Here is a 70,055-nt window from a genome sequence, read left to right as displayed (position 1 = left end):
GTCTCTTGTAGCCTAGGCTGACTTTGAACTTGGTATTGTAGCCAAGAATGCCCTTGGACTTCTCATCCTCCTGTTTCTGCCTCTTAAGGGCTGGGATTATGGGCAACTATTGCTATGAACCCAAGGTTTTATGTGTGCTGAGAAGTACCCCACCAACTGAGCTACCCCAGTCCTGATGATGTTCGTATTTACATGGGTCATGTCCGCAGCCTTCACTTCCTGCTGTTTGAGGAGAGGCGGAGAATGGCAGGAAAGGCCTCCCAGGGCTGGGAGCACAGGCCTTCCTGTTGATTGACAACAGTCCTTCCTGCTGTCCCATGGGAGCTCCATTTCCTCCAGGACCTCATGGCATGTTACGTAGGACTCGTCAGCCACTCACAGTCAGAGAGGACGTGAGATATATACATGAGATGTACGTGTGAAATACGTGGAAGGATGCAGAAAGATGGAGCATTTAAGTGTAAACTGTGGGGGCAGGACGGTTTGGATCTAAAATATCTCCCTCGTGTTCTGCACACTTGTTCTCCTGCTATCATGAGATTTAGGGAAGGCTGTGGCACCTTCAAGAGGTGAGATCTAGCTGCCAGAAATCAAGCACCTGGGACCACTGCCATAAAATTTTTCATTATGTATACAGTGTTTTATTATATATACAGTATTCTATCCGCAGTGCATGCCTGCACACCAGAAAAAGGCATCTGATCTCATTACAGAGGTTGTGAGCCACCATGTGGTTGCTGGGAATTGAACTCAGGACCTCTGGAAGAACAGGCAGTGTCTTAACCTCTGAGCCATGTCTACAGCCCGCCATAAACTTTTTTATGCCTTCCCTGCCATGGTGGACTAAAACCCTTTCAAACCATAAGCCAGGGCCAGTGAGACGGCTCAGTAGGTAAAGGCACTGATAGCCTAACTTGATGACTTAGTTCTATCCCTGGGACACACATAGTGGAAGGAGAAGTTCACCTTACAAGAGCTGTCCTCAGACCTGAGGCATGTATGTTCTCCACATCTAAAATAAATGAATAATTGAGTAAATAAATGAATGTCTAAAGCTATAAGCCCTATAACTCTTTCGGAGTGTGTGTCAGGCGATTTGGTTGTTGCACTAGGATGTAACCCCCTTACTGCAGCGGTGAAGAGTGGGATGAGAATAGAGGCCTGTGGAGGGGACCAGGCCCGGGGGAGCTGGGCCTCTGGAGTAGAGGCTGGTCAGACCTTTGCAGAGGGTCGAGACAGCAGGACTGACCTATACGCTCCCTGTCCCCTGCCTACTCAAGACCTCACAACACAGCTGCGGGGCCTGGAGATCCTGTAAGAAGGTGACATGAGAAAAAGCCTTCCTCTGAGACTGTCAGTGCCTCTGAGTGGCCCGAGAAGATACGGGCCAGAGCATGGTGTAAGGAATTGGAAGTTCAGGTTCCCGGTGACTTCTCTTGAAAGACCCCATTGAAAACCGGCAAAGGACAAGAGTTGCAGTTGATGGGGTTGGATTTGTGTGACTCTTGGCCTGACCTTTTCCAAGTCTTCTATAAATCAGATCCATATTCAGTTACCTTTGGATCAGCAGCCCCTGCCTGGCTACCGAGATAGGCACAGCTCGTAAGCTGTCTGGATTACACTAGCCCGTCTTCTGGAGTCTTCCAGGTCATCCCCTGAAGAAAACTGAGAGCAGGGAGATTCTTTGGCAGTACTTTTGGGAGGATTATTTTGGGTGAGAGACTTTTGAGGTCTTTCCAGACACCCCAAATGAATCCTCTGAAACCAGTCATGTAGACCCAAGCGTGCCAATGGGATCCAAGGGACACAGCTTGCCTGTAAGGCAGCCCCTGGCCAACTTGATGCCGACTGTATAGAGACGGGGGCATAGCAGAGGGATTGTGAGGTTAGAGTCTTTATCTCCTGTCACTGAGGGTGAGTGAGCGAAGCTTGTGCGGGTCACAGCATAGGTGACACTGTCTGCATTTGTGTATGACATACACTTGACTGCCACTGATGCTGGGCATGGGAGGCCAGCAGCTGGCTTTGAGAGCCTTTTACTGTCCCCATCTCTCTAGGCCCCAGGTGTCCGTCTTCTCCCCACTGTGTAATCCCAGAGGCCCAACTCACTCTAGGTCTGTGGTGTTGGCTGATAAACAAGGACTCTCAGGGCCAACGAGGGGCTGGGAGAGTCAATAGGCTGAGGTTGGGATCTGTTGGGGTGTGGCCTTGGAGACCCGCTGGTCTGTGAAAAAAGATCACCCCCAGTTTCAGCACTCTTCTTCATGGGGGCCATGGGGGAACACAAATGGATGCCATGCAATTCGCAGAACCTTCTGCACACACTTGTCTTTGTATAGCCATGTGTGCTGCACAAAAGTACATAGCTTCCTTAGATCCTCAAAAGGCTGAATACCAGCAGCATGTATAAGCATGTGTTGTAGATGAAGAACATTCTTTTTTTTCCTGTACAGGGTCTCTGTGTATCTTTGGAATCTGTCCTGGAACTTGCTCTGTAGATCAGGCTGGCTTCAAACTCAAAGATCTGCCTCCTGAATACTGGGATTAAAGGCATGCGCCATCACTGCCCGGCTGATGAGGAACTTTCTTGCTCGTGTGTGTAGTACATGTGTGTATGGGTTGTATATGTATATGTAGAGGCCAGGGGTCAACCTCCTTTGTCATTCTTCATGCGTGGGCCACATTTTTAAAACAACAACAACAACAAAGCATGGTTTCTCATTTGGCCCTAAAGGTGGGCTTCCTGGCCAGCAAGCACCAGTGACCCTGTCTCTGACCCCAGCACTGGGATTTCAAGCGTGTGCCACCACACCCAGCTACCTTACATGAGTTTGAGGCACAAACTGAGCTCCTCATGGCTGCATGGCACCAAATTCCTGACAGACGAAGCCATCTCTCTAGCCCAAGGAAGAAGTGAGTGGATAAAAGGATCTGCTCCAAGCCCTACAACCTGAGTTCAATCCCTGGGACCCACGTGGAGCTCCGGCTGGAAGAAGAAAAGGCTGAAGCTCTGGGACCATCCATAGAAAGCACTTGTCTCCTGGAGAAAGATTGTTTTCTCATGAGATGACCTTGCAGGACAGACTTAGAGCTGAGACAAGACAATGGAGAGCAGGGGACCACACCATGCCTAAGCAGATATATCAATGTGTAGGTGTGTGTACGTGTGTGTGCGCGTGTGTGTGTGTGCGCGCACACACACGTACTCATGTGTGTATGTATGCCTTTCTATATATCCTCATGTTAGGACCCCCAGGAGACATACTTGGGACAGTCCCTAGATTTTTTTACTCCTTCCTAATGTGGCCACATTAAACAAATCTCCCCTTTCTGCTTTTTCCTATTAACATGGCTCCTTTACACCAGGCAGTGGTGGCACACGCCTTTAATCTCAGCATTCAGGAGGCAGAGGCAGGCAGATCTCTGAGTTCGAGGCCAGCCTGGTCTACAAGAGCTAGTTCCAGGACAGGCTCCAAAACTACAGAGAAACCCTGTCTCAAAAAACCAAAACCAAACCAAACCAACCAACCAAACAAACAAACATGGTTCCTTTAATTGCATTATTGAATACAGGTGACCAAACCTAGCTTACTGAGGCACAGGCTGTGACTTCTAAGTCCAATAACATGTTGTCAGAGGGAAGCTATAAAGAGAAGGTCAACTGTAAGGGATAGGTCAACAGAAGAGAACTTTTGGTGTAAGGAACAACGGTTTGGGGGTTGAGAAAGGCCTAGAGAGAGCACGAATTTGATTGTTGTAAGGACATGGCTGAGTGTCAAAAGAATCAGGCAGTGGCCATTACTGTGGTCCAGGGAAGAAGGTCCCAGCTGATGGGTCCTAGATCAAGGACAGTGAGGCTCCGATTGTCCTTCTGGGAGATGGAGTTTGGATCAGAGTCCTTACATACCACGGGAGTTGCGGTGTTCGGAAACCCTGACTAGGTGTGGCAAGGGAATGAAGGAATGGCAGCCGTACAGATACATATCCAGAAAAGCTGGGGACAGGTGTGTGGGGGTCCATGCTCCGATGAAGCCAAACCTACCTGTGTTCAACCTGCGACCTCAGTGTGTTTCTTATACTCAGCACAGTAGGAGGGGGCAGCTAGCCTGGGTAGGAGGAGCTCTGGTGGTAACCTGTAAACACCCAGGAGGAAGCCGCAGTTGCTAGTCTTTGCACACACTAGACACTAACTCACACTCAGACTCCTGATGAAGGCTTTGCACTACCATGGGGCTGAAACATGGCGGTGCTCAAGCCAATAGTACATTCATTCGGACCTCACTCACTCATGCCTTCCTCCCATCTCCACATGAGTGGCAGCTCTTCTGCTTGGGGCCTTTAAAGGGCCTTTTTCGCTCTAGTCGGGATCATCAGAGGCTCTCAGGCTTAGCTAAGCTCAACCTTGTGGGATGAAGAAGATGTCCGGAAATCACAGAGGCTGCTAGATTCCCCTGTATGGACTGCTGGGACAGGGTTCAGGTCAATCTCCAGGTGGCGCCAGAGAGTGACCTTCGCTAGAAGTACCAGTAGCTTCCCGACTCTCACCGGACTTCAGTCTGTGAAAGGAAAGGGAACCGTGCAGAATTGACATTCTCAGGGGCAGAGAAAGGGCACTAAATTCTGCCTTCCCAGTAATCCTGGCTTGTGTTTGGGGTCAACTTCCCTCCTGCTGACTTTAAACTGGCTGTCAGTCTTGCTGTTATGATAGAATAGCAGGCCTTAAAAAACTATGCAGGGTTAGAGACACCGAAGAAAAGCATTTCTTTTAATATTTACTTATTTTCATTTTATGTATATTGGTGTTTTGCTTGCATGTATGTATGTAAGTCAGTGCCCACAGAAGCCAGATATCATCAAGATTCCCTGGAACTGGAGTTACAGATGGTTGTAAGTCTTCCTGTAGGTGCTGGGAATCGAACCCTGGTCCTTGGGAAGAGCAGCATGTGCTCGTAACCCCTGAGTCATCTCTCCAGTCCTAAGACTGCAAAGCTTAGGAAGCAAGTTCATTTGCCCTTCTTCAGGAGCTCCCTCTACAGGGCATCAAAGCGTTGCAGGGCTCCCTGAGTGTGGCAGAATCTATTTATCAGCTCAGATGGGCTTGGGTCAGAGAATTGAGGCCATGGAAACTCTGCGGCCATTCAAGTCGTTCTGTGCCAGTGGCTCCCAGGTTTGTTGTCTTGTGGCCTTGAAGAATGACATCAGAGGACAGTAGAAGAGCAGTCACAACTCTTCTGCAGTGGAGAAGCAGCTTCTGGAACTAGGAAGGGGATTTAAAAAGGTGTTGCAAGCCTGACCTAGCTGGGTCCTTTTTAAACCTGCACTTAAGCCTGATGCTTGAGCTTGTAAAACTAAATTAATTGGGATGGACATTCCCCCTTCCTTCACACCCCCACCCCCAGAGACAGTGTTTCTCTGTGTGCAGCTCTGGCTGTCCTGGCACTCACTCTATAGACCAGGCTGGCCTCGAACTCACAGAGCTCCACCTGCCTGTGCCTCCCTGGTGCAAGGATTAAAGGTGTGGACATTCTTAAACAAAAGCTATGCCCTCAAAGCCCGTCCAATTCTCACAAGTAGGGCTCCTGTAACCTTACAGCTTTTGAGTTAAACTCAGCTTTTTCTATAATTTTCAGGCCCAGTCTGTGTTCACTGTCTATACAGAGTTCCTAGGGCCCTCTGCTAGTTCTCAGATGTGTCCTTCTAAGGTGGGCTTGTGACTGTATTGAACACCGAGAAGCCGGCTCTGCTTGCAGCCTCATTCTCCCACCTGGCTGCCTAAAAAAAGGAGACTGCAGGGCCTGCAGAGCCGGCTCAGCTGTCAAGAGCTTTTACTGCTCTCCCAGAGGTCCAGAGTGGTCCCCAGTGCTCCTGCCGCATGGTTCATAACTGCCTGTGATTCCAGACCAGTGAATCTGATGCCTTCTTCTGAACCCCAGGGGCTCCTGCCACATGGTTCATAACTGCCTGTGATTCCAGACCTGTGAACCTGATGCCTTCTTCTGAACCCCAGGGGCTCCTGCACTCACACGTGCAGACCCTCCCCATACACAAATAGTTATAAGTAAAATAAATCTTGAGGCAGGAGAGATGGTACAGGTGTTAGGAGGAGCTGCTGCTTTTGCACAGGACATGGGTTCAGTTCCCAGCACCCTCCAGATAGCCCATAAACATTTGTAACTCCAGTTCCAGATGTTGCCTTCTTCTGGCCTCCTTGGGCATTGCTCACATTATATACACACACATACACAATAAAGTTAAAAAAATCTTTAGGGCTGGAGAGATGGCTCAGTGGTTAAGAGCACTGGCTGCTCTTCCAGAGGTCCTGAGTTCAATTCCCAGCAACCACGTGGTGGCTCACAACCATCTGTAATGTGATCTGGTGCCCTCTTCTGGCGTGTGGGCATACATGGAGGCAGAATGTTGTATACATAATAAGTAAATTTTTTTTTTTAAAAAAAGAAATCTTTAAGAAAATTATCCAGCTGGTGGTAATGCACACCTTTAATCCCAGCACTCGGGAGGGAGAGGCAGGTGACTGTAAATTCGAGGTCAGCCTGGTCTACAAGAGCTAGTTCCAGGACAGGCTCCAAAACAAAGCTATAGAGAAACCCTGTCTTGAAAAAACAAACCAATAAACAAAATCCCATCATTTCCCAGCTCTGCTTTAGGTCTCTCGCTGGCTAAGTTAAGAATTTCAACACAGCTGATCAAACTGTTTACAAAGGACTCTCACAGGCAAGATTACAAACCAAGTTTCTAGTGCTGGGATTAAAGGTGTGTGCCACAACCACCATAAAGGTTTGGTTTTTTGTTTTAGTTGTTTCATTTAAAACATTTTTTTTTCATTGTACATATCAATCCCAGTACCTCCTCCCTTCCCTTCTCTCCCCTCCCCCACTTCACCCCATCTCACCCTCCACCCACTCCTTAGAGGGGATAAGGTCGCCCTTGAGGAGTCAACGAAGTCTGGCATACCAAATTGGGGTAGGGACCTTCCCTACCCCCGTATCAAGGCTGAGCAAGGTATTCCACCACAGGGAATGGGCTCCAAAAATCCAGTTCACGCACCAGGGAGAAGACCTGGTCCCATTAAGTTTGGTTTTTTATTTGTCTATTTTGTACGTGTGTGTGCATATGTGAATGTGGATGCCAGAGGTCAATGTCAAGTGTCTTTCTTAATTGCTCTGTACATTTTTAAAATTTATTTTGTGATTATGTGTTTGTCTGTATGCCATGTGTGCATTGCATATGCTCCAACATGATCAGAGTTTACTGACGTGCTAAATTAACTAAACAGACAAACCGGGCATGACTCCGCCTCTTCGTGGATCCGGGGTCAAACTCGGACAGTTAAGGTTATCAGAGGCTGAGGGAAGTGAGGGTGAAGGGGAATAGTGTTTAATGGGAGCAGGTTGTTTTCAATGCAGATAAAATTTCAGCACAGATGGGCTGGGGCAATGAGTATAAACCGATGTAAAAGTACTTAATGATGTTGGAAATTGAGAAGCTGAGGCAGGAGGATTCCAAGTTGCAGATCAACCTCTCCCTCCCCCAAAAGCAAAACTGACATGAGAAACCAAATAAACACAAATGATGTGGCAGAAGACAAGGCGATGTACAGGGGCACCTCACTGCCACATGGCTGTGGATTACTCCCATGCAAATGAGAGATTAAAAAAAAATCTATTTACCTTTACGTGTACATGTGTTTTTGCCTACACATAAGTATACTGTGTGCGTGCGTGGTGCCCGTGGAGGGCAGAAGAGGGAACCTGGTCCCCCGGAGTGGGAGTTAGGGAAGTCTGTAATCTGTCATGTTCTGGGACCTGAAACCTAGGTTCTCTGCAAGAGCAGCAAGTAATCTTAATTTCTGGGCCATCTCTCCAGCCCCAGCACTTATACATTTTATGTACATGTGTGCCTGGCTGCATGAGACCACAGAGGTCAGAAGAGGACTTTGAATCCCTTGGGACTGGAGTTATAGGTGGTTATGAGGTGCCACGTGGGTGTACTGGAAGCCAAATCTGAGTCCTCTGTGAACACAGTAAAACTTAGCCACTGAGGCATCTTCCCAGCCAGCATCCTCATCTTTTTTTTCCCTTTACGACACAACCTCTCTGTATCCCAGGCTAGCTCTTGTCTCAGCATCCTTAGTGCTGAGATTACAAACTTGTGCTATAATATCTGGCTTTTGATACTTGAGGGGAGGGGGCAGTGCTCTGGGGCCAGGGCTCAGTTGGCAGAACGCTTGCATAGAACATTGAAGCCCTACGTCTGATCTTCAGCATTATAAAACTGGGACTGATGGAACATGCCTATAATCCCTCCGGTTCAGGAAGAAGATCCGAAATTCAAGGTCATTCTTGGCTATTTCATGAGTTTGAGATTCAGAAACTAAGAAAACGCAAAAAGAAAAACCAAACAACACCCCACCCCCACCCCCCCGGGAATCTGAGCATCAACCAGATGTTTGGTGCTCATCTGGCCTGTGTCATACCTTGTCATACTAAACATGTTCTCATCATGGAGAATTTGAAAACTTTGAAGTACAGAGAGGAAAGAAAGCAAGCTACCACCACAAAGTGTTGCTCCACCTTGCCACCTAGAAATAACCACTCCTTACATTTTGATCCAGAGTTCCCATTTTTACTGTGTGCATTCTTAAGCAATATCATAAAAACAGACTTTACAATAAGTAGTTTTATAATTTGGCTAATTATATTAGCCAAAATAACAGTATCAACATTTCCTTCCCTCTGCCACAGTGGACACAACTGTGTAACTTGGAGGAAGCCTTCAGAAATTAGTGTTTGCTGACCTGGTACTCACTGCATAGCCCAGGCTGGCCATGAACTCTTGGGAGTCCTCCTGCCTCTGCCTCCTGAGTGTGCACCATGCTTGACTGAATGATTTAACTTTTTAAGTCGCATCTCTGTATCCACCTAAGCATCAAAATGATTGCCCCCAACCTGTCTGTCTTAGTTGCTTCCTTACCTCGTTGGTCCCTCTGCAGGGGCTAGTTACCTCTACAATTTCCCTTTAAGATTTTTCATATTCAAGTACTTCTGAGTGCTGAGATTAAAGCCGTGTGCCACAATTCCCGGCCCATTACTTTTCTTTTGTGATTTTTCAACATAGGGTTTCTCTGCATACTCCTAGCTATCCTGAAACTCTGTAGACCAGGCTGGCCTTGCACTTGGAGATTGCCTGCCTTTGCCTCCCGAGTGCGGGATCTAAAGACGTATGCCACCACACTTACTTATATCTTAAAACACAGTTTCCAATTTCTTAACCAATTTTTTACCGACTGTGAATTCACTCTTAGTTGCACATCAGGATTTACTAATCTTTTGTTATGTTTTCCTTGTCTTTTGAGACAGGGTTTCTCTGTGTAGCTTTGGAGCCTATCCTGGCACTAGCTCTGTAGACCAGGCTGGCCTCAAACTCAAGAGATCCACCTACCTCTGTCTCCAGAGTGCTGGGATGAAAGGCATGCGCCACCACCGCCTGGCAGCATTTAATAATCTTAAGAATTGCTTAAAAGTATTAACAAGAAAATTAAGAGTTACTTTTATTAAGAAACACAAGATATGGGGGCTGGAGAGATGGCTTAGCAGTTAAGAGCACTGACTGCTCTTCCAGAAGACCCAGGTTCAAGTCCCAACACTCATATGGCAGCTCACAGCTGTCTGTAACTCCAGTTTCAGGGGACCCAACACCCTCATCCAGATATACATGCAGGCAAAACACCAATCCACATAAAATAAAAAAATACATGTTTTTTTTTCTTTTTTTTTTTTTGATTTTTGAGACAGGGTTTCTCCGTAGCTTTTGGTTCCTGTCCTGGAACTAGCTCTTGTAGACCAGGCTGGCCTCGAACTCACAGAGATCCACCTGCCTCTGCCTCCCGAGTGCTGGGATTAAAGGCGTGCGCCACCAACGCCTGGCAAAAATACATATGTTTAAAAAAAGGAGGATGTAGTCATGTGGTACACAGAGTTTTTAAGTAGATAGCTTTTAGGGTGGGGATGAAGCTCAGTGTTAGAGTGCTGTGCTTGGCCCCACAGGCTATGACTCTGACCACCAGTTCAGCCAGAAAGAGGTGAAGCTGTGCCAAGGTAAGGCCCAGATAGTGCTTAGCAGGGAGTGTCAGGGATGAGCATTATTTTCCAACGAATGACAAATGATCGTCTTTGTTAGGACACTGGCGTTGAAGGCATAGGACATCTACACTTTTTTTTTTTTAAGATTTATTTATTTATGCAGTATCCTGCCTGTAGGCCAGAAGAGGGCACCAGATCTCATTATAGGTGGTTGTGAGCCACCACATGGCTGCTGGGAATTGAACTCAGGACCTCTGGAAGAACAGTCAGTGCTCTTAACCGCTGAGCCATCTCTCCAGCCCGACACCTACACTTTCATTTCCCGAAGAAGACAAATGCCAGCTAGCATGAAAGTGGTTGGCACAGAGGGTGCTCGTCCTGGAGTCCTGGATGCTGGGGGATCCTGGTCCATCACATGACCATCTGAAAGGTAGAAATACTAGGTCATTAAAGGAAATCCCTCCAGCTTCCCTGCTGCCTCCACTGACTGAAGACAGGTCTGCCTACAAGACCCAGAACTCCGCTGGGGCCTAACTGGACGAGGACAGAGTGCCCACCGGATAAGCAGTACTAACTATATGACTCTCTGACTCCCCCAAGAGCAAAACTCTCCACAAACCCACTGTTAGCTTTTTATAGGCCGAAACCAAAAATCAAAACAAAACAAAACAACAATAACAATAAAACTCTAAACAACAAAGCCAAACCCAGCAGTGTACAGGAAGGATTCGTTGTTAAGGTGGGTTCTCACTGAATGACCGCCCTGGAGTCTCTTAGGTTCTTCTGCACAAAGGCAGACACCAGCAGGCACTGCTTCATGTTTAAGAGGCAAGTTTTTTTTCTCTTCACTGTGTCTAGCAGAAGCCTGCTGGATATGGGTGTCCAGTAGACTCGAAGGAACCCCACAGGTAGTGTGACACCATGGGTTGAGGGAGTATCCCGCACCAAGGACCCTACACCTAAGAGCTCTCCTAAAGATCCACCGTATCAGGGACAGCACACCCACAGCTCTGTAACTGAGGGAGCACTCCCCCTCAACGCATCTGAGGGAATGCCCAACAACACCCGGATGACCCGTGCCTGAGGGAGCACTCTCAAGGATCCCACATCGAAGAGAACACTGCCTGAGGACCTCATATGCCTAAGGTAGCATCCACCAATGACCCTGTGTCAGTCACTACGACACCACGTCTAAAGAAACATTTCCCAGGGACACCACACCTAAGGGAGCACTCCCTAAGGACCTAGTGTTCAAGGGGCACCCAGCAAGGATTCCCAGGCTCTATGCCCCCTGGAATCCTTATGCTATTTATAAACAGAAGCCTTGCTGGCAGGTCCTGTTAGACCAGGAGGCAGAAAGGGAGTCCCTTGGGCATCTACAGGACTGGACAGGACTAGAGAGTTGCTTACCACAGCCAGGTAAAAAGGTCTGAGGAAAACAGTGGAGCTGGCCGAGCCAGCACCTGCACAGGGAGCACTTCCTGGGCAGCCAGGTGCCATGGAGGACAGACCCACAGTGCCTGATAAAGAAGAGACAACACTGTCGGTAAATTCCTCTCGCCCCCTTCCCCCCCACCGCTCAGCCCTGCCCACCAGCAGCTTACTCTTTTCGTACGTCACGCTCACAGTTGCGTCCATAGAAGAAAGGTGGGCAGGCGCAGAAGGACCCCAGGATGCAGGTCCCTCCATTCAGGCAGCAGGTTTTATTAAGCAACTTAGCTGAAAGGTGGAAGAAGTCATGGGCAGGTGGAGGACTGATGAACCGTAAGCAAGGTTCATCACTGGCCTTCATCTCCCCAGAGTATTCTGAAGAGCCCATAGCCTAAGACTCCATCTTTTAGGGGAATCATTTTCATGTTCAGACCAGTCAGGAGAAAACTGCACTTCAGGGATGTGACCCAGCACCCTGTCTCACTTCCCTCTATGCCCCATGCTGGTACAATACACCCAGTCGCTAACTCACACACCCGCTCTCTCAGGGTAAGTGTGAAAACATTACTGCAGAGATGTGTCAAGGGCAGGAAAGAGACGAATCAAGGCAAGCAAGTCTTACTGCTCTGTATCCCCACGGAAGGCACCATCTGCAAAGAACGAGCACGGACTGCAGGTCCTTCCTGGCTGCGAAGGCTGTCATCTCTGATGGCCACCTCTCTCGGAGACAGAACAGCCAGCTCACGGTGGCCCAAGCCTGTATTATGCATTTCAGGCCACACAAAATGTTGTTGGTGTTCATAAGAGGCACCCCCATCAAAAGGTATGGCGGCACATGCCTCTGAGCTCAGCCCTCAGGAGGTAGAGGAAGGATCCCGGGTTAGAGGTCAGCCTGAGGCCCTGTCCCAAACACTAAAGACTGAGGTTGTAGCTCAGTGGCTGTGTACTTAGCCTACAGAAGGCTTAGATGTCAGCACAGGGGAGGGGATGGAGTGGAGGGTGATCTGGGAGCATATTCAGTAGGTGCAAAGCCCAGGGCTCTATCCCAGCACCATGTGAGCAACAACAAAAAAGTTGGGGTTCAAAAGGGAAAAGTAATTCAGCCAGATTCAGTAATGAACTTGGGAGGTAGAGGTAGGAGAATGAGGAGTTCAAGGTCAGCCTTGGCTGTATTGTGAGTTCCTAGGCAACCTGGGCTGCGGTGCTTTTACCCAAAAGCAAAACACAAAAACAAATGTGGGTAAAAACTCACTGGGTGTGGTGGTAGCACTGACATTGATGGAGGCAGAAGCAGGAATCCCAGGACACAGTGACACCCATAACCTGAACCCCAGCTGTGCAGTGGTGGGAGGCGGAGGCAGGTGGATCTCTCTCCGTTCAAAGTCCGTCTGGTCTATAGAGCCAAGTTCCAGGACAGCCAGGGCAACACAGAACACCTGTCTTGAAGCTCCCCAACCCCCATAAAACCCCTGAACCCTAAACCAAAGGAGAAAACTCTCACCAGCAACGTGTCCAAATTCAAATGCATTGGAAATGGCCACAAGTAAAACCAGACTAGGAAAAGGAAATTGGACATCAGTTAGCAAAAAGCATGTAAAATTGGAGTCTTCTCGGCAGAAGACCACGGGTTTCTAAGGAGACCCAAGAGCGCCCCCTTTCTCCGTCCAGTGGTTCCTACAGTAAGGAACTATTCTGCATAAGTTGCATGGTTTTCCACGGTACAGTTTACATATGTGAATTTTAAAATGGCTGTACAGGTTGTGACTGGGGTAGAGAACTTGCCTAGCCGTTCAGATCCTGGTTCGATTCCCAGCATCACTGGGAAAACAAAACAAAAAAAACCTGTCCTGTCATTTAAAATGTTTCCAAGTTTGTTTGTTGCTCTTGATAGCTTTTTAAAGAACCGAATTTGTCTATACCATTAACTTTTAGAAGCAATCTTAATTTGGCTGCAGTGCTAATATTGTTTATGCAAGAGGAGGGATGCATTACTTCCCTGGCAGCGTCACAACATGATTGTCATGAGGAGGAAGCTGAGAAAGGTAGTTGCCACGAAACTTCACAACCTGAGCTGGATGCCCGGGACCCACACAAGGAACTGACCCCAGCAAGTCATCCTCTCACCTCCACTCACACGGGCACACGTGCACACCGGCACACGCGCGTGCACACACACAGATAATGAATATTTAAAAAGTCAACAGCAAAGTAGTATGCAACTAAGTACAAAGTTCCAGGATCTTCAGGAAAAGCACCAATGCTTCTAGCAGTATTTTAAGGTTTACGTTGGATAAAAATCAGAGAAGGGTAGAACATGATTTTCTGAAGTTGCAGTCTCCAGCCATCAAAAATTCAAAGTTAGTTCATACCTGGACGAGAAGTGCGCCATCTTCCGCGGCTCGTGAAAACGTTGGAGAAAAACACTCGGAAAACAGGATTAGCAAATGGCTTTAAATCATAAAACCATTCCCCAAACACACAAAGGTTAAGTTCTCAAAGTGAAAAATAGTAAATTAAATAGAAAGATATTCCAGATGAGAACCGCACCTGGCCCGGAGGGTCTTGGGGCAGAGGCGGCCAAGGTCTCCAAGCAGACTGGGGGCGGGGGTGGGGAGGGGTGGGGGGTGCGGCTCTCCCTCCAATAGAACCGTTTTGACCTTGAGAAAGGACTTCCAGGGACCTTTCTTCCTCCACTAGAAACCCAAGGGGTGGCGGGGAGGACCCTCAGGTGGGCGGAGAGCCGGAAGCCCCACGCCCATTGCTAGGCCCTGGCTTTGCAAGGCCGGGCGGTGAACTTGACTAGCTAACTAGCAGTGTCTGGTTAGGTGCAGGTTTCTTTTTTCTCTCTCTCCTTTTCAAAAAGACTTATTTATTATATATACCATGTCCTGCCTGCATGCATCCCTTCAGGCCAGAAGTTGGCACCAGATCTTATTACAGGTGGTTGTGAAGCACCGTGTGGTTGCTGGGAATTGAACTCAGGACCTCTTAACCGCTGAGCCATCTCTCCGCTCCCAGGTTACTTTTCTCTTGGAAAAGGGGTCAAAGAGAGAGTCAAGTTATTCTACCAAGGCTATTCAAACACGAAAGTCATTAACTAGGAACGTCTAAATAACATGTGTACATATGCAGTCATTTGATACTTCGTTATCAAATTTTAACTCTGAATTTGCTTTCATCTTTTTGCTAAAAAAAAAAAACGTGGAGGTGGGTGCCGGTTGCTGGGGAAGCTAGGGTGGCTAGGGGAGATGCGCTGCCCACCTGGGAGGACTGGTTTGGGTGTGGAGCAGGTCAAGGTCCGGAAGGATTTGAGTTTGGGAGTGAGCTAGAGTCTTTGCCAGCAGCGCCTGAATTGGCAAGCGCTTCCCGGGAGTTCGGGGGTTAGCGCGAGGTTCAACAGGGACCAGCGGGGACCTAAAGCTTTACAGCCGGGCCTTCACAAGCTGTTTTGTGGGTCGCTTGGTTCTTCCGTGTCCATACACGCCCAACACGCTAAGTGGATGAGTTTCTCTCTCTCTCTCTCTCTCTCTCTCTCTCTCTCTCTCTCTCTCTCTCTCTCTCTCTCTCTCTCTCTGGGGATGGATGGGGAGGGCCTCGATTCGTATCTGGGGCTGTGTCTCTATTGCTAGAAGCTGGTCAGATCTGGCAGAGAAACGTACAACCCCGCCCGATACTTCCTTCGCTGAAGCGGCTGCAGCGGAGCTTAGACGATGGTGGGCACCCCTCTACCTCCCTGTTTCAGAGAAAGGGAACTGAGGCTGCTATTCTGTTGAGATGTTTCAGAGCCCAGGGAGGCCAGTCAGCCTTCCTGCCTCTTATCCATCCAGTGGACACCTGGGGCAGAGGAGGCACGCGTGTGCGCCCAGGGTGGATTGCCACAAGGAAAGGGCTTCAAGGACCTCAAGTCAGACGCTTATTGTTAGTCTTGGGATTACAAGGTCCACCATTCTATCTTAATATTTTAGATTTATTTTCATACTCGACATGAGCAGTCTGGTATCAGAAACTGGGACAAGCAGACTATCATCCATCCATCTCTATGGCTGTCTGTCTGTCTGTCTTTCTGTCTTGTCTATCACAAAAGCAGGACTTGATGCCTGTTTCTGCTTTCGGAGTGCTGGAGTGCCGCCACCACCACAGCCCGGCATAAAAATAAATCTTAAAAAAAAGAAAAGAAAAACGGAATACAAAGGCAACAGCTCTCTTCTACTTTTGCCAGGGACTCCACGGTGATTTATTTCCCTGCCCTCCATACATTCACACCCGCCAGACGGCCACGACAGTGGGCGGGCCTGAGGATTCGGCCAGCGCCTAGTCTCTCTATTTCCCCACCTCCACCCCCAGCCACACTTAACCTCAGTTCCTGAAACACGGTCGGCGGGATCTGTTATTGCCCTGCAGGCTCCGGCTCCTTCATTAACAAGCTAATGGCTGTTTTCACTGAGAACTTGACAGAGATTCCTGCATACAGACTGGAAGAGTAAAAGTGTGAAGCCGAATGGCCAACGGATTAGGAAGGGGACGCCATTTGTTTCTGTGTGGTTTAGGTTTCGTTTCTACCTGTGTAGACATACCAGGAATTATTTTATTACCGATCCCGGCAGCACATGCTTCTCTAGTGTCTTCCCTTGCAACATACAACTTGGAGACACTTGAAGGTGTATTCTGGTAAATACTGAGCCCTGAAATTGTTTGCTTAATTCATGCATGCTTCCAAAATGTTTTCCCAGAATCCCACCCCTGACGCTCTTACCGTAAAACTATGTAAGGAGCTCCTCCCCCAGGACTTGTGCCAGCTGCGTTAACACCTGAAGATTTTGCTTATTCCTGATATGAAAAGCAGTATTTTGTTGTTTGGATTTGTATATTCCACTGTGTTACTGGGTGTTTGTATTTTCTTTTCTATGGCCTGGCTGATGGTTCTTACAATACCCTTGAACTAGCTTCTTTGGGCTCGGCGGGAAAGTCGTTTGCTCTGGGAAGGGCCTCCTGGCATCTTTTCTCTCTATCCTGACTTCCCACTGGGGCCCTGAGCTGAATGGCGGGAGTGTGGTAGCCATTGCCCCTCCCCAGAGTTTATTTGCTAACCCTCGATTGTAAACTGCTTGTTTTTTCTCGTCTTTCACCTTGTTTCCCTCTGGCTCCCACCTAGGAGGTCTTACTGCCCAGTCTTCAGAACTCCCAGCTTCTCCAACCCTGAGAGCAGTGTCTCCCTGAGCCAATTAGGAAATCTTCATCCATGGGCCACCCTGCGGCCTACAGAAGTATTAAGTCTCGACCCTATTTTCTAAAATAGGAGTTAGAGCAAGACTTTTAAAAAGCAAGCCAAGAAGACAATATTTTCCCCCAAGCCCGGGCCTGGAAAACCGACAAAGAACATTACTTACAGTCATTACTGATATGCTGGGTGCCTTATTCTAAAATGTTTGCCATGCATAAGACGATTTGGTGCAGTTCCTAAGAGCTGTGTCAGAGGAGGGGTAGTTTGATTTACACTTTAGGTGTGTGTGGGGGGGCACTGTGATTTTTATAATTCTATTTATCTGTTTAGTTGTCTATTCACTCTATGTGCATCTCTGTATGTATGCACATGCCTGGCAAGTGTGTGGACGTCAGAGGACACCTTGCAGGACTTGGTTCTCTCCTTTTAAAATGTAGGCCCCCCAGATAGAACTCAGGTCCACAGGCTTGTTACCTTAGCAAGCTCCTTGGCCCACTGAATCACCTGACTTGCTCCAACGTTCTCCAACTCTTTTGCACAAATCCTTCTTCCGCCAATCAAATCGATTAGCTATTTACTAAGCAGCCATTCTGGGCTGTGCATTGCCCAGTGGGGCAGGCTATGGCTTCCTTTCCCCATTCGAGATAAAACAAGCCATTTTAGCTGCATTCCCAGACTCCTGGGGGAGGGAAAAGGCGGTTCTAACTTGACTGTTCCCAGACATTGTCAAGCTAATCGGCCTCAGCAGACGAGTGGGCAGATGGGCCCCTAGGAGACAACCGGGAAGGCAAGCTGGGCTGCAATTGATTTTCACAAGATCTAGAGGACGACAGCAATTAACAGTGGGTCTAAAGTGGATTTGTGTGTGGCTGCTTCCAGGTATACTTCCTAGCTCTCAGGGATTTTGAAATGCATGAAATGCCAACGAAAGGCAGGAAGCTGGGTACGGATCCACTCTGACATCAGAAACAGACCGAAAAGTCTGTCCTGAGCACTGAGCAACGTTTTCTGTGCAAATGACCCAGACACACTGACACGTCTTCTCCTGCTAAAAGTCAGTTGAGCCAAACTTCTGATTTATAAAAATGAAGTGAGGATTGTTTTAAGTCATTGAGTTTGTAAGAGTTTATTACTTAGCAATATAGAACTAATATAACACCATCATTTTTAAAAAATATTATTATTGCAGTACTGGGGATTGAACCCAGGACCTTTCACATGCTAGGTAAGGCTTCTGTCACTGAGGTATACTTCTAGCCTTTGCTAACATTTTAGATTACATTTTTTTAGTTAACATATTTTTATTTTATGCATATGGGTGTTGTGCCTGTATATCTGCACCATACGCATGCATGGTACCCAAGGAGGCCAGAAGAAGGCACTGGGTCCCCTGAAACTGGAGTTACAGATGGTTGTGAGCTACCAGGTAGGTGCTGGGAATAGAACCCAAGTCCTCTGCAAATGCAACAAGTGCTCCTAACTGTTGAGCCAACTCTCCAGCCTTTCACCTTGTTTTTTGATATGGGCCCTCCCACCGAACCTGGAGCACACAGATTTGCCTAGACTAGAGGACCAAAAAGCTTCAGGGATCTCTGCCGCCCCTCCTTCCGCCCTGGAACTGAGTGTCCAGAAGCTCTGCCACTCCTGACTTTTATGTCATTTTATGTCATAGGATCAAACTCAAATCTTCCCGCTTTCACGGCAGCCCTTTACTCTGAGCCTCTTTATTGCCCCCTAAACTTTAAGAAAAAATAAAAATACTTGAAATACATATTCTATTCATTTACGAATAGGGTGGGTTTAGTGGTGCACGTCTGTGTGCCTGTGAACCCAGCTGGGGCTGGCTTACTAAATGCAGTGGTTCTCAACTATTTTAACACCATGACCCTTTAAAACAGTTCCTCATGTTCTGATGACCCCCCCCCCCCATAAAATTAATTCGTTGCCACTTCGTAGTTGTAATTTTGCTACTGTTATGAATTGTGGTGTAAATATCTGTGTTTTCTAATGTTTCAGGTAACCCTCTGAAAGGGTCGTCTGACACACAGGTTGAGAACCACTGCCTTAAAAGGTGCTGTTCTCCTGGATTCCAGCTAGGGCTGTTCATGAGGAAGCTGTGTATCAGTATATATGCTGGACTGTTTGTGGTCTCCAGAGCATTTGGGAAATGAGTATTATTACAAGGAACTCTGGGAGTTCTGAAGCTGCAAGGTGTGTGACAGGGTCTTATAAAGCCCAGGCTGGGCTCAAACTTCCAAAATAGCTAGGAGGACGCTGAACCTCTGACTCTTTCACCCCTACCTCCTGAGAGGAGGGATTTCAGGTGTGCACTGCCACACTCAACTTGGAAGGTCTTTTTGGGTGTGCCCAGCCCAGAGACGCAGCCTGTACACCTTGTACATTGAGTTTAGTGCATCACCAATTCCTTACTCAAGTGTAGCTACATTTTGGGTTTTTGATTTGTTTGTTTTGGTTTTTCAAGACAGAGTTTCTCAGTATAGCCTTGGCTGTCCTGGAACTCACTCTATAGACCGGGCTGGCCTTGAACTCACAGCGGGACTTCTGCCTCTGCCTCTGAGTGCTGGGATTAAAGGTGAGCACCACCGTCGTGGGCCACGTTCTGTGTTTTCAAGTACCTCCTGGTAACCTCAAGTCAGGTGAAAACAGGGATCCTAGGACCCCACCCAGGAGTTAAGACCTCCTGGGGCAGGGGTGTGGTCAGTTGTAGCTGTGAGGAGTTGTCCTGCCTTTCAGTGCACCAGACTGTGCTAATTCCTGCTTCTCACCATGTGGTCTCTGGCCAGCGCTGTTGGCATCAGGTAGAGCTTATTAAAGATATGGCTCCCTGGCTCTGTAGCCGAGCAAGATGCTGGCAGTTCAGGTGTAAAGGTTGGCAGATAAAACAGGACACTCAGACGTAAATTTCAGATCAATGACAAATAATTATTTTTAGTATAAGTGTATTCTCAAAATAGCATTATTATTGTAATGTCAGGGCTTGAATCCAGGGCCTCATGCATGCCAGGCAAGAACTGAGATTAAAGGGCATGAGGCTCCACCCTCAGTTGTAGGGTTTTTTGAATTTTGAGACTGTATCTCAAGTAGACCAGGTTGGCCTTGAACTCCATCTGTAGTGGAGGATGACCCTAAACTTCTGATCTTCTGCACTCACCTCCAGAAAGCTGGGATTTCCTGTGTTCATCACCTTGCCTATTATCTGAGGGGTGTTAGTTGGACTGGGTTGACCTTGAACCAAGTGTAGACGAGGGCAACCTTGACCTCCTGACTCTCTGCTTCCCCAATGCAGGGTTGTGGGGTCTGCTCCAGGACTCCAGATTCAAACCAAGGTGTGTGAGTAGTTATTATGGTTTGGATTCCTGGGAGAACACTAGAGTTCCTTTACTTATTGTGTGTCATTCCGGGGTCTGCCATCAGTAATAGTATTTTCTCAGTAGCAAATGTTTAAGCATACAATGAACAAGCAAGCAAACAGACAAAACAAACAAATAAAAAAACCCAACAAAACCCAAAAACAAACAACAACAAAAACAAACAAAGAAAACCACACGCACACAACAAACAAACATGAAGACTTTCAGAGTATTGTTTCAAACATTGCAAAAAACGTTTACATAACCCTGATTCCTTCCTATGGGCTTTCTAATCACGTCTCTTGTGTGGCTCGTAGTATATAGAGTACTGAGACCACAGAATGCTTTCCCCTCGGCCCTGTTTAATTGTGTTCACCCAAGGTTTTCCTAGTTGGAAAGTGCCGGCCCTCTGTGGAGGCGTCTGGGCTCATTCAGTAAGCCTGCTCTGCCCGGGTGCCAAGCCCTCCCCGACCAGATCTGTTTTGTCTCTTGCTAGGCTGAGTCACATAGAATAGATAGATAGTTTATCAGCACATGTCCTCCAGATCATATTATCCGCTTACAAATATAGCCTGTTAGCGCACAGGCACGGCAGTCCTTCCGCTGGGGGAGTTGCTCTGTCGGTGTAAACAGCATCGAAAGCGGATTACAGCGTGGTAGCCGTGGTCGGGGACTGTCAGCACCCACCCACCCACCCACCCACAGGAAAGGTGAGTGGAGGTGGTCTCGGTCCCAGAGACAGAGGGATGCGAGCTAGCAAGTGTGAGCGCCTGTCCTGCGACTGCGCAGAAGCCGAATGGGGCGTCACGGCTGCTTGCGAGGGGGACCCGCCAGCACGCCTGCGTTGTGGCTTTGGCTGTTTATGGCTTCACCTGGTGCCGGAGAGCTCTAGCCAGTCACCATCCAAGCACACAGAGAGGACCAGGCTTTGACCAGTGCTCAGTTCAAGAACCACAATTGAGCCGGGGCGGCAGAAAGCACGTGGGGTGCACGGGTGCCCTCAGGTGGGTGGCTGTCTGGACAAGGTCCTCAGGAATCCTGGTACTTTCGAGAGGACCATGCAGGTGCCCAACATTGAGTGATAAATCATCTTTGTTTGTGCCCTCTTCTGGTCCTCGGAAAATAAGCATCTAAAAAGGAGGGCGGGTTGGGGGAGTGGTCTTTCCTTTCACAAAGCTTCGCGCGCCCCCTGGCGTGGGTGGGGCAGGGGTTGGGGCAAGAGCGGCCTAGAGATTGGAGACTTAAAAGAGAATTGCCCAGCTCTGTAAATAGCCCTAGTGTGGCGGCTTCTTGGCTTCTTCACCAGGGCCTAGGGCGTTCTCCAGTCACCGGTCCCATAGAACCGGCTAACCCAGTGGGGAAAAGCCTCTTAATGCCCACGGACCTCTCTTGTGTCAGTGTGGATGCTGTTTTCAAACAGGGTCTCATGCAGCCCAGGGTTCCCTGCATGGCAAGTTAGAGCCGTACCTCTTGTTTACATCTTACACTTAATTGATGACCAATGATCTGTCCCAATTTCTTTTCTTTAGTTAATTGGCATCCCCTCTCAACGCCTTACTGGGTGACAGGTCCCATCCTAAGCTGCCCTTGATCCAAGGATCACCGAGTGCTCTCTCACCAAGCCTGGGAGCTGAGAGCTGCGGTTGTATTTTATCCACATGAAAACCCAGCAGCTCTGTCCTCAGGGCTATGTGGCCAGCAAGCCAGGAGGCAGGGTTCCAGCCTGGGCCGTCTGACTCAGCCCCTGTCCTCTTAATCCTTCCTGTGCCCTCTGTCTCCCCTGACTTGATCTTCCAGTTTAACAAATTACCCTAACAATCATCAACTGTCCCAAGGGAAACTGACCGGGCAGCACAAACTGTAATTCAGTTTAGAATTCCACTGAGAAGCAGTGGTGGCTGTTCTGACCTTACTTTAATTTTAACCTCCCACTCCCAAACAAACACTGTTCTAGAAAACCCACTCTGCCTTCCAGCTATGGAGTATAGCCCCACCCCCGCACCTTGGGGTCCTGAGCAGTTCCTATTGGCTGCAGCCATTCTCTTGGAGTGAGCTGGGCTGATGACAGAGCATCTTCCCGTACAGCAGCCGCCTAGAAGGAGCCTGTGGAAGGCTGGGAGCTTGGCTCCTCAGGTGTAAGGGCAGGAAGAGCAGGAAAAAGCCAGGGTCAGCTGCTGTCCTTGATGGGCTGGTTAGACAGCAGTTCAGAGCAGAAAATGGAATGTATTCAGTGTGGCCATATTGGAAACCAGAAAGAGGCTCCGAGGGACTCCCCTCCCAGCTGCATCTTCACAGTCCTGGCATGAGGTTGGCGTACGCAGACGGTAAGAGGTGCTGCACAGCTAAGCCGTCCTGCGCATGTGATCCTGCCCGTCATCTAGGCTCTCATCTCTGCTGCAATGTGATCTGACCAGATGTCAGAACCGTGTGAAATTTTCTGAGATACAAGTTCCTCCTCTTCGAGATACAAAAGAAGGATGGACCAGATTTCAGCCTTTTCTTTCTCTCAGCACGAGATTATTGGAGGAAGTTCCAGTTGTAGGGAGAGCGTCAACTGTCTCAGGGGTATGGCAGTCAAAGGGAAGAGCCCCAGTATCTCTTTAGCATATCTTCATTCAGCCAGAGGGTCACCGGGAACCAGGTCCATCTCTCCGTAGCATTCACGTGTTCCATGGCCCCTGCTTTCCCTCTCCCGCTTCGCCCTTGCCTCTCTCTCTCTACCCACAAAGGGGGTATCAAGTTATGTGTCCTCAGAGGGAGCCTGTGTTGGGTCTCCTCCAAGCTCCCTCCAGATATTTCGCATGATGCTCTGAGCTGTTAACTTGGTACCCACTCCACACCTCCAGCCCCCTAAACTCTAGACAGCCCAGTTCATCAGTTGACAAGGAAGAGGCTAGATGACCTGAATGTTCCCCTCCTCTCCCCTGGCGTGTGACTGCTGAGTGGCGACTAGAACTCTGGTGCCAGGGGACACATTTTTCCAGTCATGCCCTCTGGCTCCTGGGAGCTAGTGCTTTTGTCAAGAGATTCTGACATAACTGGGGGGGGGAGGGCATGGAAAGTTTGTCAACTAAATCTGCATTGATGGTTGTGTCCCCTGTCACTTCCAACACCGCTCTCACCCCAGCTTGACAGTTCGCCTCTCTCTCTGGGGGGCTTCCCTCTTCTCGTGGCTCCATGGCAGTTGGTTCAGCCCCACACATCTGATTCTCTGACTCAAATGCTGAGCCAAAATATATCCCAGCTTGCAGATGTTTTGATATTCTCCCTGATAGGCTTGGGACAGATGTGGGATGTGTAGAAGGTGTTTTCTGGCTTCCGTGGGCACTACAGGCACATGATGCATAGATGTAGATACAGGCAAAAGACTCATACACATAAGAATAATAAAGTTTAAAAATCTGGCCTGCTGGTATAGCCCTGCGTCATTCCTCACCCATCCTGCATCTCCACCCTGGTAAGCTCCTCCCAGCTTCTCACTCTGTAGATGCAATCAGCTTTACTTGGGCATTTTGGTTGACTTTAAAAGAGTTTTTATTTTAATTTAAGATGTTGTTTATTATTATTTTTGTTGTTGTTCTCTCTCTCTCTCTCTCTCTCTCTCTCTCTCTCTCTCTCTGTGTGTGTGTGTGTGTGTGTGTGTGTGTGTGTGTGTGTGTGTACAGGTTACGCTTGTGCCATGCCATGAGTTTGAAGTCAGAGGACAAGTTTTGGGGAGTTGCTGTTGAATCATGGACCCGAACATAATAAGGGTTTTATGTTGATCTTGTTTTTAATGGTTTTTTTTTGCCCCCAGAAGTAAGTTTCTGTTTCTTGAAATGTAGATCCTTCCTCCTTTGTCTTTGTAACATCTCCCTGCACCTGTCACACAATAAAAAGCAGAGGTGACTAAGGTGCCCAGTCTTACCACAGCCAATCAATAATTCAATTATTTCTATAGAGGAATTGTATTTCTATAGAGGATCTGAGTTTGGTTTTCAGTGCCCATATCAGGTGACTCACAACCAGCTGTAACTTTGGCTCCAGGGCAATCCAAAGCCTCCTTGAGTACCTGCACATACCCACGCCCCCCCCCCCACTTTTTTTTGTTTGTTTGAGACAGGGTTACTCTTGTGTAGCCCTGGCTGTCCTGGAATTCACCCTGTAGACCAGGCTGGCCTCGAACACAGAGAGCCTTCTGCCTCTGCCTCCCAAGTGCTGGGATTAAAGGTGTGTGCCACCAGGCCTGGCTTGTGTGCCTGTGTTCCACAAACCCGGTCTATGTGCATATGAAACTGACATATGTATTTTTTTATAGGTAACTTTATGCTGCTCCCCAAATGGGACACAAAGTGGTCGTGTTTGACATTTCTGTCATCAGATCCTTGTGGGAAACTCGTGTCAAGAAACACAAAGCATGGCAGAAGAAGGAAGCCGAAAGGCTGGAGAAGAGCGCCCTGGAGAAGTACATTTTGGTGCCTGTTATTCCAGCTGGGTGGGAGTGGGGATTCATGCAGGCTGCTGGCTGGGGGGAGGGGAGCTCTTCATGGGACTTCTCACTGTCATGGCCACCTTCCTCCATAGACTCCATAGCCAGGTGCTGCTGCGTTCACTCCTTTAACAGTGACACGCGAAGTCATGAGGAATTACGTAATGTCCAGACACTATACTAGACACAAAAACCCTTGTGTGCTCACCGTGTGAAGGCCGCTTGCTGCCCTTCACTGAACTCACTAGACCACCCCACGCTCCCACTAGGCTACTTTCTTCATGCGGTTCAGCTTTCACCTTCTGAGCTAAATTCTAGGTGAGATCCATTTTTTCATCTACTTGAGCTGAAATGATGCCGTCCGCCTCCCAGAAACTTATGAAATGTGAGTTAAAGAGTTCTGGACAGAAAACCAAGTTGAGGGTCTGGAGAGATGGCTCCGCAGTTAACAACACTTGCTGCTCTTGCAGAGAACCAGGGTTCGACTCACAACTACCTATAGTTCCAGCTCGAGGGTATGTAATGATGCCCTGAGGCTCCTGCAAGCACTGCATACACCTGATGCACACACACACATACACACACACACACACACACACACCACTAAGTTGCAAAGCTGGAGAGATGACTCAGCAATTAGAAGTGCTTGCTATTCTCCTAGAGGATCCAAGTTCAGATCCCAGCACCCAAGTGGGCTTCCTCATAACCTTCTGTAACCTAGCTATAGGGAATCCAAAGCCTTCATCCCTGGATATTCATTTATGGACATGGCATACATACACACAAATAAATAAATGCTAACACACACACAAAGCCACAAAACATACTAAGTTGAGGTAGTGCTTCAAAAAACCCTTGATGGTAAATGCGAGCATGCAATCATATCAACACTGTCCAGCGTAACAGAAGGAGGATAAACTCACACACATCTGTAATTTTATTCTCTGTGAAGAAACTTAAGCTAGAATTCTTGAGTGATACATTGCGGTTAAAGGAAACGGGGTTCTGACTGGCTAACTCAACCCTACATCCAACCAGCAAATGATGAAGCATTTGTATTGGCTTTGTTTGTTTTGTTTTTGTTCTTCAAGACAGGGTTTCTCTGTATAGCCTTGGATGTCCTGAACTCATAGACCAGGCTGGCCTTGAACTCATAGAAGGCCAACTGCTTCTGCCTCTTGAGTGCTGGGGATTAAAGGCTTTGGCCACCACTGCCTTGCTATTTGTGAAATTTAAGTTAGCAACCAAAGGTGTAAAGTGTGAATCATTCAATCAATTTATCTGTAATCTATTTTTTAAAAATGATTTATTATTTTATTTTGGTTTTTTGAGACAGGGTTTCTCTATGTAGCTTTGGAGCCTGTCCTGGAACTAGCTCTGTAGACCAGGCTGGCCTCAAACTCACAGAGATCCACCTGTCTCTGCCTCCCTGGTGCTGAGATTAAAAGCATGTGCCACTACGGCCCGGCTTATTTTTGTATATTATGTACATTGTATTTTGCATTCATGTGTATCTGTGTGAGGGGGTCAGATCTTGGAGTTACAGAGAAGTGTGAGCTGCCATCCAGGTGCTGGGAATTGAACCCAGGTCCTCTGGAAGAGCAGGCAGTACTGCTGAGCCATCTCTCCAGCACCCTACAATCTATTTTCTTAAAAAGCTATTTAGTGCATGCGTTCCTGTGCAGTCTTGCCACTGCTCACGCGTGGAGGTCAGAAGACGAATCACAAGAGTCAATTGTCTCGCACACGTGGGTTCCGGAGGGTCAGACTCCTGCCGTTAGCCTTGGCAGCGAGTGTCTTCACTGCTGAGCCGTCTTTTCAGTTCCGCTTGTTTTCAAATCAAAACAGGGTCTGAATAACCCAGGGTGCAACAAGAATGAGCTTGAATTTCTCTTTTTATTTTATTTTGTTTTCCTTTCTAGGCAGGATTTCTCTGTGTAACAGCTCTGGCTGTCCTGAAACTTGCTCTGTAGCCCAGGTTGGCCTCGAACTCACAGAGATCTGTCTGCCTCTGCCTCCTGAGTGTTGGGATTAAAGGCGTGTGCCACCACTGCCTGCATGAGCTGGAACTTCTAATTGTCCTACCGACACCTCCCCTTGCTAGTATTATGTGCTGTATTTGTATCAGTTTGTAAATTGTGATATAGGAAAGATACAGGTCTTAAGTGCTGTCTTCGCACTATGTTGTCTGGATCTGCCTTCTGATTTGATTTCAGAAGCAAGAAAAGCTGAGGCAGGGGGATGTCTCAGTGGATCTGAGTTTGATCCCTGGGACCTGCATGATGGAGGAGAGAAATGATGTCCTCTGGTCCTCTGTGTTTCAGAGGCTGGCCTTGAACCCTGGTCCTGCTTCCACCTCTCAAGGGCTGGAACTATTGGCCTGTGCCAGCACATGGAGCCTTTCTGGGTGCCTTTCCCCAGAACACTTCTTCCTGTGACTGAAACCTTTGTTTCAGCTGTGTTAATTATTTAAAGTGTTCCTGATCCCTCAGTTTAATGCCATGCGCAAACACAATATCTAATGTGGCTTCTTGCCAGCAGAAAGTTGTACCGGAAGGCGATGTTTACAGAGCCTGGCAGCACAGCAAAGGTGTCTGAGTTCAAGGCCAGGCAGGGCTACAGGAGACTCTGCCTTAACAAACAAGGAGAAGACACTTGCAGATAGACCTGGGGAGCCAGTTACAGAAATGTGGGGGTGCAGAGTCAAAAGCTGACATGATAGCGTAATATAATCTTAAACCGAATGTTTAGGTAATTTTGGTAGGAGGTTTAGCCAAGGATTCCATCTAACTCGGCTCATCTTTTTAGTTGTGGTCATTAGTGATTCACTGAAGGGTCTCAGTTTTCCCAGCATCCCTGGTGGCAGGAAAGAAAGGTCAGGATAGGCCCTAGGTAGCCAAGAAACCAGGTTCCAGGGAAGTGGAGGAGCGAACCTGGTTATTTACCCTAGGAAATAACTGGTCTTCTGCTCCCATCTTAGGATAAAGGAGGAATGGAACTTCGTGGCCGAGTGCAGAAGGAAGGGCGTGCCCCAGGCCCAGTACTGCAAGAATGGCTTCATAGACACCAACACAAGGCTCCTGGAAAAGATAGAGAGGAACTCAGTTGCTAGGCAGAGTACGTGGGTCAAGGACAGAGACAAACGGAGCGATCCGTTTGTGTTTGAGCTTTCAGGGACACAGTGGACGGTGAGTCAAGTGTCTGTCTGTCTGTCTATAGAAAGCGGACACTCAGGGTTGTTTTATGGCTAAGGTTGAGCCTTAGCTTTGGCCAGATGACTGCCCTGCTCTGTAGAGGGATTTCCGGTGGGCATGAAGGAACTCTGCCTCTACTCTGAGCCGGGTCCTCCTGTCCTTTTGTTGTTGTTTGAGACGGGGTCCAACACAGCCCGCCCAGACTGACCTTGAACTATTACTGAGGTTGGCTTCAGTCTGACCTTCTGGATCTGCCTGGTCTCCCGAGTGCAGGGATTTCAGGGTGCCCTGCACATCCAGTCTCAGAGGTCAGCTTTTAGAAAGCCATTTGACCCGAAGCATTATTATCTTATTTTGTTTGTATGTATTTAAAAAATGTACTTTTTTTTTTAAGTGCTGGGGATTGAGTTCTTGGCTTCATGTGTTAGGGTCTGAGAAAAGCCCCCCAAAAGACCAATGACAACATGTATGCAATAAGAAGAGAGCTTTACTGATTCCAACATTAGGGTGGCAAAAGGGGGACCCCTAAAGAAGCTTACAAGCCCCTTTTAAGTGGAGTTAGGGGAATTCCACAGAGAAGGGATTAATCTGGGCTTGATTGGTGGATGAAAGATTAGTCTGGGAGCTGATTGGTGAGAGCTGACTGGTGGGAGGTCTTAGTGGCTAGGTACTTTCTGGTAGCAGGGTAGGGGAAGCTATCTTTAGCTTGCAGAAGTCTTGGGGGTGTCTGCTGAGCTAGCAGAGGGGCTTTGGGGACCTGCTGAGCCAGCAGAAGGACCTGTGGTGGGGTTTGCTGGTGGTCATCCGTAAGTTGTGGTTTTCCTGAGACCAGCTTACTCACTCAGCTCAGCCCCGGTCTGGTGAACTGAAACTGAGGTCTCTGTCAGGGCTCTGGTTTGCTGCCCCCTACTCCACCCTTTTCACATGAGTATGAAGAGAGCCCTGGGCTGTGCGGATTTAGCTAAGTGAATATTCTGTGGGCTACAGTTTTCTCAGAATGAGAAGATTCCACGCAGCCTCCTAGCTAGTTTTCTTTTGCATTTACGTCATTGATTCGATTGGTAGGTGCAGAGATGGTGCCTGCTTACGGAACTCAGGCCAGCAGGCTTGATTGCAAGCACTTGTACCCAGTGAGCCATCTTGCTGGATCAGAATTTGTGTATGAGTGTGTGTGTGTGTGTGTGTGTGTGTGTGTGTGTGTGTGTGTGTAGGTCAGAGGACGACTTTGGGGAGTTCTCTCTTCCCCCAGGGCTCTAGGGATTGGACTCTAGTTGTCAGGCTTGGTGGCAAGTACCTTTCCTTGGTAAGCCATTCTACTGGCCTTCTACATTGTTGTTGTTGTTATTATTGTTTTGTTTTATTTTGAGACAGGGTCTCACTATGTAACCTTGTCCAGCCTGGAACTTGTTATGTAGGCCAGGCTGGCCTCACACTCAGAGATCTGCCCCCTGAGTGCTGGGATTAAAGATGTCACCTCCACTCCCAGTGCACTTTAATTTTTGAGACATAGTTTCTTACTGAATTAGAAAGTCACCTCTTAAACAAAACAAACCTATTTTGAAAATTTACTTTTTATTTTATGTGTATGAGTGTTCTGCTTGCATGTATGTCTATGTACCATATGTGTGTCTACTGTCCATAGAGACCAGAAAAAGATGTCAGATCCTCTGGAACGAGACCCACTGTGTGGGTGCTAGGAACTGAACCTAGGTCTTCTGTGAAGGCAGTTAGTGCTTATTATAATAGCCAAACCGTCTGCCCATCTCTACAAAGTCATCTTTTACTGCAGTGGCAGCCAAGCAAGCCTGCAGGAACTGCCTGATCCCACTGGAATTACAGGCATGTGTGGGGATTTGAACTCACTCTTACTTTCAGATCAAGTGCTATTGCCCACTGAGACATCACCCTGACCCTTAGCTAGTCTTCTGGTGAAAGCATTGGTATATCATTCTCATGTGCTGTCAACACGGTCCTGGCCACATATCTACATCATGCGGTCTCTGGAATGTGTGTGTGGGTACAGTGTGTGTATGTGGGTACAGTGTGTGTGTGTGCGCGCACGCGTGTGACAAAGGTCAACCTTGGGTGTCTTCCTCAGTTGCTCTCTGCTTTGTTTTTTAATCGCATTTCTCACTTTTATTTAGAACTTGTCCTGGGCCAGGTTGGCAAAGCAGCGAGGCCCCCGGGATCCACCACCATCATCTCTAGATTTCCAAGACAGGGATTGAAGATGTGAGCCACCGCTCCTGACGTTAGAGGGTTCTGGGGAGCAAACTCAGGTCCCCAAGCTTGTGAGGCAAGCCTTTTCCCAACAGAGCCATCTTCCCAGCCTCTGGCTTTCTTTCAAACAGACCTTGGTGATAATGCCCACTCTACCCATCTTACGGTCTCTTATGAAGAATACCTGAGTGCAGGGCGTTCTTGGGTTGGAAGCTTGTCCACACACAGCAGCAGTGGCCATGAGGCCAGTTACAAGCATAGAGTGACTGTTATGCCCCGACCCACGAAGTCCCCCAAAAGCCAACAAGGAGACCAAGTCCCGTATGTAAAAGCAAAGAGCCTTTATTTTATGCAAGTTTGCAAACTTGGTCTTTCCTTATGTCCAATGTATTCGAATAAATGGAGAGTCCCGAGCTCAGTTACAGTTGGGCTTTTATAGTAGTAAAGGAGGGAGTGAGGGGTTTCTGAGGTTCAAGACCCCTGATTGTCTGACATTTGTCTAGGGGTGTCCTGGTGAGTGTGTGCTGGCAGATGATCCTATCTACAAGGGTTGGAACATTAGGCATTTCCTTTGGATGGTCTGTTCTTGGGTGGTACTTGGGTAATCTCAGTTTGTGGTTCTTCCTGCAATCAGGTATTGCAGGGTAAACTACTTCAGGGTAAACTTCAGGGTAAACTACTGAGACTCAAGCCTCTATTAAACTTATGGATGGCTGAGTCCTACTCCGGCAGGTGATAATGGTTGGAAGTAAAGAACTTCCTTTGGGTGGTCTATTTCTATTTAGCTTATCGTGGCTGGCTCCTACAGCGGCCACTCTTCCTACAGCGCGGCACCACACATTGCGGATGGGAACATTATCTTCACCTTCATGGTGTCAGGGACCCTTGTCTCTCCCTTTAGTGCCAGGTACCTCCGGTATAGCACGGGCGTGGTGGTTTGGATTTCTGCAGTGGGACAAATTGTTGCTCAGAAGTCCTAAGCATCTTTCCACACCATCAGTTCTTATCCCAGCGCCGCTGAACTAGGGAGGCTGTGGTTGTCATTGTCATTATTCCTGCAGAAGCCTAAGCTAGGGAGACAGCACAGCTGAAAGAAGGGGGAGGCTGGGTTGGGATGGGCTCACTGCACACAGCTTGTCCCTGAGGCTCCTCCCTCTGCTATAGACTCATAATCATAAAAACACTGGATGGTTTGCTATGGAAAACACTAGTTATTTATCAAATATTTCTAAAAGCAACTACAGAGTAAGAGAAATAGAACATAAATGTCTAAAACAATCAGGTGTGCCCAGCTTGCACCCCGCAGGCCAAATGCACCCCGGGATAGCTATAAATGCAGACCAACAATACATAATCATGAGCTTATTTAAGATATGGGAAATTGTTTTCAGGTTTTTAAACTCCATCTATGCAGTTCTCAAGCATGAACTTTGTAGATGTCAACATCTGTCATGATGTCAATGAATGGAATATATAGGGCAGATCTTATGTTAGAAGATGCGTGCTGTTGATAAGTATTCTGAAACTGGTCATCTGTGTTCACTAGGATTTACATATATATAAACGTATATATATGTTAACTGTACATATTATATATGAGATGTGTGTGTGTGCACCTGTGCTTGTATGAGCTCAGAGGCCAGAGAGTATGTTGTGTGTTCTGCTCAATCATTCTTCCCCTTATTCTGATAACCATATACATTACATAGCTAGTTTACTTAGTTATATTTGGAGACAGGCTTTCAATAAGTTGTTCAGGCTGACCTTGAACTTGTGGTACTTCTGCCTCACCCTCCCAAACAGTTGGACTTCCAGCAGGCCTGCTCCACTAGGCCTGGCTAGAATTTGGTTTTATTATCTACCCCCACACACATCTCTTTTTTTTTTTTTTTTAATTTTGAGACAGGGTTTCTCTGTAGCTTTGGAGCCTGTGCCTCCTAAGTGCTGGGATTAAAGGTGTGTGCCACCACCGCCCTTGATTTTATTATCACAAATCGGAAATGAGGTTGATCAACTACTGTGAGTCACCACTGGCTTCTGCAGAAATGGCACCAATGTCTCACATGTCTTTTCTGCTTTGGCTAAATCCTTGGTCTGGTGAGGCTTTGTGAACACGAGGAACTGAGACTGCTGACCAACACCGTTCCTTCTGTTTCAGGAGCTCCCGGATTCGCTGAAGGAGCAGACGCACCTCAAAGAATGGTATATCCACAGCACCCTGATTCAGATCATTCCCACATACATCGAGCTGTTTCAAGCCATGAGAATTCTGGACTTGCCAAAAAACCAAATCACGTGTCTTCCAGCTGAAATTGGTAGGTTACTCGGCAGAAATTTCTGGTCCTTGTCGGTGGTGAGCAGCCGGCTGTAGGGCAGGTGGCGCAGTACCAACACCCCATTTCTTCCTCCTGCTCTCCTGGATGTCCCTCAGCTGTTTCCCTGTTCCCAGAGACACTGGCTCAGTATCCCCTTTGGGACATGGAATACCGTGATCTGCCTGCCTGACTTGGCATTGATAGAAATTTCACAGTTGCTTAGAAACCTGAAGTCATGGGAATGGGCAACACTGTAAGAATTTTCTGAGCCAGGCAGTGGTGGCGTACAGCTTTAATGCCAGCACTTGGGAGGCAGAGGCAGGCAGATCTCTGCTAGTTTGAGGCTAGCCTGGTCTACAAAGCAGGTTCTAGGACCACCAGGACTACACAGAGAAACTCTGTCTCAGAAAACCAAAAAACAAAACCAAAAACAAGCAGAACAAACAAACAATTCCCTATGAGATTCCCATGTACAGCCAGCATTGATGGGCTCCGACCAAGGGATGAAGGGAAGAGAGCAGCAATCTTGGGAGGCCACTGTGTGAGCTGGGGCAATCACTCAGACAACCCGCCTTCCTATTTCCCTATCTGTAGCACGGCGATCATCGTGCGCTCGATTCACGTGGTTGTTGTGAGGCTGGTAGCATTATTTACTGTCTCATTCACGAAGTGGCAGGAGGGGTGAAGGTTGAGCAACTATCCTGCAAAAGCAAACCGTCATTTTTGGTTTATTAATTTAAATTATGATAAAGTATTCGGTTTCTTAGGATGCCTGTGATGTGATTTTTTTGAGTATTATTATATATTTGTTATTGTACTAGTTTTTAGTTTGGAGCTGGTTGAATCAGAACTAAGGGACTGGAGAGATGACTCAGCAGCTAAGGGTGCTTACTGCTCTAGTAGGGGACTCAGATTTGATTCTCAGCACCCACAAGGCAGTTCACAACTGCCTGCCACTCCAGTACCAGGGAGGATCTGATGTCTTCTGACCACAGAGGTCTCCTGCACACGTGTGGTAAATATACATACACATCAGAACTAAAATACAGTATTTTCAATCATTTTGATAATTCCTGTTCCTCTGGATGTGTTCCCATCCCACTGGAGAAAGTTGCTTATAACTATCTGTTGGGCAGCATGACATGGAGTTGAAAGAATGCAGATATAAGAGAGGATGGTGTCCGAGATGCAATCTGCAAGCAGCCGTCCCCTTTAGTCATTGACCATGCCTCTAGAACTCTGTGCATATGTCTGTATCTAGCTCATGCCCTGTGAAGCCCACCAGCAAGCAGTGGCAGTTTCTGCTCTCCTAGGAGCTGCTCTGATCTTCACAGTCAGGGCCAGTGAGTCAACTCATCATGGGGTTTGCACACTGGATATCTATGTTGTTGTTTCTTTTCACTCTTTGGGGGGCCCGCCTCCCAGCTCCCAAATAAACACACACAGACTTGATATTACTTATAAATGTCCGACCTTAGCTTGGCTTGTTTCTAGTCGGCTTTTCTTAACTTAAATTATCCCATCTACCTTATGTCTCTGAGGGTTTTTTTTCTTTTTCTATGTTTCTTTCTTTTTTTAAAGATTTATTTATTTTTAAATATTTACTTATTTATTGTGTATACAATGTTCTGTCTGTGTGTATGCCTGCAGGCCAGAAGAGGGCACCAGACCCCATTACAGATGGTTGTGAGCCACCATGTGGTTGATGGGAATTGAACTCAAGACCTTTGAAAGAGCAGGCAATGCTCTTAACCGCTGAGCCATCTCTCCAGCCCTTTTTCTGTGTTTCTTTTTTATTTCTTACACCGTGGCTGGCTGTGTAGCTGGGAGGCTTCCCCTGATGTCCTCTTCTTCTCTTGTTCTTCCTTGATATTTTTCTCTTTCTATTTATTCTCTGCTTCCCAGCCCTACCTATCCTTTCTCCTACCTTGCTGTTCAGCTCTTTGTTAGACCGGTCAGGTGTTTAGACAGGCCAAGTAACACAGCTTCACGGAGTGAAGCAGCATAGAAGAGTGTAACACATCTTTGCATCATTAAACAAGTGTTCCACAGCATAAACAAATGTAACACATCTTACAATAATATTCCAGAGCATGCCTGGATACAGAGGACAGATCCCCTGCACAGTCAGGAATGTTCCCACAGCCTCTTGTATGTGAACACTTGGCCTCCCGTTGGTGGCACTATTTGGGAGCTGTGGAACATTTAGGAGGTGGAGCCTGGCTGGGGGAAGTGTTTCAGTGGGAATGGGCTTTGAGGGTTTTACAGCCTTGTTCTACTTTCTCTGCCTCCTGCAGTGGACGGATGTGCAGTCAGTCAGCTTCCTGCTTCTGCTTCCGTGTCATGCCTTTTATGCCATTGTGGATGCTCTCTTTGGAACCATAAACCAAGATCATTTTTTTCTCTTTCAATTTTTAAACATTCTATTTATGTATATTGGTGTTTTGCCTGTGTGTGTAACTATGCACCATGCGCATGCAGTGCCCAAAGAAGTCCAAAGAGGGTGTCAGAGCCCACAGTTTGTGATTAGCTGTCCTGTGCATGCTGGGAGTTGAATCTGGGTCCTCTGGAAGAGCTCTTAATCACTGAGTAGTCTCTGCAGCCCCAAACTATCTTCTTTAAACTGTTTCTGGTCATGATATTTTATTGAAGCAACAGAAAAGGAACTAATGGCGGGTTAACTGCAGTGTCACAGAGATTAAACAGAGAAGCTGAACCAACCAACAAAACCCACAAACAGCCGCAGCGCCAACAGCGAGATGCTCTGATGGAAGAATTTAACAGAGAATGCTCCATGGGCAAACACGAAGTTAGATCTTATGTCTGCATATCCTTTTTTCCTTTTCCTTTTCTCCCTTTGAATTGCTTTTTGAGACAGTGCACCTTGTGTAGAACTGTGTGAACTTTACGCTTCTGTGTTTCAAGTGCTGGATTGCGGACACTCCATGCCATCTCTGGGGTCCTTGTCATTAGGGGAAAGTTTAACCCCCGAAATCTGTTTCTGTTCTGCTTGTATGTTTGTTTTTGAGAAAGAGTCTCACTGTGTAGCCCTGGCTGGCCTGGAACTCACAGAAATCCGCCTTCTGAGCACTGAGATTAAAGGCCTGTGCGCCTGACCAGCCTGTTTCTGTACTTAAAAGGCTCTGAAGGACCTGCTCCATGGAGGTTAACTTTTTGTGTTGCTAGGTTGCTTGAAGAACCTGAGAGAACTCAATGTGAGTTTCAATCACCTGAAGAACGTTCCCCCGGAGCTGGGAGACTGTGAGAATCTAGAGAGATTGGACTGCTCTGGGAATCTGGACCTGGAAGAGCTCCCCTTTGAAGTGAGACGCAAACACCTGTGCCCTATGACTCCCTGTCGTTTAACTTATTACATGGCATGTTCTATACTGTGAGGAACCTTTACTAACACCTCTAGTCTGCTTTTTCTTTCTTTCTTTTTTTTTTAATTACTAGATTGTTCTCAGGCTTTATCTGAAAATATAAGAGTTGCCAAAGAACTTTGAAATAGGACAAAACTAGAGAACTTACATTATGCAATTTCAAAGCTTACTATAATGTCACAGCATTAAGTTAACATAAAGACAGAAATTTGGGACAGAATTAAGATTTCAGAGAGAAATCTCTATAATATGTGCATATATTTAAATATATATGATTTTATTTTGAGATAAATTTGTAGTCTTGACTGACCTGAAATTTGCTCTGTATACTGGGTTGGCCCTGAACTCACAAAGATCTGCCAGTCTCTGCCTCCTGAGTGCTGGGGTTAAAAGTGTGAAACATGATGCCCTATAACTATATTATATTTACAATCAATTGATTTTTGAACAGAATCACCAAGAAAATTCAATGGAAAAAAGACAATCAATTTAATAGGTTTTGGGGAAATTAAAATCCTTACCTAACTCCATACATATTATGACATAAATGAAGAACTTGAAAAACACCCTAGATGAAGGAAAGCAGATTTAAAAAAATGTTACATGAAATTTCCAGGAAGAAAAATGTGTAGAGAAGGAAAGTAGATCCATGATTTTCTAGTGAAAAGATTGAGGGCACAGAATGACAGCCAGTAGGAAGAAGAAAACCTGAGCAGAGGTGATAGAAATACCCTGCAATTGCGTTATGGTACATTGTATATCCATGATGGGTATGGTTTGTGACATGCAAACTCTACTTCATTGGAGTCTGGGGAATTACAGAAAGGAGCACGTCTGGTTTCTTCATTGTCATCCCGTGTGCCCTCTGTTTGTCATGAACCCCCTGGTGTAGAGGGCCCAGCCAGGGACTACCTCTCCAACATGCCTGCTCTGTCATGTGTCTCTTCATTTGTTCTCTTACAAAGCCAAGTGATACGACCCTGCTGTAGACTTCCGAGAGAGCAGACGTAAAGGGGTAAGCCCGAGAATAAACAGGACTTCTGAGACAAAGGGGAAGATACTGAAATCCCCTGGCGCACAGCTGTCCCTCTTCAGATACGTGCTCTGCCTATGTTCACTGTGGGTCAGATTTTGAGCAATATGACCGTCTCAGTCAGGGTTCCTACTGCTGTGGTAAACACCATGGCTACAGCAACTCGAGGAGGAAAGGGTTGATTCACCTCACACTTCCACATCCCATTCATCATCAATGGAAGCCAGGATAGGAACTAAAGCAAGGCAGGAACCTTGAGACAGGAGCTGATGCAGTACCGTGGAGGGGTGCTGCTTACTGACTTGCTCCCCATGGCTTGCACTATCTGCTCTCTTATAGAACCCTGGACCACCAGCCAGGGATGTTACCACCCACAATAGGCTGAGCCCTCCCCTATCAATCACTAAGAACATCTTTTACAGATGGGTCTTACGGAGGCATTTTCTCAGTTAAGGTTCCCTCCTTTCAGATAACTCTAACTTGTGCTGAGCTGACATAAAACCAGCAAGTGCAATGATACTGTGTCAGTGGACTTTTAAGGATTTTTTAGGTAAATAGAAGTATTTTCAGTGTATTTTATGGATGTCATATTGCTTTGCCACTGATAAATGTAACTAATGGGGGATGCCGGGTGTGTTCAAGCTCCATGACTGCACACAGACAGACATGGTGTTGGAGAAGGAGCTGAGAGTTCTACACCCAGATCTGCAGGCAGCAGGAAGAGAGAGTGAGTCGCTAGGCCTGGCTTGAGCTCCCGAAAACTCAAAGCCCACCCTCTAGTGACACACTTCCTCCAACAAGGCCAAACATCCCCGTCCTCTCAAATACTGCCACTCCCTATGAGCCACTGGAGGCCATTTTCATTCTAAGTGCCAATAGTCTAAAAATACATTTGCTACGTTTATTGTGAAGAGAAAGACGAATGGTGATTTACATTTGTTTCTGTTTTGTTTTTATTTTCTTTTCCTGCCCATCTGATTGTTGGCACCCGGGGCAGAAGCCTTAGTCTGGATTACAGGTACCCAGCACATCTCTTTGATCATTCGCTGACACGTGCTGCCTTCACGGTTTGGAATTCCAGACAAGGACATAATCAGACTGTGTCCCTTTGGTAGACTGTATTTGATGACAGGAAGATGGGATTCATATTAAGCTAAACATGGGCATAAGCCCAGAGCTTTTTCCTTCTGCTGCTCACTACTGCCCTTTATTGGCCCAACTAGCCCTGTGTTTCGAGTACTTTGTGAAACTGTGCTTTAAATGTCTTTATTTGTTTTGTATATATACACACCTGCATGTAGGCGAATGAGGAAGTAAGAACACAACTCTTGGGAGCTGTTTTTTTTTTTCCCTTAGTGTAGGTCCTGGGGATTGAACTCAGAACACCAGGTTTGGCTACAGATGCTCTTACCCACAGAGTCATCTTGGTGGCCTGATAATGTGCTTGGAGAGAGAGTATAATTTTACTCATGGATGCTCAAAAGAAGTCAGTAAAAAACATTAGCTTCTTTTATGTTTCATAGTATCTGTCAAACTTTCATAACCAATTCTAGATATGAAATGTTTGTTCAACTTTATTCAAAATTTATAGATTTGCACTGAAGCACAATATCTCCCCATGTATTTGACCTGACATGCTGCAAACAAGAACTGTGGATAAAAAACCACAACAAAAGAGCCCAACCCTGCTTAGCTACTGGGGCCAGACAGGATGAAGAGGACTTTACCATGTCATCTAACCCATCCAAATGTGTATTTCCTCGAGGCTTGTCAAAACTTGTTACTGCCATCCTTACCACACCCTAATTCGTAATTTGAATTTTCTAGTTGGGCATAGTGGCACACACCTCTAATCCTAGCAGAGGCAGGCTGATCTCTGTGAGTGCAAGGCCAACCTGGTCTACATAATGAGTTCCAGGACAGCCAGGGTTTTGTAGTGAGACTCTGTCTCAAAAAATAAACAAAAAAATAAACAAACAACGCAAAACAAAGCAACAGCAAAGACTTGAGCTCTCTGCCTCTCTGCCTGTGCTGTTCCCCACCTGGGAGACCCAATTCCAATGTTCTCTTCTCCGTAAAATCTTTTCAGACCCCTGACCATTGCTCCCTCATACTGCTGGGTAAAATCACCCACAGTTAATAACTGAATCTATATAATCCCTCCCAGATTTACCCAGAGAAGTGTTCCCATGGTGATTCTCACTCCTGTCAAGTCAACAATCAGGATTAGCTGTCACAGAGGGTCATTCCAGTATTCTCTTATTCCTTTCTAGTTGAGTAATCTGAAGCAAGTGACGTTTGTAGATATCTCAGCAAACAAGTTCTCCAGTGTCCCCATCTGTGTCCTGCGGATGTGCCGCCTGCAGTGGTTGGATATCAGCAACAATAATTTGAGTGACCTGCCGCAAGATATAGACAGGTAGCTACTTGCACCCTAAGGTGAGGTGTATGAACTCATTACTAACACTTTAAGACCACTAACACTTTAGATATGCTAGCACATGAATAGCCTTTGAAATCAACCACTTTTCCAGAGTTGGGCACTAGGAAATGGGAGAATAAGACAGTCTCCATGCGCACCACACATCCATGCATGTATGCACTCGAACACTTCTTCATTGTCTTGATGAATTTGATTTCCTTCAGTTACTCATTTAGTTATCTGTTTATCTACTTATTTAATGTCAGATGTTCCCCCTGTAGCCCTGGCTGCCCTGGAATGTACTATACAGACCAGGTTGACCTTTAACCTACAGAGATCTGCCTGTCTTTGTCTTCTAAGTTCTAGGATTAAAAGTATACAACACTACACTTGGATTTTTATTTTCTGAAAGCATCTTAAGAATTGAGTGTGTGTCCTCGACCATAGAGGCCTGAGGATAACTGGAGGGAGATGCTTCTCTCCTTCCACCAGGAGAGTATGGGTCCAGGAGAACAAACTCAGGGTGTCCGGCTTGGTGGCAGGCCCAGGAGAGCGAACTCAGGATGTCCGGCTTGGTGGCAGGCCCAGGAGAGCGAACTCAGGATGTCCGGCTTGGTGGCAGGTCCAGGAGAGCGAACTCAGGGTGTCCGGCTTGGTGGCAGGTCCAGGAGAGCGAACTCAGGGTGTCCGGCTTGGTGGCAGGTCCAGGAGAGCGAACTCAGGATGTCCGGCTTGGTGGCAGGTCCAGGAGAGCGAACTCAGGATGTCCGGCTTGGTGGCAGGTCCAGGAGAGCGAACTCAGGGTGTCCGGCTTGGTGGCAGGTCCAGGAGAGCGAACTCAGGGTGTCCGGCTTGGTGGCAGGTCCAGGAGAGCGAACTCAGGGTGTCCGGCTTGGTGGCAGGTCCAGGAGAGCGAACTCAGGATGTCCGGCTTGGTGGCAGGCCCAGGAGAGCGAACTCAGGATGTCCGGCTTGGTGGCAGGTCCAGGAGAGCGAACTCAGGGTGTCCGGCTTGGTGGCAGGTCCAGGAGAGCGAACTCAGGGTGTCCGGCTTGGTGGCAGGTCCAGGAGAGCGAACTCAGGGTGTCCGGCTTGGTGGCAGGTCCAGGAGAGCGAACTCAGGGTGTCCGGCTTGGTGGCAGGTCCAGGAGAGCGAACTCAGGGTGTCCGGCTTGGTGGCACGCCAGGCACCCTTACTTGCTGAGCCATCTCACTGTATCTTCCTTCTCTCCCTAACTTTGAGACAGTCTTGCAAAGTAGCCCAGGTTAGCCTCAAACTCAGGATCTTCCTGCTGCTACCTCCCAAGCACTAGGTCCAGGTACACACGCCACCAAAAACAGCTTAGAAGACATTTTTGTTTTGTTTATTTTTATTTTATTTTTGATTTTTGAGATAGGGGCTTGCTCTGTAGCCTGGAAGGGCTCGGAGCCCTCAATGCTCCTGAGTGCAAAGACCACTGATGCAAGCCTCTTGACTAGGCTTCAGTTTTTTATAGAATAACATTGCTAATTTTACTCCATAGGAATGGAAAAGAAAATTTATTATGTGTAGAGATAGAACAAGACGGGGAAGGGAATTTTTTTATTACTTTTCATTTATTAATTTAAGGTGCATAATCTTTAAACAAAATTGGCATGTTAGTTATGTTGTTAAATTATATCCAATCAGCTGTTTCCTTTATAAAACGATTATTATGGGCTGGGGAGATGGCTCGGTGGGTGAAGTGTCTGCTGCGCAAGCTTGAGGACATGAGTTGAATCCCCGCAGTCCTGTAATAGCTGTGTGTGGCTGCTTCCAGCGGTGGCCCTAGTGCTCGGGTGGGCAAAGACAGGGGGTCCTGGAGCTGGCTTGTCCTAGCCAGCTGGGAATCACCAGGCTCAGTGAGAGACCCTATCTCAAAAGACAAGGCGGAGGAACTGGTGAGATGGCTCAGTGGTTAAGACTGAGTACTGCTCTCGGAGGACCCGAGTTCAGTTCCCAGAACCACATCAGATGGCTCACAACTGCCTTGAACTCCAGTTCCAGGGGATCTGACTGAACGGGCGCTTGCGCTCATATGTACATACTCACATACAGACACACTGTATAATTTAAAATAAAAAACAAACACAAACAAAAACAACAGAAAAGAGCACCGAACTGCTCTTGCAGATGTCCTGAGTTCAGTTCCCGCACTGGGAAGTTCATGACTGCCCGTAACTCCAGCCCCAGAGCATCCAACACTCTGGCCTCTGTGGGCATCTGCACTCATGTACACAGACTTAAAAAAATAAAGATAATTATTATTTTTTAAGATTTTATTTATTGCCTGGCGGTGGTGGTGCACGCCTTTAATCCCAGCACTCAGGAGGCAGAGGCAGGCGGATCTCTGTGAGTTCGAGGCCAGCCTGGTCTACAAGAGCTAGTTCCAGGACAGGAACCAAAAAATCTATGGAGAAACCCTGTCTCGAAAAATTCACACACAAAAAAGATTTTATTTATTATGTATACAACATTCTGCTTCCATGTATGCCTGCATGCTAGAAGAGGGCGCCAGGTCTCATTATAGATGGCTGTGAGCCACCATGTGGTTGCTGGGAATTGAACTCAGGACCTCTGGAAGAGCAGCCAGTGCTCTTAACCTCTGAGCCATCTCTCCAGTCCCATAAAAATAATTCTTAGAAAAGAAGGTGGAGAGCAACAGTGGAAGACTCTTGGTGTTGACCTCTGACCTCTAGGTGCTTGTGTGCACATGTGTATGTGTACCTTCATGCATGTGTGTCCGCACACACAATGAAAATAAAATACATTTAAGATGTAACCTGTCCTTTAAAAAATAGTTATTGCACTGAAACGTGTAACGCAAGATAGATTGACTCAGTCATTTATGCCACTGATATTACTAGGCTGGAGAGTGGACTGGGCCTAATGGATGAAATACAACCTGTGGCCTCTTGGAGTCTATACTCTCTTTTTTGTTTGTTCGTTTTTTGAGACAGGCTTTCTTTGTGTAGCCTTGGCTGTCCTGGAACTAGCTCTGTAGACCAGGCTGGCCTTGAACTCACAGAGATCCTCCTGCCTCAGTTCCCAAATGCTGGCTTCCACCGCCCAGTGGCATCTACACTTTTATTTACATGGAAGCATAATAAACTGTGAGGATTCACAGTCTGCCTTGGCTTAGGCCCGAGTGTGACACTTTTCCACCCTTGGTCCCTGTGATGAATGAATGCCTTCCTGGGCGAACGAGGCCAAGTGAGACTTACTTGTGTTTGAATGACAAAGGAGTTTTTGAGATATTTATGACATTACACAAGAATTTGTAAATGAATGAAAAAAATCTGAAGGAAGGGTCTCCAGATTAGAATAAAAATAAAATAAAACAATCATAAAATATATATTTTTTTGCATTTCCTTCTTGTTCCGTGGCTTTCCTCCTACTTTATGTTGAAAAAGAATAGTGAGGGGCCTAGAGAGATGACTCAGCGCTTAAGAGCACTGGCTGCTCTTCCAGAGGTCCTGAGTTCAATTCCCAGCAACCACACATTGGCTCACAACCATCTGTAGTGAGCTCTGATGTCCTCTTCTGGGTGGGCAGGCATATGTGCAGTCAGAACACTATACATAAAAAAAATAGCGAAAGAAGACTAAGTTGTATGAAAAGAAATGCCTTGCTCAAATATGTTTGTTCTTACAGCAACCCTGGGAAATGCAGGAGACACTTAGAGGAATCTGTTGATCTCTGAGGCCCGTTGTGCCGTGTTCTGTATTGTTACTAAATCCATGTTCAGTATGTGATTAAGTCAGTAAAGTAAAGTCTTCATAGTTCTATGCATAATTTCAAAAGATGACAACCTTATCTAAATGTGAAGAGTAAGCTCATGGTTGCACACACGTTTTGGTGGTGATGAGCCAAGCAGGCTTGCTCATGGTTGCACATATAGTTTTGGTGGTGATGAGCCAAGTAGGCTTTCCCTGCGGGAGCAATTTCAGTTCCCTGCAGTTGTCTGTAGTTCACCGTGGAGTCTGTCCTGAGTCCTGGCTTCTCCGCAGGCTGGAAGAGCTGCAGAGCTTCCTCTTGTATAAAAACAAGCTGACCTACCTTCCTCAGGCCATGCTCAACCTCAGAAAGCTCACCTTGCTGGTTGTCAGTGGGGATCACCTGGTGGAGCTCCCGACTGCCCTCTGCGATGCCTCCACACCTTTGAAGTAAGTATGTGGGAAGGGGAGGGCTCCGGGACAGCCCCCCTCAACAAAGGCAAAAATGCCAGCCGCCTCTGGCTCCAGACTGCTTTCTTAGGAGCCTGATTCGGATATCCTCATACACTGAGCATCCGCCCCTACTCCACTGTCTACAGGAACTCCAAGGGGTTTATTCGTTTTTCACAGGCCTGAGTAGGACACGTCATTGGATTTCTGGAGTTGCAGAAACGGCTTGCCAATGGGCAGCATGAGGTGTGGACACAGCATAGGCCTCTCGGCCGTCTCTCAGCTATCATGTCCCTGTTGCCTCGGAGAGGCCAGACACTGTTCAAGCAATCCTCTCTGTTTGCCTCATCTTTCTGACCTCCCACAGTGAACTCCGAAACAAAGACAACCATCCATGCAAAGATGATACGGGCTCTAATCTGGGGTGAAGTCTTGCTTACTCCCCAGAAAGCTGACAAAGCTAGGGACCGTGTCCTCCAGATCCTTTGCGTGTATCTTTATTTGTCTCTATGAAGAGACCGAAACCAAAGCTCTTGGATGGTGTATTGTGCGCAAGATAAAGGGGAAACAGGGTTCTGATTGGCTGACTCGTGTCTTTTAATTTCTGTTAGACAGGGTCTCACGTGACTTGACTCAGCCACTAGTAGTCAGGACTGACCTTAAGTTTCTTCCTGCTTCCACAGTTTATGTGGTGCTCGGGCTCACGACCAGGGCTTCATGCAAGCTGAGGAGGGAGGCACTGTGAGGACCAAGCTGCACCCCCAGACTTTGATTACTGATTTAAGAAAAACAGTGATGGGCTGCGTGGGGCTCAGTGGTAGGGTGTAAAAAAGAAAGAGTTAACAAATCGGTCAATTAAAGAAACTGCTGCTTCAGAAAAAGAAATCTTCTCACTCTTTAAATGTTGATAAAAAAACCAGAGTGATTTTATATATATGTATATGTGTGTGTGTATATATATATATATATATATATATATATATATATATATATATTCCTTTTCCTTTCTCTCTCTTCTTTCTCTCTTTTGAGACAGGGCCTCTCTCCATAGCCCTGGTGTCCTGGAACTCACCATGTAGACCAGGCTGGCCTCAGACTCACAGAGATCTACCGGCCTCTGCCTCCTATATTCTTAATTTTCAGAAAAAGTATTTATTTTATGTGTGCAAATGTTTTGCTTACCTGCCTGAGTGCATGTATGGTACATGCATATCTGGCACCCTCATTGATCAGAAGAAGGCATTGGATGCCCTGGAACTGGAGTTACAGACAGTTGTGAGCCAGCATGTATGTGCTGGGAATTGAACCCTGGTCCTCTGGAAGAGCAGCCAGTGCGTTTGACTGCTGAGCTATTTCTCCAGCCCACTGAAGATGAGTTTTGCAGTTGAATATTCTCAGTAAACGTGTTACTTTCCCCCACAGATTTGTAAGCCTTATGGACAATCCTATTGATAAGAGCCAATGTCAAGACAGCGATGAAATACTAGAAAGTGAACAGGACCGCCAGCATTTTGATAAAGAGTTTATGAAAGCATATATTGAAGATCTTAAAGAACGAGGTGAGTTGGGAATATTTAAAACCATCTAAAGTGTATTTTGCAACCTCCACCTGTTCCTGAAATACGTACATCAACATCAGTCAGAATGACAAAAAAAATTATTTGTGACTATTTGTGAACCAATGGAGCATTTTCTTAGAACATGAGGGTTTTTTTTTTCTCTCACTTTTATTAGTTCTTTGAGAATTTCATCCAATGCATTTTGATCATTCCACCCCTCCCTTCACTCCTGGGCCCAGCCACCTTCCCTGCCCAGTTTTGTTTCTCTCTCTCTGTTTTAAAAAAGCCCATCAAGCATAGTTGGTGTTGCCTGTATACTCTGGACTGTGCGGCCTTCCACTCAAGCATGGGAGGCCGAGGAAGGGCTGCACCATTAAAGAAAACTTGTTCACCCTTCCCAGTAGCTACGAGTTTACCCCTTAGCTAGAGCTGGGCCTGCACGCCCATGTCCTGTATCCATGCTGGGGTTTTGTGTGGCTTCACCTTACACAGGTCTCCTACATGAACTGTGAGATTTTCCTTGCATACTGTGTGCTTGCTACATATGTTAACTATATGACAGAACACAGAGGCTGAGAAACACACAATTAAAATGTGAAGTTTGTATTAATATGTAACCTTTAAATTACAAAAATTATTATTATTGTGTATGTGTGTGTGCGTGTGTGTGTGCGTGTGCCCCTGATGTGGAGGGCGGGGCTCGTGTGCTTGGGTGTTCATGTGTGAATGAGGAGGTCAGGAGACAACTTATGAAGCCCATTCTCTCCTTCTGCCTCTGTATGGTCTAGGAATCAAGCTCAGACCACCTCATTTGCATGGTTGAGGACCTTTATCCACTGAACCACCTTGCCTCCCAGTAAATGACATTTCATTATTTTGATAAAATACATTCAAGTTAATAGAAAAATGAGACTCCATTTCAAAAGTTGATTAAAAAATTTGAAAGCATTAACTCATCCAAACGAAATACTTGTATAAATGTCAGAAACAAGGAGAACACAGTTGGCCAGCAAGGAAATAGGCCCGCTCAGACTTGGTTTTCCACGGCATGTTGTGTCCTGAGGAGCGCAGATAGTCAGATAACTCAAGAAGGCCTGGGAAGGGTTTTGTTCTTGGGTTCAAATCCAGGGTCTTGTGTATGATAGAAGTTTCTCTACCATTGTGCTACCCCCTCAAATGGACCACCTCTCACAGTTGGTATCAGCCATCTGTAGATGCAGCTTGGCGGTGAGGAGAAAGACTGGACAGTACACACTGGGAGGAACAAGGCTCAGTCTATTTAGTAAGAGCTTGGTTAGAAATAGCCCTGATCTCTTATAAACCATATCGTTTCCCCTGCTGTCTTCAGCCCCATGTACTTTACCAGCGATTTCATCAGCTTTTGTTATTTGGTCATATAGTTTCCAGAGCCTAGAGGGAGCTGTGCCAGGTGGTTGGGAAGATTATAAAAGAAAGAGACTGAGTGTTAATAGTGTAGATCTAAACGTGTCTAAACCTGGCTGCCCAGTGGTTATACCTCGCACGTCCTCGTCAATACTTGACGTATCGATGCAAGTCACGCGTTGTGGTTATATTTCATAATAAGAATGGATTAATAAGGGACTGGAGATATGGGTCGGGGCTAAGAGCACTGACTGCTCTTCCAGAGGACCCTGGTTCATTTCCCAGCACCCACATGGCAGCTCACAGTCCGTACCTCCAGTGCCAGAGACTCAGACACCTTCTGACCTCCAGGAACACAGGGAGTGTACATAGGGCACAGACATACATACATGCTAACAAAACACACAAACACATAAAATAAATTGATTAACTAAGAAGCGGGAATGAATAGCTAAGTATATATTTTTCTTTGTTGCAGAAGCCGTTCCCAGTTACACCACCAAAGTGTCATTTAGCCTTCAGCTTTGATCTGATCCACCTGAAGACCACAAAATCTTACTGCTCTGTGCTCTCCGTCTTTGTCTACGCGTTACATCTTACAGGAATTGTGGCTTGTGCTGAAGGACAAAGCTAGAAACTACCACCTCACTGTTAAGAAAAATAATTTTCAAATTTCAAATGGGGAAGACTGGTAAATTTGCATAATGTTAATATTAATAGATGGATTTGCATATCCTTGTTCTATATGATGCACATTTAATACTTTAGGAAATATATTTTTTAAATATAGAGCAGCTAGGCAGTGGTGGCAATGGCCTTTAAGCCCAGCACTCAGGAGGCAGAGGCAAACAGATCTCTGAGTTTGAGGCCAGCCTGGTCTACAGAGTGAGTTCCAGGACAGCCAAGGCTGTTACACAGAGAAACCCTGTCTCGAACAAAACAAAACAAAAACAAACAAACAAGTTTTGAAACTGGATGCATTGTTTTCAGGAATCCAGGGCTGGAGGGTTGTAAACAAAAGTGTTTCAGTGTACTATCCACTTCTATTGAGAGTAACGCTCCTTGAGTTTAAACAAGTGCTATTTCCACATTTTAAATTCACTTTGGCAAGTACATTAAATTGTATTTTATTTATGTACTTTATACATAAATACATAATACATAATAATAAATTGTATGTTATTTATGTATTTAATTGTATTTAACTCTCAGGAGAGACTGAAGGTATAATTTGGGTCTCGAGGGTGGAAAGAAGGGCTGGCATGTGTACTTCAATGGACCCTAGGTGCTCAGGTGGTGTGGGCCTGGGAAGGTCCAAATGTGCTCGGGGAGCCCTCCTACCCTGACAGTTCCCCTGGTGGACCTGGGACATCAGAACAGAGCAGAGTAGTGCCCTCAGTGCTCATTCCTGGAGGGGTCCACACTGATGACCCCCTAGAAAGGCTTGCATGTGGGAACCTCGGGAGGGCTCTGCCTGCCGGAGTGCAGCTGTGGGCCAGGCAGGGGATGTTAGTTTGTGTTGGCCAAGGGCTGGGCTCTCTGTTCTTGCACTACTTGTACCACGGGAAGAGCCGTATAAAGCTCCTGTTTTTCTACCAATGTTGACTAGGACGGACAGGAAGTGGCTGGTCATCTTGAAGACAGGAGGGAAAACGCACACGCATCTCTGTGTGTATGAGTGGACTCACCCGTGTAGTCCTCCCCCCCCCCCCCCCCGCCATGTGGGGGCAGGGCAGCCGCTACAGCCTTTGCAGCTGGGAAGCATTCTGAAGCTGTGTTGTTAGGTGCCATACCGTCCAGGCATGGAACATGTGGAGTCTGATGACCCTCAAAAACTAAATTTTAAATGCAATTTACTTAAATAGTCACTTGTGGCTATCATACCATGTAACAAGGCCCAGCCTGCTGGATTGGGACGGAGGACGTTGTCTGTGATTTTAAAAATGGGAGGGGTGGTTTTTACTTTTTCTTACCTGAAGAACTGATTTGCTCTTAGATTTATATAATTTTAAAAGGTTACCAAAAACACACAATTAATTAAAACAAAACAAAAACCCCTAAAACATAGGGGCTGCTAGGGCTGGGAGCTGACTCAGCAGTTAAAGCTATAGCTACTCAAATCTAAGGACCAGAGAAGCCCATGGAGATCTTAAGTGGGCGGGGTGACCCAGCTGTAATTCCAATCTTGGGAAGGAGAAACAGGATGTGTTCAGAGCAATTGGCTAGCTAGCCAAACCCACTGGAAGCTCTTGTTTTGAATAGGAGACCCTGGCTCAGTAAACAAAATGGAAAGATGATAAAAGATGATTCAGACTCAGACCTCTCTGTGCGTGTGCGCGCGCGCGGGTCCATGTGCCCTACACACATGAGAAGCTATGTAATGCATGCATACATACACTCACAGAAAAGGGAAAGGAGATTAAAATTGGCATCTTGGTATTTTGCCTGTGCCAGTATTTGATTTAAGTCCAAACATTTTAACCCTTAATAGATGTGAGACAGGTGGCCTCCTCCAGGCCAGGGAGATGTCTCAGGAGAGCGTGACCGCAACAAAACGCAGCAGTGAGAAGTAGGTTAAAAGACAAAGAGGCAGAAGATGAGGGCTCTCTTTAGACTTCAGCGCTTTCAAATTGACGAGTAGCCCTACTTGGATGGCTTCAGAATTCATTTTTTACTCAAGTACATATATCAAGATGTGAAAATTATATGTGAAAAGGCAGAAGTGTAGAATTTTACACAAATAGACTATTCATAATTTATGTAAGATTTATTTCAATAAAAACCAGATTTTTTGTGAAAAAACTTCATCTCTCTCTCTCTCTCTCTGTGTGTGTGTGTGTGTGTGGGTGTGTGCGGGTTTGTGTGGAGCCTAGAGGTTGACGAGGGGTGTCTCTTTGCCCCTGTGTTGATATTATTGTTACTATTGAGGCAGTATCTCTCACTGAGCCTGTAAATTGCTGTTTTCGCTACAGTGGCTGGTCAGTAACTCCCTGGAAGCTGTCTGTCTCAGGTCCCCAGCACTGGAGGGACTATGTGACTCCACACCTTGCTTTTCACAGGTGCTGAAGATCTGAACTCAGGTCTTTGTACTTGAGTGGCATTGTCTGTTGAGATGTCTCTGTAGGTGGAGACTGCTTGTTTGTTCCTGACCACCCAGACTCGAAATAATCACACAGAAACTGTATTAATTAAAACACTGATTGGCCAATTAGCTCATGCATATTTCTAGCTAACTCTTACATTTTGAATTAACCCATTTCTATTAATCTATGTATCACCATAAGGCTCATAGTTTACTGGTAAGGTTCTCAGGTATCTGTGTCCTTCGGCAACTACATGGTGTCTCTCTGACTCTGCCTACTTTCTCCCAGCATTCAGTTTAGTTTTCCTGTCTAACTCTATTCTGCCCTGTCATAGGCCCAAGAAGCTTCTTTATTCATTAACCAATAAAAGCAACACATGTACAGAAGGGCTTCCCAGATCACATCTCTCTAAGTCCCTAATGGGACTTGTAAAGGCATCTCTCTCCCCAATGTCTTTTCCCTATCACAGAGTAGCTGCATATACCTCCATGGAGACCACTGTTTGAGAAGGCAGGCATTCAGTTTACTACTTCCATCTCACACCCTCCCAGACTGGCAGCAGAGGGTCTGAGCAAAACTTGCTGAGGAGCTCACAGGTTCAAGACTTCCAAATGATTCTGAGTCCTCAACACCTCCAACTCCGTTCCTTCACAATAGGTCAAAACCATGCGTGTGTGTGTGTGTGTGTGTGTGTGTGTGTGTGTGTGTGTGTATAGTATCCAAGCGGGAGTCATAAGAGTATTAATTCTCTGCTGACCATCCTGGCTCATATCTGAGATTCAAGCACTTGAGAGGCTGAAGCGAGAGGATTGGTGTGAACATGTGGCTAGCCTAGATTACCTAGTGAGTTCCAGACCAACTTCAACTACATAGTAAGTTCTCAAACCTACCCTAACACACCCACATGGGAAAAAAATTAAAGAAAATTAACCATATTAAGATGAGAACTTTAGTGGCTTTTAGTGCACTTCCAGTATTGAGAGAGCGTTACCTTCTCCATCCAGTTCCCAAGCATTTTACCACCCCTTCTTCCCTCATGAAATCCACATTGGTTGCATTTTTTCCCCCTTTCTCCAGCCCTGGTAGCCACCTCTAGGTTCTCCTGATTTTATTGATGTTTTGTATAAAGGGTTACATAATATCTGACTTTTTTGGGATGTTGCAACTTTTTTTTTTTTTTTTGCCACCCAACATTCTTTCTTCAAGGCTCAGAAGCCATATTTTATGGAAAGTGTCACAACGACAGCTGCAAAGATTAGAAAGACCAGCAGTCGAAACGGTTTATGTTCCATGCAATTACAAAAGCCCTCGCAGAAGCCCTTGCAGCACTCACAGAAGCATCCGCAGCAGCACTCGCAGCTCTTGCGGCAGCTCTCGTGGCAGGCCCCGCAGCAAGCTTCGCAGCAGCAGGATTCACCTGCTGGGTGGATATGGCTGCTTCTCTCTACCTGGCCAGTGATGTTTGCTCGTGGTCTCCCAGAATTGGGCACAACATATGCGGGCGTGGGTGGGACACAGGAGGAGGGAGCGGGTAGGATGAATGAGGAGGAAATGGTTGGGACAAATGCAGAGGACGGGGGCAATGCCTCTGGGATCTTGGACCTGGAGTTCTTGTTTCCCGTACCTGCTGTTCCGCTGCTCTTGACAGGAGAAGGCATTTGAATGACACATCTAGGGGCAGGTGAGCTTACAGGTGCCAACTGTTGGGTTGTCAAGATTGGGACAGTTGATGGGTTTGAGGCGTGGCTCACCTTAGGGTCAGCTTTGGTAGGGTTACTGGCTTTGGTGTCCACTTTTGATGCTTGGGGCTTTCCCGCTTTAGAGGAAGTGGGTGCAACATATGAGGAAGAGGTGGATGGGACAAATAAGGAAGTGGGCGGGACATAGGAGGAGGAAGTGGGTAGGATGAATGAGGAGGAAATATTTGGGACAAATGCAGAGGACAGGGGCAGTGCCTCTGGGATCTCAGACCTGGAGTTCTTGTTTCCCGTACCTGCTGTTCCGCTGCTCTTGACAGGAGAAGGCATTTGAATGACACATCTAGGGGCAGGTGAGCTTACAGGTGCCAACTGTTGGGTTGTCAAGATTGGGACAGTTGATGGGTTCGAGGTGTGGCTAACCTTGGGGTCAGCTTTGGTAGGATTACTGGCTTTGGTGTCCACTTTTGATCCTTGGGGCTTTCCCACTTTAGAGGAAGGCTGTGAGCAGGAGACGTTGCTGCATGTGACAGTGACCATAGGCTCCCTAGTTGACTTAGAGGAGGCGGGAGACAATGGGCATGCTGGTGGTTTTGAGGCTAGGCCTGAGCTACTCTGAACACAAAAGCCCTGCAGACAGGCCTCACAGTTGTTGCTGTCATGTGGGCCTTCGAGACCCGTGTCTCCAAGCAAAGGAATCTCAGCCATTTCCTTAAACTCTTCTCCATAGCACTTCCTCAGAATTCTGAAGACCAGATTGTTCAAGATCCTCGAGATGTTGTCCCAGCTGAACTCCGGAGCTGCAAATGGAGGCTCGGGGCACTTGTTACATCTCTGAGCAAAGACCCTCATCTTCACACGTCCCTTGCTGTTCTTCTTATACCAGCGCATGTGGAAGACCACCAGGACACAGCCAGAGGCCCAACTGCGAGAGCAGCTGGGGCAGAGGAACCTGTGGAGAACCAGGCGAGAGCTTCAGCCAAGCTGTGGGCAGGTACCGGAGGGAGAAGGAGCCTCTCACTAGCAGTGAGAGAAATGAACGAGCCCCTCTTCCTCATCTCCACCTGGTCACCAATATTCTCTGTGACCATTGTTAGATGCTAGTTGTGCAAACAGCAAGACGCCAGCCTTCTGACTCCAAAGGGACCCTGGGCATTTTCTAGGTCCAGTGTGTGCATTGTACATTTCAGAGGCAAGGCACACAATGGGACCTCACCACACCCCAGGACCTGGGGTTCGTGAGCCGGGACTGGAGCTCTGGTATCTGAACCCTAAGCCATTGTTTCTTCAAACATGGATGTAAATGTGTTCAAGGCTATACATGCCACAGCCTTCCAAGTATCCCATGCTGAAATGAACAAGTGGATATAAGTGAGTGCTAGGTAAGTCACCAGCAGGTCAGGAGAGAGCTGCAGCCTCCTGCCTCAGAGACATCCTGCCTGCTTTTGTTCCTAGGTCCCATGATTTGTAAATCCCCACACATCACCTTCCAGCTCTCTCTCTCTCTTTTTTTTGTGGTCCCCCCCCCCAACTCCTAATTTTTCTTATATACACCAGAGAATGTTGCGTTGTTTCTCAGGGCTTGCCTCCAACAGGGCGCAGAATGACACATCTTCTCAGCAGAGAGAGCATTTTCTCTAAGACATTTGCACAAACGCCTACTAGGAACAGTGAAGGAAGAACAGGGGAAGCCTATGCTGCCTAGAACAGGGGTTGTGCAAAGCCAGAAGACTGCAGTGTGGTGGAGACGTTTATTGTTCATCAAATAACCCATAAATGCCCTCTTGATTCAGTCAGCTTGGGACCATGGAACCTGCTGATGGGACTTGAGCAGCAGTCAGATCTCCTTTCTCAAGGCCCCAGCCCTCTCTGCCTAGGTAGCCTTGGGAGCTGTGCATTCAGTTAAATGCTGGGATTTGGTTTTTTATTTTTATGTTTTTTTCTATAGCTGTTGATCCTAACTTTGCTTGAGGCAAGAGAATCTGCAGTCTGAGGTGGGACGTTGGAGGAGGCTGGGCTGAACAAGGAAGCTCCTCCTAGGAATTTGTGCATGCTAAGTCAATGTACCACTGAACTACAACCCCAGGCCCCTCTTTTTCATGCTTTGATCTTAGCCTGCTTTCTTAGGACAAATGTGGAAATGAACCGAGAGGAGGAGATGCTGAGAAGCTAGCTAGCTCCGAGTCCCACGAAGTGTACTGGCCAGGAACCTTCCCTCAGTTCTGCACAAGGACCTGCCTGAGCTGTCCTGAGCTGTCCGCCACCCACACTGGCCTGGTCTCAGCACTCTTGCTCCACTGTGTGCCAGGCCAGAGTCCCAGGTTCTCAAATAAACAGACTATGGCTTTGCTCTGGAGCTTCCCAAGTCAGCTTCTGCTTGGGAAAGGGCCAGTCTCCTCACAGTGGGCAGCAGGCATGACAGATCTCAGGGCTCTACCCTCTCAGCCCTCTTACCTCCACCCCTAGGCTGTGGGGCACCTACTTTCTATGGAAAAGAAAGGGTAAAATGTTGGTGGTGCTGGGCGGTGGTGGCGCACGCCTTTAATCCCAACACTCGGCGGGCAGAGACAGGCGGATCTCTGTGAGTTCGATGCCAGAGCTACAACTACCAGAGCTAGTTCCAGGACAGGCTCCAAAGCTACACAGAAACTCTGTCTCGACAAGCAAACAAACAGACTGTTGGGTGGCCCCGGAAAGTCCTATTTGAGAAAGAATATCTTGGCTCGTAGTAGAAAGCGACATGATTGCTGTGAGGGCTTTGGGCCATGTACCTGTGATCTGTCCTGAAGAGTCTCCCCAGGATAAACCTGTCTCTTCTCAGGAACTCCAGGAAGAGGGAATCTTTCAAGGCAGGTAGGAAGTGCAGAGCCCCTGGAGTAACTGAGCCTCCACCCTCCCCTTCCCGACTGTCCCACTTCCCAGCCAGAATTCTTAGTATCTAGGTCTGCCACTGTCTTAAGTTCCTAGTAATGGGGCGAGATTCCCAGTCTCTAATAAAGCTGGAATTCCTTCCTGTGTTCTTCAGCGTGCAAGCCTGGATGGAGGAGAATAGTGATGAGTAAGAAACAAAGAAGAATTGTGCAGACCATCCCGCCTCGCTCACCTGGCAAAGGTCTTTTGCTGGTATTGTGTCCACCCAGGATTCAGAACATCAGGAAGAAGGTCCTTGTCTGGTGTGAGGGTCCATTTGTGCCATGGTTTCACTTCTTGAATCAGCTCCTGGAATACTTGTTGCCATACTTCTGTGTCTTCTTCCATCATGGCTATAGTGTGGTGGCTACGCTGGGGCAGGGTCTCCTGGATGGGGCAGGGTCTCCTGGTCCTGGGTAGGGTCTCCTGGGTTGGGGTAGAGGCTCCTGTGTGGGGACAGGGTCTCCTGGGTATTCCAGGGTCTTCTGGGTGGGGCAGAGTCTCCTGGGTAGGATTTCCTGAACTGGGGCAGGGTGTCCTGGGTTTGGGGTAGGGTCTCCCGGATGGGGCAGGGTCTCCTGGTCCTGGGTAGGGTCTCCTGAACTGGGGTAGGGTCTCCTGGGTTGAGGTAGGGGCTCCTGTGTGAGGGCAGGGTTTCCTGGGCCTGGGTAGTGTCTCCTGGGTATCCCAGGGTCCTCTGGGTGGGGCAGAGTCTCCTGGGCTCAGACAGACCCGTGGTGGGATGTAAGGTTTTCCACTTCAGAGAGTGAGGGTTCAGACTGGCAATCCCTTTGAAGATTTGGATTGGGACAGTGGTTCAGATCCTCTGTCCCAGGGGCAAAGGTCAGTTGAATCTGTTCCCAAGTTCAGAGGACAGCTGTGGACACCACAAGAAATCACACAATGAGCTGCCTCTGACACAGAGGCCCTGGAATGGTGGAGGTCTAACATTTAAACTCCTCATCCATTGGGCTGCTGGATTCCTGCTTGGGGCAAAAGGGGCCTCCTTGGGATTCCCATACCCTGGGAAGTCCTCGTTCATACCTAGCTCCTCAGGAGGATGGTGGCCTGCTGGCCCTGCCTACCAACCATGGCCTGAACAGAAGTCTCAGCCCCTATCCTCCACTTACCGGAAATCAAAGTTGGGTGTTCAGTCAGTGTGTGCCTAGGAGATTAGTCTCTGGGTGGGTGGGAGGCTGCTGGCCAGAGACCAACAGGGATCCTTTGCCTTCCTCCATGAGAAGCTTCCCTGTCACCACACACTGAAGAAGAAGAAGGAGAGGCAGGCAGAGGTGGCCAGTGCTGGAGCAGGCAACACTGTAGGAATGGCAGACAAGATTCTGAGTGTCCACTCCAGAGGACTTCATCCAAAGATAGGGTGGGTCTTCCTACCACCCAGTTGGACATAGATGTATTGCCCTGCTGGCTTCCCAAGCTGGAGGCTCCTCAGCCTAGAGGAAAGGAAGGAAACAAGGGGAGGGGCTTCCTGTGACGCTTGGAAACCAAGCTTTCCCCGGTTTTTCTCTGCTGTCTCTGCCCCAAATCACAACAACGTCATGGCCAGACTCAGATCACTATGGACCCTTTCCTTCCTGCCCTCATTTAGTTTCTCAATGCTGTTTGCTCAGTTATAAATTAACTCCATTTGGGGAAGTGGTCCAGTGTCTTTCTTTCTTGTTTTGTCCCTCCCCCTTTCAACCTCTTACACTGGGCTGTGTCCACCTGTTGTCTGCTTGCTTAGTTCAGCTCCCAGTAAATGGAAGTTCTCTGTTTGTGGTCAGCAGTGCCATGTTCTTCACACTTTGGGGGATTTTTCATAGGGATTTCACCATGTAAAACAGACTCCAGGGCAGGTGCTGACATGTTCCCGAGAGAAAGAAGGCCACGGTGTTTCTAACGCAGAAAGTGCAAGTGTCAGGGAACTTTGTTCGGGGCCCAGTTACGCAGTGTGGTTGGCCATGGGCTCAATGTTAAGAAGTCAATAACTGCATACATAACAGGACAGTTTTAGACAGAGACAACACGAGGGCTCCTGTTGATTGTGTGACTGAAACATGAACAAGGGATACAAGAACCTAATGGTAGTCCCCTTAGGAACAGTGGCTTTGTATTCAAGATGACACTGAGGACCGCCATGAGCAGTGAGAACCCACTGTTCTCTCCTTTGCCTGCCTTGTTAGCTTCCTCTCTTGCATTCTATAGGGGAATTGAGTTGGGGGAGCAAGTCTTTGCCTTACTCCGGTTTTTGTTCAGAAAGTTACTAATGCCTCGTTCAGTTAGCCAGCAGAGTTCCCAGACCCTCTGCTGTCTTCTAGTTCTGTTCCCCCACCCCCCACAGACCAAAGTCCAAAGAGCCTCTCTCTCTCTCTCTCTCTCTCTCTCTCTCTCTCTCTCTCTCTCTCTCTCTCTCTCTCTCTCTCTCTCTCGTCAGCCTGTGGTTAGGAACTGGTGTGGACCTTCTCCAAGTGGGTTGGATTTGTGACAGCCTGAACCAGGCGTTTACTTGTGAATCGGTGTGGAAATCACGGGCGTGTACAGATGTACTAGAGGACCTGAGGTAAGACCTGCTTTGGAAGATTTAAGGTTTCTGTGGCCACGGGGACACAACACAACAACAGAAGACAGGCAACAGGCCTAGCTGCTTGTCATTTACAACCCGATCAAGAGAAGGATGCCAGGTGAGCCCACACAGGGTGTCCAGGAACAAGGAAGAGCTAAGTGTAGCTATAGGGCACAGTGTATGTGTGGCAGTGGCCTGAGGGCACCTAGGCTTGCATCAGCCTCTTCTGGGGTAATGACCATAGACCAAAGCAACTCTTGTCGCCCGAGTCTAGCTTGGTGAACCAATGAGTTTATTGGGATTACTTAGGGACATGGGTGAGGGTTTGCTTCTATCTCCTCTTACCTTATATTCCTCTGTCCTCCCCACCATATCACTCCTGTCTCCTCCTTCCTAGAGCTGGAATTAAAGGTATGGGATCCCAAATGCTGGGATCACCTTTGTGTGAACTGTTTCTCTTTTAGACAGATTCAATCTCATGTAGCCCAGGGTGGCCTTAAACTAACAGAGATCCCTCTGCTTCTGTCTCCCAAGTCCTGGGATTAAAGGTGTGTGCCACCACTCCCTGGCCTCCAGTGGCTTAGATCTGCACTCTGATCTTCAGGTAAGCTTTATTTGTTAAAACACAAACAAAATATCACTACTGCCACTGAAAAGTCTGACCCCAGCACGGGTGACAAGTTCCCCATAGCTGTATAGCTGGCGCTCCCCCTTTGGTTAACTTTCTATCTCCTACATACTATGACCCCCTCCTGAGATAATGTGTAGTTGGGGTGGAATTATGTATGACTGAGAGAGGATGTAGGAGGGAGAGTCCGGAATCTCAGTCAAGGATCTAAGGACCCTCTCCTAGAATCCCTAGTATGAGAGAGTGGCAGTCACCGTCACTCTGATGAATGACAATGGATGTTACACTTGAAAATCGGAGTTTCTCTGACACTAGTCTGCCTAGGCTTCCCGTGGGTAGGCTCGAGGGTTCTGGAGCAGCAAGGTATACCTCATTTGTCCTTAGCTGTCATATACTGGGGCTTGAGGCTTTGGGGGCAGATACACAGTGGTTCACAATATGATGAACGAGGAATGGTTGGAGTATAGAGATGACCAGCTGCTGAAGAAGGAAAACTGACCAGACCCTCCACTAGTCGAAGCTGGGTTGAAACACCTTAACCAAAATTGTATTGTGAGATGATTCTGACTTACATTAGGTCAAAAGTGCAACAGCAGGTATCTTCACAATGGGGAGGCAGAGGGGGGCGAGACACAGAATCATAGGAAAAGGCCCTTTAGAGACAGAAGCAGACTAGAGTTAGGTCGTCAGGAGCAAAAGGATGCCTGGACCCTGAGGAGGCAAGAAAATTTCTCCCTAGGGCCTCTGGAAGGGTGGAAGGGCTGAAGACAGCTTGATTTTGGGCTTCTGACTTCCAGAACCATGAGAATAAATTTTTATTGTCATAAATCATTCAGTCTGTTGTCTAGCTGTGACAGATGACAGGAGCAACAGATACAGGCTCTTACATTCTATTTTATAAGGGCACATTTGTATTTTACATTGTGAAGGAGGCTGCACACACATCACAGATGGCTCAGCATGGACACCTGCCAAAGATGTGTTTGTTCTAAGTTAACCTTTGGCTTGGGCAGCACTTCAAGAGGAACGCAGCGAGTCTGGGGATGATGTGTGGGGACCACTGGGAGCTAAGGAGACCAGAGCCTCAGAGCTCAGAGCCAGCTGACCCCTGGCCAGAGGATGAAGGCTGTACTGTAGAATTGATTATGCTGCCATTCCCTATCATGTCTGTCAGCTGGAGATGAGCCTCCAGCAGAACCAACCGCTCGTTCCCACCGCAGTGTTTCTTTAGCGCCCTCTACTGAGAAGGTTTAACAAGCTGTTTGCTGTAGGCTCGCAACCGCTTCAGTTCCAGGAGATCTGACCTCTAAGGACAGCAGCAATGCATGCGTTGCACAGATATACATTGAGGCAAACACTCACACACATAAAATAGAAAGAAATCCTTAAAAATGACTCTATTAGCATATGTTAATTATACACAGTAGTGTATTTCATTATGACACTTTCACAAGTGGGCGCCATTCCTCACTGCCTTTAGTTGTCCTCTGCTGGGCCCGCGAGACTCCAGCAGAAAGCTCCAAATTCACCGTCACACAGATGGCCCTGGGCAGTGTTGGTGAGACACAACACAAAACAAAATAAACGGTCTATGGAGCGAGTTCTAGGACAGTCAAGGCTACACAGAGAAACCCTGCCTTGGAAAATCAAATATATATGACAATTGGAAATGACAACTTCATGACAGCTGCAGTATCACCAGACAAAAAGAAATTTCCAGCCCATTGTAAACTCATGAGAACACTGCACTGCATGTGGCTTACCATTGGTCAAAACAGTGGTATACAATACATAGGCTGAATACACATAGTTACAATTTTTAAAAGATTTACTTATTTATTTATTTATTTATTTATTTATTTATTATGTATACAGTGCTCTGCCCGCCTGCACACCAGAAGAGGGCGCCAGATCTCATTATAGATGGCTGTAAGCCACCATGTGGGTGTTGAGAATTGAACTCAGTTCCCCTGGAAGAGCAATTGGTGCTCTTAACTGCTGAGCCATCTCTCCAGCCCCTACTTATCTATGATTAAAATGATTATTTTATTTATTTATTATTATTGTGTGTGTGATGACTCAGGGAACAATCCTCAGGAGTTGGTTCTTTCCTTCAACCCGAGACCTAGGAATGTAACTCAGGTCATCAGATTTGGCAGCAAGTGCCTTTAATTGAGCAAACTTGCTGCTATTTTATAGCTATAATTTAGTACATATATACATATGTATATGTGTGTATATGTATATATACATACATACATGTACACACATAGTTTGCTGTTAGGTCCTAGAAATAACAGCGTCCCAGGAGCAACAAGCACACAGTGTTGCCTCTTTGTTTCTAAAAACCATTTCCTTAAAAAAGGAGTCAAGACGCCTTGGAAAAATTGTTGATTCCAGGGCTGGGGGGGGGGGAGCCTGGGGTACTGGGAAGTTTCTGGAAGAAAAGAAGATCTGGGTGTAGCGTGTACATATTTAATCCCAGCTCCCAGGAAGCAGAGACAAGAAGATGGCTGCAAGTTTGAGGCCAGCCTGGGCTACATAATGAAACCCTGCCTTCAACAACAAGCTAGAAAGAAAAGGGCTCAAGAAACAAAAGTGTACCAGCACAGAGGGGCAGAGGCCGACTTGACGGAGCTGTGCTGAGTGACACTGGGATGATCTGGGCCGTGAAACAGCCGCACGGTGTTTGTGCTGCCTGGTCTAAGTCAGCTTGACACAAGCTAGAGTTATTTGAAAGGAAGAAACCTCAATGAGGAAATGCCTCCTAAGATCTAGCTGGAGGGCATTTTCTTCATTAGTGACCAATGGGGGAGCCCAGCCCATTGTGGGAGGTGCCATCCCTGGGTAGGTGTCCTGGGTTCTCGAAGAAAGCAGGTTGAACAAGCCAGTAAGCAGCGCTCCTCTGTGGCCTCTGCATCAGCTCCGGCCTGCAAGTTCCTGCCCTGCTTGAGTTTCTGTCCTGACTTCCTTTAATGATGAACAGTGATGTGAAAATGTAAGCCAAATAAATCCTTTCCTCCCTGTGGCTTGAAAGAAAAAGGCCCTCAAAGGGAGTGACACTATTAGGAGGTGTGGCCTTGTTGGAGGAAGTGTGTCACTGTGGGATCAGGGTTTGAGGTCTCAAAAATGCTCAAGTCACACTCAGTGTCTCAGTTTACCTTTGGATTAAGATGTCAAATTCTCCAGCACGTGTCTGCCTGCATGCCGCCATGCTCCCCGCCATGATGATAACGGACTGAACCTCTGAAACCGTAAACTGCCACCTCAGTCAAATGTGTTCCTTTATAAGAGTTGCTGCGGTCATGGTGTCTTCTCACAGCAGTAGACACCCTAAGATACTCCCAACCTGCTTTTTGGTCACAGTGTTTTGCTGTAGTTATTGGATTATAATCTAGAGTATAATAAATACATCAACCCATACAGATACAAAAGAATGAATAAGGAATAGAGGACAGGAGCTGGGAAGTGACTGCTCAAACATAAAGACTTAGGCTCAGCTCCCCAGAATTGGGGGACTGGAGAGATCACTCAGAGGCTAGAGGCTGCACTCCCAGAGAAACCAGAGTTCAGTTCCCAGCACCTATGTGGCGGCTTACCGCTGTCTGTAACTCCAGTCCCAGAGGATCTGACACCCTCTTCTGGCTTCTTTGGGCACCAGGCACTAGACACTGGGTGCACAGACTTGCATTCAGGCAAAACACATAAAGATAAATGAGTAAATAAGATAAAACAAAATAAAAAAGCCAAGTGTAGCAGGGCCCATCTGCAACCCCAGGTCTGGGGAAACCCAGATGGGCAGATCCCTGAAACTCATTGGCCAGTCATTTTAGCCAAATGGATGAGCTCCGGGTTCTGCAAGTGACCCTGTTTCAAAAAATAAGATGGAGAGAGATCAAGGAAGACAGAGATAAAGGGAGTCAACTTTTAGCCTCCACATCCATGTGCACATATCTGAACACACCCAGGCACACCCATTAGCAAGAATATATTTCACACACACAAGACAAAGAAACAAATAGCATATCTGATAGCCCTTCTAGGAGGTAAAGCTTGGTTTAGCTCCTACCTCTCTTTCTGTGTGAGCTAGACTCACTTCATAGTGACTTCCAGGACAGCCAGGGCTTTACAGAGAGACCCTGTCTCAAAACAAACAAACAAACAAACAAAAAATAGCATACAGAGCAGAGAAAAGGGAACAGTAGTTTTACAATGGCGAAGGGCACATCTCCTATCCAGGAAGCACACACTCTCTGATAGGATGTGAAGTGGGAGGGGCTTCACTCTGTGGTAATTTTACCCCAAATCGACCATCTCTGTCTAGTCAGCAGATAAACAGAGGACACTCCTGGCATGGGTCTGGAGCATGCCCAAAGACTGTCAAGGTCACGAATCATAATAAACAACACAGGAGAACACTGGAATGCAGTGTGACTTGCTGGATGCCATCCTAGAACAGAAAAGGGATTTCAATGGAAAAATTGGTGGGCTCTAAAGAAAGCCTGGAGTTCAGTTAGTAGTTATAGAACAATGTCAGCTTGCTATTTTTCTTAGATTTATTTATTTTATGTGGATGAGTGTTTTACTTGCATGTATGTCTGTGTGCCACCCGTGTTCCTGGTGCCTCCTGGGCATCCAATCTCCTAGAACTGGAGTTACAGATGACTATGAGAGCCGTGTGGGTCCTCTGCGGGAACAAGGGTTCTTAATCACTGTGCCACCTCTCCAGACACCAGCCTGTTTTAATCAATAGACCTTGGGGCAATGGTAACACTGGGATATCCTGGATGAGGGAATGTTTGGGGGACTCCCTGAGAACAATGGGAAGACCTGGAGATCCTGGATGAGGGATGTATGGGGGGTCTCCTGACTCACTTTGCGAAGTTTCTGTGAAGCTTGCCGAAACAAAACGTTTTAACCATGAGTGTTTGTGGCTGGGCGTGGTGGTGCACACTGTTAATTCCACACCTCAGGAGGCACAAGAGAAAGATCTCTGTGAGTTTGAGGCCAACCAGAGCTACACGATGAGACTTTGTCTCAAACAAACAAACAAACAAACAAAAAGACAAAAACAGAACCGGGTGTCTGAGGGCTGAGATTGGGCTTCCTGAACATTAGTTTCTGTAAATTGGAAGATATAGTCTCTGCCGGACCTGACCAGGCCGTAATGAAGAAGTCAACAGGTACAGGCGCACACCTGTTGCCTGTCAGTGGGAAGAACAGGGACCCAGAAGTATCAAGCACCAACCTCTAGAGGGTGCCTCAGTTCTGCCCACAGGACTGAGCTGGACTCCCTCGTTCCCCCTGGTAGACTTTGCAGGACTTGTTGGCCGTTGGCTTAGGAGTTACCCACTTCACTATGTCCTCTCAGGATCTTTCAGCTCAGATACTTGATTCTAGGTCTGGCAGGGTGAGTCTTCAGTGGGTCCGGGTGCAAAAGCTCGCTGTGAGAAGCCAACCCCGGAAACGCCTTTCCTTCCAAAGTTGGTTCCAAATTCCTCTTCTCATTTTTCTGGTGTCTCTTCTTAAGATGGCCACCGGCCTTAGAATAGTCTAAGGCAAGTTCTCTGGGACGCTGGCTCTTGTAGGCTCTTCCTGTGTTCTTCCCCGGGGAGTGCACGGGGCTCCTCCTGTATTCTTCCCCGGGGAGTGCACGGGGCTCCACCTGTGTTCTTCCCAGGGGAGTGCACAGGGTTAGGCGTCTCTGAACTCCTCTCTGAGGTTCATTCTGTGCCCTTGGTTCTCCTTCTGGGAGAAGTGAGTGTGTGTGTAGGCCTAGGAAGCTCCGCACACAGTGGGCCACAGCACAGGCCCCGATCACCCCAGCAGCCAGGCCAGGCCACAGTGGTGGACCCGGCTAGGCCTTCATGTCTATAACCCTCAGATGGTCTCTATAGTCAGTGTGCCAGTGTCAGCATTACCTGAGTGAAGCCCGAACCCCAGGCGCTACAACATGACATTATGCAAAGCATGATTAATAAAAACTCAGGGATAGAAACTGGGGTTCAACCGAAGGTCAGAAAAGCAAAACAGTCATTACCTCGACCTCAGTCCAAAATGGCACCCCTGCCTCCAGGAATCTCAGAATAAGACTGTGTCTGAGAGCTGTTTCCTCCCGTTTTATAATCCTCTCTAGTTCTGGGATTAAATGCACACACGACAGGGATTAAAAGTATGCACTGCCTGGTTTCTATGGCAACTAGTATGGCTACTGGGATTAAAGGTCTGCATTACCACCACCTGGCTATAAGGCTGACCAGTATGGCTGTTTTACTCCCCCGATCTCCAGGCAAGCCTTATTTATTAAAATACAATTGAAATGCCACTAGAATTATGGGTGTGACTAAGGACACCTGTGGCCAGAGCCAGCCAATTTGAATGGGCTCTGTGAAGAGTGAGGGCCTTGACAAGGAAAGAGTTTGGTTTGAGGCTTCTAGGGCTGAGACACATACTCTCTCTAGCTGTGTGGAGACCTGTCATTTCCCTACGGGCTATGGTATGCCCTCTGCCTGCCCCTCTCTCCCTAGCCCTAACCTTACCACCCATGTGACTGGCATGATACTACCAGCTGTGACAATGGTGGCTTTACACTCCTGTCATGGAGCTTGCTCGTTTTCACTGGTCCTCCTGAGCCTTCAGGAGAGCCTCCCACCCCAGCCCCTTTCCTTGGGAACTTCTGCTCATTCTTGGTCCCCAGCAAGGTACCATGATGAGGTCCCCAGTAAGCCATGTCTCACTGCTGTCACAGGCTCATAGTCAGCTGGAGCCACAGCGTAGTAGACTGGAGGAGGACAAGGCTTTAGGTCCAGCCAACAGGTATGAGCGCGCAGGCCTATGAGTGCAGGTACATGGAGGTAGTTAGACGTCAATCTTGGGGGTCGCTCCTTAGGAACTTCCACCTTGGTTCTTGCTTGCCGCATGCCTGGCTTTTAAATGTAAGTTCTAAGAGATTCAACATAGGTCCTCATGCTTTCATGGCGTGCTTGCTTCCTGACTGAGCTGGCTTACCAGCTCCCAACCAGCCGCTCTTATTTCTGGTCGACTGCCCCAGGGCCTTTGAGCCAGGCTGTACTCCTGAGATCTTGGCTACTAATGTTCCTGATTCCCCAGAACTCCAGCTTGAACTCTAGACTGGGTCCTGATTGTTCCAGAATCCAATCAACCTTCTTTCTGGGAAGAAAAAAAAGACTCATTTTCCCTGTCAAAATGCAGGGACTGGCTATGCTACTGAACTGCTGGTTCCAGAGAGAAGGAATTGCCAGGCAGGGGATTCATTCAGAGGACAGGCTTCTACATCTGTGACCCTTTGGCAGCCCCAGAGGGTGTTGGGAGAGTGGAACTCTGCCCCCCAAGGCAATGGTGGGGAGGATGGTATGCGGGGAGACCAACTGGGTGGCCTCGGTTCTCAGCAGGCACCAGGAATGTTCAACGTACTTTCCTTCCTTTCTGTAATCCTTCCTGGGAGGCCTTGGATGTTCCTGTTTCATCAGGCGAAGCCAATTGTGACCAACAGCTGCTTTGGCATAGGCTGGGGCCCCCAGATCCTAGGGTGGGAGGAGGGTGGGACATTCTGGGATCTTCCTGGCACTGCCTACCGGGCAGAGACATACCGGTTTCCAGGGTGGGGTTTGGAGAGAGGAGAGTATAGTCTGAGTATTCAGAAGGGCACTCAGGTGCAGAGGGTGCTCCCCAAACATCCTCCTTCAAGAAGTGCTTCCTTCTCTCTCTTTCCAGCTCCAGTTCAGCTTTCTAGCCCATGGTGACTTGTCTGGCCACAAACATGGATTACCCAGCCCTTGGGCCCCGCCTGCCATTCATTCCCTCTTTAGCCATTGGCAAGCTTGGCATTTCAAAGAAAGTCTTGTAGGTTCCAGAGGTCAAGAGGCTCAAGGAGAGGACAGTTCGCAAGGCTGTGGCTTTTACAAGCGCATTTCCAATCCACATGTAATATACATTTAAAATCACACACAGTGAATATTCCTATAGAAATGAATTGCACAAAGTGAACAATAGCCGTGTAATAATACCCCAAGACAAGGAAAACAGACCTGAACAAAACAAAACATTACCAGCCCACAGCTTGACTCCTCTCCAGCCCTGTCAATCATTTTCCGTCCCTCCTTCCCAGGGAGGTGGTGTTAAATGAGCCAAAGGCTGCAGAGCTTTGTGCCCCTCTGACCTTCCCTTGCTTGCGTTCCTGTGGTTTTGAGGCTGCCCGAGTCAGCTGTGGTTGTCTGCTGGGGAATGATGGTGTGCAGTTGTTTATCTGTTCCTAGTTCAGGGGCCACCTGTGTCGGTAGCTGGCAATCAGCCAAAGTGGGGCGTTTTCACACCACAGGAGCTGCCAAAATCAATAGAAATTGATTATTTATTTATTTATTTTGAGACAGGGTTTCTCTGTGTAGTGTTAGCTGTCCTGGAACTACTAACCTGGGCTGGCCTCCAACTCATAGAGACTCGCCTGCCTTGCCTCCTAGGTGCTGGGATTAAAGGTGTGTGCCACCACCCCGGCTAGTTTACTTATTCATTATGGAGATAAGGTCTTGCTGTGTAGAGCAGGCTAGCCTAGAGCTCACATTTCTGTGTGCTTCTGCCTCCCAAGTGCTGGGATTAAAATTGTATGCCATTGTGCCTAGCTGTTTTTTTTTTGAGACAGTATCTCACAAAGTAGCCCAGGCTATCCTAGAATTTGTGGTTCCTGCCTCACCCTCTGCTGCCCCAAGCAAACACCTCCACACTCAGATAAAGCAATACTAGTAAAATAGTCACATCAAATTAAATTATAGATGGCTTATTAAAAATCTACCAGTCCACACCTTGAATCATAGCACTTGGGAGGCAGAGGCAGGGGGATCTCTGTGATTCAAGGCTAGCCAGGTCTTCAGAGCAAGTTTCAGGACAGCCAAAACCCTGTCTCGAAGCCCCCGCCCCCAAAAAAGAAGAAAAGAAAAAGAAAGAATGTGTTGAAGAGATAGTTCAGTGGTTAAGAGCACTGGCTGCTCTTCCAGAGGATCCAGGTTCAATTCCCAGCACCTAAACAGCACCTCATGACTGTCTGTAACTCCAGTTCCAGGAGATCTAACACCTTCATACAGATATGTATGCAGGTAAATCAATGCACAGAAGAAGAAGAAGAAGAAGAAGAAGAAGAAGAAGAAGAAGAAGAAGAAGAAGAAGAAGAAGAAGAAGAAGAAGAAGAAGAAGAAGAAGCTGACTCACCAAGGAGGAGAAGAAGACTGGAAAAATCAAGTTGAGGGTTGAAATCAACAAAATAGAAACAAGGAAAACAATCCAAAGAATCAATGAAGGAAACAGGGCTAGTTCTTTGAGTAAAATCAACAAAACTGACAAACCCCTATCCAAACTAGTTAAAAGGAAGAGAGAGAACACACAAAATAACAAGATCAGAAATGAAAACGGAGCCATAACAATAGACACTGAGGAAATTCAGAGAATCATTGGGTCTTGTTAAAAAGCTTATGTGTGACAAAGTTGGAAAATGTAAAAGAGATGGACTTGTTTTTAGATAAAATCCAAATACCCAAATTAAATCAAGACCAGGTGAGCAGCACACAATGCCTGTCTGCACTCTATGTGCTACCATACAGTTTGTGAGCTACGAGCAAGGGGCTAGAGGTTAAAATACACAAACACACAGACAGAGAGACAGAGACATGGACCTCTAGTCACTGGTAAGAAGCCCTTTAAACAACAGCACCCTGGAGGCTTAGCACCCAACAGTCAATTGGGCCAACAGGTGAAAACCTTATCCTCTGATCCTCAAGGCCAAGGCAACCTCTTTTGGCTAGAGAAAGAAGAGCTGGAGAGATAGCTCAGTGGTTAAGAGCATTGGCTGCCCTTCCAAAGGTAACAAGTTCGATTCCTGGCAACGACATAATGCCTCACAACAATCTGCAATGAGGTCCTGTGCCCTATACTGACAACAGAAGGGAAAGGCAGGAGAGATAGCTCAGTGGTTAAGAGCATTGCTTGCTGAGTTCAATAAGGACCCAGGGACCCAGAGATGCAGCCCTGGCAGGTTAGTAGGGTGCAGAAAGAGAGAAGAGGTCGTAAGGTGCCCTTAGCCTTCTCCAGGAGGGTGCTGAACTAAGATGGCCCTGAAGGCTGGTGCTGGGAGAGGAACATCAGATACTACGGCAGGGACAGCTGTGAACACTGTCAGGACAGGTATGACTGGACGGTGAAGCCTACCAACAAAAGCTGGGCACTGTCCCTGGCAGATGGGTCCCACTGCCCAGGCCCCTCAGCGCCCTGCCTCAACCTGACACGGGGTCTGAAGAATTAGTAAGCTTGGCAAGACTGCAAATGACTGACTGGCCTCCAGAGTGTTGGGCCGTATGCCAAAAGACTCATTTCCAGTTCTGATAATGTGGGCTCACAGATAAGTCTACACGTGTGTATATCCTTTTACTAGAGTTGTTAGGGCCAGAGGCTGGACCCTGGCAGCCCTAAGGAGCGAGTCTCTATCACTCTTCCGCAATAGGCCAAGGAAACTGACAATAGTGAGAAGCAGAAAAGGAAGATTTATTTACTGCGGCCCCATCAGAACAAGGAGCAGAGGCCCAGTGACTCCCTGCTGTGGTTTCGTTTCTGTTCTTGGGATAAAATACCGCAGTGAAGAGCAGTTTAAGGGTTGGCTTCATCTTACAATTCCAGGTCTCAGCCCGTTGTGGCAAGTCAAGATACCAGTCCACGGCCAAGAGCAGAAAGAAATGGAAACACGCATGCTTATTTGTTTACTGATTTCTGTACTCTTACTCTGTTTGGGACTCCCTGTCTAGGGAATAATGTCACCCATAGTGGGTTGGGTATCCTTTTATCAGCTGTCTTAATTAAGACAAGTCCCCATTCACAGACATGCACACAAGCCTATCCAACATAGGGATTGTAAACAGTTCTTCACTGAGACTCTTCCCAGGGATTCTAGATCGTGTCAAAACGATAGTTAAAGCTAAAACCACATGCCTCAAATCCATCTTCAGGGTCCTGTTATGAAGTTCGGGTTCAAATAGAAAGCAGCATACATGGCTAAGCGGTCCTGGCCGAGGTGTCTCTCTTCCGATCTCTCATGCAAGATGATCTGAAAAGCTTCCAGAATTATCTGAAATCTCTTGCTGAGAGGGAAGTCTCTCTGGGTGGCACCAGGTTTCAGCCTGTCTTCTTCCAGTATGGATCATTGGGGAAATTCCACATCTGGGACTTCATTGTTCCAGTGGTGTGATAGCCAAAGGTTTTTATTCTTGCCACAGCAGGAACAGCCTGGCTTCTGTTCCATGTCTTCTATAAATCATAACAGTGCCCTACGCAAGGCAGGGGCATATTTGAGCTCTAACCCTCTCTTCATTTCTGGCATGGACAAATCCATTTTCTCACCTATATCTGCGTCTGGGCTTTTTGGTAGAGCGGCAACTAGAGCTCCGCGTCATGCTTCATTGTTTATGCCTAGCTTTTTGTTCCACGACACCTGTAGACAATGCAGACTGACCTGCAGAGCAAAGATGCTCTGCACACATCCTTCTAAGGTTTATAAATGTGTCCATTGTCCTTGGAGCCAGCACATGGGTTTCTTCCATATCCTCTCATACAAACACCCGTTCACCAGCTTGCGCTGTGAAATCCCCAGGGGCAAGCTCATCACCAGATGTAGCCCACAAAGAGAAAAACCTCAGCCCAGCTCTAAGTCCACATGCAAGGACCATGCACGAAAGAGGAGGTGAGCCACAGTGTGGTTGAGCTTACGGCTTAATTGGGAAGTTGGCCACACGTGCTGTGTGTGGTATCAGGCATGGTGTGTGGTATCAGAAAGGTCAGAGTTGATGTGAGAATCATCCATGGACATGATACAGACTGTGACCTCCCATCTTACATAAACAGGCATCTGGATTGGTCTAGGGAGAAAGAGGACCCCGTGGTTGAAAAGAATTCAGCTAAAGTTCTGAAGTTCTCCACCAGGCTTCTTTCTCGGTGTATGTGTATGTCAGATACATGTATGGTCACAGAACACCTCAAATGTCATGGCTCAGGCACTGTCCACCTTGTTCTTTGAGGCAGGGTCTCTCACTGGAACCTAGGGTTAATTCTGCTAGGTCCCTAAGGATCCTCTTGTCTCTGCCTCCCCAGGACTGGAATTACAGTGTGTCACCATGCCTGGTGCTGGGGATCAAACTAGGGTCCCTATGCCCACAGGGCAGCGCTTTACTGACAGACTTCTGGGGTGTCAAGGTCTGTTGTAGGAGGGCTGTTTGTTTGTTCCCAGCTGCTCAGACCCAAAATAGCCACACAGAAACTATATTAGTGCAATACTGTTTGGCCAATAGCTTAAGCATATTTCTGGCTAACTCTTATATCCTAAACTAACCCATTTCCATTAATCTGTGTATTGCCATGAGGCTGTGGCTTATTGGGTAAAGGTGCAAAGTTCTAGCACCTGTCTCTGGTGGGGCTACATGGCTTCTCCTGACTCTGCCTCCTTTCTCCCAGCATTCAGTTTAGTTTTCCCCACCTACCTCTGTTCTGCCCTGCTCTGCTATAGGCTCAAAGCAGTTTCTTTATTAACCAATGGTATTCACAGCATACAGAGGGGAATCCCACATCAGAGGTCTGGAATGGAACATCTGGTAGGCTTCTTCTCCAAGCCGCCTTATTGCGTCTAGTTGTCTTCATTTTAGTCAGTGCAACTCCATCCTTCCAGTTTCTCAGGCCAAACCCTGGGTGTTGTCTTTGTCTCCTCTCCTTCATATCCCACATTTCCTGCTAGGCCTCTGGTAAGCAAAGCCTATGGTCTTCTCTCTTTAAAATATACTAGCATTGATCTTGTCCCATTACCTCTCCACTGCCATGCCCTAATTTAAAGCACTTCATCTTTTTTCC

General features: G+C 47.3%; 3 protein-coding genes across 6 annotated transcripts; 1 reads left to right on the top strand and 2 right to left on the bottom strand.

Moving 5' to 3' along the window:
* Nucleotides 1-10,407: 10,407 nt before the first annotated feature.
* Nucleotides 10,408-13,920, bottom strand: Cripto (cripto, EGF-CFC family member). The gene is made up of 6 exons (XM_075967697.1): nucleotides 13,901-13,920; nucleotides 13,027-13,085; nucleotides 12,154-12,249; nucleotides 11,705-11,819; nucleotides 11,511-11,620; nucleotides 10,408-10,523 (listed from the first exon to the last, which is right to left on the bottom strand). Exons 1-6 carry the CDS (start codon nucleotides 13,918-13,920, stop codon nucleotides 10,408-10,410), a joined length of 516 nt encoding a protein of 171 aa, XP_075823812.1.
* Nucleotides 13,921-20,728: 6,808 nt separating this feature from the next.
* Nucleotides 20,729-46,878, top strand: Lrrc2 (leucine rich repeat containing 2). 3 transcript variants are annotated; one of them, XM_075964417.1, is made up of 9 exons: nucleotides 20,729-20,833; nucleotides 24,421-24,567; nucleotides 27,572-27,779; nucleotides 32,164-32,320; nucleotides 35,507-35,643; nucleotides 39,010-39,155; nucleotides 43,189-43,344; nucleotides 44,767-44,903; nucleotides 46,765-46,878. In XM_075964417.1, the coding sequence occupies exons 2-9, from the start codon at nucleotides 24,443-24,445 to the stop codon at nucleotides 46,812-46,814; spliced, it is 1,116 nt and encodes a 371-aa protein (XP_075820532.1). In that variant the 5' UTR covers nucleotides 20,729-20,833; nucleotides 24,421-24,442; the 3' UTR covers nucleotides 46,815-46,878. The 3 variants fall into 3 exon arrangements, with proteins under 3 accessions (XP_075820532.1, XP_075820533.1, XP_075820531.1); XM_075964418.1 differs by lacking the exon at nucleotides 20,729-20,833 and adding an exon at nucleotides 20,967-21,127; XM_075964416.1 differs by lacking the exon at nucleotides 20,729-20,833 and adding an exon at nucleotides 21,014-21,127 and having other exon boundaries at nucleotides 24,421-24,577.
* A 3,541-nt stretch (nucleotides 46,879-50,419) lies between these two features.
* Rtp3 (receptor transporter protein 3) lies at nucleotides 50,420-55,529 on the bottom strand. 2 transcript variants are annotated; one of them, XM_075964414.1, is made up of 3 exons: nucleotides 55,107-55,529; nucleotides 54,170-54,853; nucleotides 50,420-52,018 (listed from the first exon to the last, which is right to left on the bottom strand). In XM_075964414.1, exons 2-3 carry the CDS (start codon nucleotides 54,325-54,327, stop codon nucleotides 50,578-50,580), a joined length of 1,599 nt encoding a protein of 532 aa, XP_075820529.1. In that variant the 5' UTR covers nucleotides 54,328-54,853; nucleotides 55,107-55,529; the 3' UTR covers nucleotides 50,420-50,577. The 2 variants fall into 2 exon arrangements, with proteins under 2 accessions (XP_075820529.1, XP_075820530.1); XM_075964415.1 differs by having other exon boundaries at nucleotides 54,170-54,422.
* Nucleotides 55,530-70,055: the final 14,526 nt, after the last annotated feature.

This window comes from Microtus pennsylvanicus, chromosome 3, assembly GCF_037038515.1.
Source record: "Microtus pennsylvanicus isolate mMicPen1 chromosome 3, mMicPen1.hap1, whole genome shotgun sequence".
Classification (NCBI taxonomy): Eukaryota; Metazoa; Chordata; class Mammalia; order Rodentia; family Cricetidae; genus Microtus; species Microtus pennsylvanicus.
Note: the sequence above shows the minus strand (reverse complement) of the source record. Positions and strands in the feature narration are given on the sequence as shown.

Coding starts and splice junctions, on each gene's coding strand:
- Cripto (XM_075967697.1), bottom strand. CDS start 13,920: ATGGCGCACTTCTCGTCCAG. Junction 13,086..13,900: donor ATGGCGCACTTCTCGTCCAG/GTATGAACTAAC, acceptor TCCTTTTCCTAG/TCTGGTTTTACTTGTGGCCA. Junction 11,820..12,153: donor TTCCGTGGGGATACAGAGCA/GTAAGACTTGCT, acceptor TCCACCTTTCAG/CTAAGTTGCTTAATAAAACC.
- Lrrc2 (XM_075964416.1), top strand. CDS start 24,429: ATGCTGCTCCCCAAATGGGACACAAAGTGGTCGTGTTTGACATTTCTG. Junction 39,156..43,188: donor CTGCCGCAAGATATAGACAG/GTAGCTACTTGC, acceptor GCTTCTCCGCAG/GCTGGAAGAGCTGCAGAGCT. Junction 44,904..46,764: donor TGAAGATCTTAAAGAACGAG/GTGAGTTGGGAA, acceptor TCTTTGTTGCAG/AAGCCGTTCCCAGTTACACC.
- Rtp3 (XM_075964414.1), bottom strand. CDS start 54,327: ATGATGGAAGAAGACACAGAAGTATGGCAACAAGTATTCCAGGAGCTG. Junction 52,019..54,169: donor CAGCAAAAGACCTTTGCCAG/GTGAGCGAGGCG, acceptor GGTTCTCCACAG/GTTCCTCTGCCCCAGCTGCT.